Source organism: Oncorhynchus keta, chromosome 7 (genome assembly GCF_023373465.1).
Source record: "Oncorhynchus keta strain PuntledgeMale-10-30-2019 chromosome 7, Oket_V2, whole genome shotgun sequence".
Lineage (NCBI taxonomy): Eukaryota > Metazoa > Chordata > Actinopteri > Salmoniformes > Salmonidae > Oncorhynchus > Oncorhynchus keta.
This window is the reverse complement of record NC_068427.1, coordinates 53,361,142-53,432,942: the sequence shown is the minus strand read 5'-3', so window position 1 is coordinate 53,432,942 and position 71,801 is coordinate 53,361,142. Positions and strand designations below refer to the sequence as shown.

The 71,801-nt window shown below is 47.0% G+C and overlaps 1 protein-coding gene and 3 long non-coding RNA genes across 13 annotated transcripts; 3 read left to right on the top strand and 1 right to left on the bottom strand.

Moving 5' to 3' along the window:
* Positions 1-33,778: 33,778 nt before the first annotated feature.
* Positions 33,779-66,261, top strand: prkag3b (protein kinase, AMP-activated, gamma 3b non-catalytic subunit). 4 transcript variants are annotated; one of them, XM_052523159.1, is made up of 13 exons: positions 33,782-33,978; positions 35,394-35,430; positions 38,116-38,228; positions 38,505-38,586; positions 39,779-39,837; positions 41,078-41,123; positions 41,409-41,463; positions 42,327-42,453; positions 42,662-42,827; positions 43,966-44,003; positions 44,124-44,270; positions 47,361-47,454; positions 64,374-66,261. In XM_052523159.1, the coding sequence occupies exons 1-13, from the start codon at positions 33,961-33,963 to the stop codon at positions 64,424-64,426; spliced, it is 1,035 nt and encodes a 344-aa protein (XP_052379119.1). In that variant the 5' UTR covers positions 33,782-33,960; the 3' UTR covers positions 64,427-66,261. The 4 variants fall into 4 exon arrangements, 3 of the variants coding, with proteins under 3 accessions (XP_052379121.1, XP_052379119.1, XP_052379120.1); XM_052523160.1 differs by having other exon boundaries at positions 33,783-33,978; positions 38,088-38,228; XR_008140398.1 differs by having other exon boundaries at positions 33,787-33,978; positions 47,361-47,551.
* Positions 39,981-41,033, top strand: LOC127931217 (uncharacterized). 2 transcript variants are annotated; one of them, XR_008140400.1, is made up of 5 exons: positions 39,981-40,317; positions 40,361-40,446; positions 40,715-40,757; positions 40,844-40,929; positions 40,973-41,013. It is a non-coding gene; the product is annotated as an uncharacterized LOC127931217 (long non-coding RNA). The 2 variants fall into 2 exon arrangements; XR_008140399.1 differs by lacking the exon at positions 40,715-40,757 and having other exon boundaries at positions 39,986-40,317; positions 40,844-41,033.
* LOC127931218 (uncharacterized) lies at positions 60,102-62,888 on the top strand. Of its 6 annotated transcripts, XR_008140404.1 has the most exons (4): positions 60,102-60,378; positions 61,150-61,464; positions 61,841-61,914; positions 62,800-62,888. It is a non-coding gene; the product is annotated as an uncharacterized LOC127931218 (long non-coding RNA). The 6 variants fall into 6 exon arrangements; XR_008140406.1 differs by lacking the exon at positions 62,800-62,888 and having other exon boundaries at positions 61,220-61,464; positions 61,841-62,154; XR_008140405.1 differs by lacking the exon at positions 62,800-62,888 and having other exon boundaries at positions 61,185-61,464; positions 61,841-62,154.
* Positions 66,262-68,275: 2,014 nt separating the features above from the next.
* On the bottom strand, positions 68,276-68,916 carry LOC127931216 (uncharacterized). Its single transcript, XR_008140397.1, has 3 exons — positions 68,792-68,916; positions 68,639-68,740; positions 68,276-68,402 (listed from the first exon to the last, which is right to left on the bottom strand). It is a non-coding gene; the product is annotated as an uncharacterized LOC127931216 (long non-coding RNA).
* Between the last annotated feature and the right edge of the window lie 2,885 nt (positions 68,917-71,801).

The window sequence follows — 71,801 nt, the reverse complement described above, 5'->3', positions numbered from 1 at the left end:
TAGCAGTCTATGATGACTGATTATACTGTAGCAGTCTATGATGACTGATTATACTGTAGCAGCCTATGAAATTCTATGATGACTGATTATACTGTAGCAGTCTATGATGACTGATTATACTATGATGACTGAGCAGCCTGGAAGTCTATGATGACTGATTATACTGTAGCAGCCTATGGATCTATGATGACTGATTATACTGTAGCAGTTATATGACTGATTATACTGTAGCTATGATGACTGATTATACTGTAGCAGCCTATGGAAGTCTATGATGACTGATTATACTGTAGCAGCCTATGAAGTCTATGATGACTGATTATACTGTAGCAGCCTATGGAAGTCTATGATGACTGATTATACTGTAGCAGTCTATGATGACTGATTATACTGTAGCAGTCTATGGAAGTCTATGATGACTGATTATACTGTAGCAGCCTATGGAAGTCTATGATGACTGATTATACTGTAGCAGTCTATGATGACTGATTATACTGTAGCAGTCTATGATGACTGATTATACTGTAGCAGCCTATGGAAGTCTATGATGACTGATTATACTGTAGCAGCCTATGGAAGTCTATGATGACTGATTATACTGTAGCAGCCTATGGAAGTCTATGATGACTGATTATACTGTAGCAGCCTATGGATGATGACTGATCTATGATGACTGATTATACTGTAGCATCCTATGGAAGTCTATGATGACTGATTATACTGTAGCAGCCTATTGAGGTCTATGATGACTGATTATACTGTAGCAGTCTATGATGACTGATTATACTGTAGCAGCCTATGGAGGTCTATGATGACTGATTATACTGTAGCAGTCTATGGAGGTCTATGATGACTGATTATAATGTAGCAGTCTATGATGACTGATTATACTGTAGCATCCTATGGAAGTCTATGATGACTGATTATACTGTAGCAGCCTATGATGACTGATTATACTGTAGCAGTCTATGATGACTGATTATACTGTAGCAGCCTATGATGATGACTGATTATACTGTAGCAGCTGATTATACTGTAGCAGCCTATGGAAGTCTATGATGACTGAATATACTGTAGCAGTCTATGATGACTGATTATACTGTAGCAGTCTATGATGACTGATTATACTGTAGCAGCCTATGGAAGTCTATGATGACTGATTATACTGTAGCAGCCTATGGAAGTCTATGATGACTGATTATACTGTAGCAGCCTATGGAAGTCTATGATGACTGATTATACTGTAGCAGCCTATGGAAGTCTATGATGACTGATTATACTGTAGCAGTATGGAAGTCTATGATGACTGATTATACTGTAGCAGCCTATGGAAGTCTATGATGACTGATTATACTGTAGCAGCCTATGGAAGTCTATGATGACTGATTATACTGTAGCAGCCTATGGAAGTCTATGATGACTGATTATACTGTAGCAGTCTATGATGACTGATTATACTGTAGCAGTCTATGATGACTGATTATACTGTAGCAGCCTATGAAAGTCTATGTGACTGATTATACTGTAGCAGCCTGACTGATTGATTATACTGTAGCAGTCTATGATGACTGATTATACTGTGCAGTCTATGACTGATTATACTGTAGCAGTCTATGATGACTGATTATACTGTAGCAGCCTATGATGACTATGATGACTGATTATACTGTAGCAGCCTATGGAAGTCTATGATGACTGATTATACTGTAGCAGTCTATGATGACTGATTATACTGTAGCAGTCTATGATGACTGATTATACTGTAGCAGCCTATGGAAGTCTATGATGACTGATTATACTGTAGCAGCCTATGGAAGTTTATGATGACTGATTATACTGTAGCAGTCTATGATGACTGATTATACTGTAGCAGTCTATGATGACTGATTGTACTGTAGCAGCCTATGGAAGTCTATGATGACTGATTATACTGTAGCATTCTATGGAGGTCTATGATGACTGATTATACTGTAGCAGCCTATGGAAGTCTATGATGACTGATTATACTGTAGCAGTCTATGATGACTGATTATACTGTAGCAGTCTATGATGACTGATTATACTGTAGCAGCCTATGGAAGTCTATGATGACTGATTATAGTGTAGCAGCCTATGATGACTGATTATACTGTAGCAGTCTATGATGACTGATTATACTGTAGCAGTCTATGATGACTGATTATACTGTAGCAGTTATGATAGCAGTCTGATTATACTGTAGCAGTCTATGATGACTGATTATAATTTAGCAGTCTATGATGACTGATTATACTGTAGCAGTCTATGATTATTGATTATACTGTAGCAGCCTATGATGACTGATTATACTGAAGCAGCCTATCGAGGTCTATGATGACTGATTATACTGTAGCAGTCTATGATGACTGATTATACTGTAGCAGTCTATGATGACTGATTGTACTGTAGCAGCCTATGGAAGTCTATGATGACTGATTATAGTGTAGCAGCCTATGGAAGTCTATGATGACTGATGATACTGTAGCAGCCTATTGCGCTCTGGATAAGAGCGTCTGCTGAAATGACTTAAATGTAAATGTAAAGTGTATGATGACTGATTATACTGTAGCAGCCTATGGAAGTCTATGATGACTGATTATACTGTAGCAGTCTATGGAAGTCTATGATGACTGATTATACTTTAGCAGTCTATGATGACTGATTATACTGTAGCAGTCTATGATTATATTATTTATACTGTAGCAGCCTATGAAAGTCTATGATGACTGATTATACTGTAGCAGTCTATGATTATATTATTTATACTGTAGCAGCCTATGAAAGTCTATGATGACTGATTATACTGTAGCAGTCTATGATGACTGATTATACTGTAGCAGCCTATGATGACTGATTATACTCTATGATGACTGATTATACTGTAGCAGTCTATGATGACTGATTATACTGTAGCAGTCTATGATGACTGATTATACTGTAGCAGCCTATGAAAGTCTATGATGACTGATTATACTGTAGCAGCCTATGGAAGTCTATGATGACTGATTATACTGTAGCAGTCTATGATCTATGATGACTGATTATACTGTATCTATGATGACTGATTATACTGTAGCAGTCTATGGAAGTCTATGATGACTGATTATACTGTAGCAGCCTATGGAAGTCTATGATGACTGATTATACTGTAGCAGTCTATGATGACTGATTATACTGTAGCAGTCTATGATGACTGATTATACTGTAGCAGCCTATGGAAGTCTATGATGACTGATTTACTGTAGCAGCCTATGGAAGTCTATGATGACTGATTATACTGTAGCAGCCTATGGAAGTCTATGATGACTGATTATACTGTAGCAGCCTATGGAAGTCTATGATGACTGATTATACTGTAGCAGCCTATGAAGTCTATGATGACTGATTATACTGTAGCAGCCTATGGATGTCTATGATGACTGATTATACTGTAGCAGTCTATGATATATACTGTAGCAGTCTATGATGACTGATTATACTGATTAGCAGTCTATGATGACTGATTATACTGTAGCAGTCTATGATGACTGATTATACTGTAGCAGTCTATGATGACTGATTATACTGTAGCAGCCTATGATGACTGATTATACTGTAGCAGTCTATGATGACTGATTATACTGTAGCAGTCTATGATGACTGATTATACTGTAGCAGCCTATGATGACTGATTATACTGTAGCAGTCTATGATGACTGATTATACTGTAGCAGCCTATGGAAGTCTATGATGACTGATTATACTGTAGCAGTCTATGATGACTGATTATACTGTAGCAGTCTATGATGACTGATTATACTGTAGCAGCCTATGGAAGTGACTGATTATACTGATGACTGACTTATACTGTAGCAGTCTATGGAGGTCTATGATGACTGATTATACTGTAGCAGCCTATGGAAGTCTGATGATGACTGATTATTATACTGTAGCAGTCTATGATGACTGATTATACTGTAGCAGTCTATGATGACTGATTATACTGTAGCAGTCTATGATGACTGATTATACTGTAGCAGCCTATGAAAGTCTATGATGACTGATTATACTGTAGCAGCCTATATGACTGATTATACTGTAGCAGTCTATGATCTATGACTGATTATACTGTAGCAGTCTATGATGACTGATTATACTGTAGCAGTCTATGATGACTGATTATACTGTAGCAGCTATGATGACTATGATGACTATGATGACTATACTGTAGCAGCCTATGGAAGTCTATGATGACTGATTATACTGTAGCAGTCTATGATGACTGATTATACTGTAGCAGTCTATGATGACTGATTATACTGTACAGTCTATGATGACTGATTATACTGTAGCAGCCTATGATGAAGTCTATGATGACTGATTATACTGTAGCAGTCTATGGAGGTCTATGATGACTGATTATACTGTAGCAGCCTATGATGACTGATTATCTATGATGACTGATTATACTGTAGCAGTCTATGATGACTGATTATACTGTAGCAGTCTATGATGACTGATTATACTGTACTGCAGCCTATGGAAGTCTATGATGACTGATTATACTGTAGCAGCCTATGATGACTGATTATACTGTAGCAGTCTATGATGACTGATTATACTGTAGCAGTCTATGATGACTGATTATACTGTAGCAGTCTATGGAATTATACTGTCTATGATGACTGATTATACTGTAGCAGTCTATGATGACTGATTATACTGTAGCAGCCTATGATGACTGATTATACTGAAGCATGACTGATTATACTGTAGCAGCCTCTATGATGACTGATTATACTGTAGCAGCCTATGAGTCTATGATGACTGATTATACTGTAGCAGTCTATGATGACTGATTATACTGTAGCAGTCTATGATGACTGATTGTACTGTAGCAGCCTATGGAAGTCTATGATGACTGATTATACTGTAGCAGCCTATGGAAGTCTATGATGACTGATTATACTGTAGCAGCCTATTCTATGATGACTGATTATACTGTAGCAGTCTATGAATGACTGATTATACTGTAGCAGTAATGACTGAATACTGTCTGATTATACTGTAGCAGATGACTGATTATACTGTAAGTCTATGATGACTGATTATACTGTAGCAGTCTATGATGACTGAATACTGTCTATGATGACTGATTATACTGTAGCAGTCTATGATGACTGATTATACTGTAGCAGTCTATGATGACTGATTATACTGTAGCAGCCTATGGAAGTCTATGATGACTGATTATACTGTAGCAGCCTATGAAGTCTATGATGACTGATTATACTGTAGCAGTCTATGATGACTGGAGCCTAGTCTATGATGACTGATTATACTGTAGCAGCCTATGAAGTCTATGATGACTGATTATACTGTAGCAGTCTATGATGACTGATTATACTGTAGCAGTCTATGGAAGTCTATGATGACTGATTATACTGTAGCAGTCTATGATGACTGATTATACTGTAGCAGCCTATGGAAGTCTATGATGACTGATTATACTGTAGCAGTCTATGGAAGTCTATGATGACTGATTATACTGTAGCAGCCTATGGAAGTCTATGATGACTGATTATACTGTAGCAGTCTATGGAGGTCTATGATGACTGATTATACTGTAGCAGTCTATGATGACTGATTATACTGTAGCAGCCTATGATGACTGATTATACTGTAGCAGTCTATGATGACTGATTATACTGTAGCAGCCTATGATGACTGAGCAGTTATGACTGATTAGCAGTCTATGATGACTGATTATACTGTAGCAGCCTATGGATGACTGATTATACTGACTGATTATACTGTAGCAGTCTATGATGACTGATTATACTGTAGCAGTCTATGATGACTGATTATACTGTAGCAGTGATGACTGATTATACTGTAGCAGGCTATGATGACTGATTATACTGTAGCAGTCTATGATGACTGATTATACTGTAGCAGGCTATGATGACTGATTATACTGTAGCAGTCTAGACTGATTATACTGTAGCAGCCTATGATGACTGATTATACTGTAGCAGCCTATGACTGAAGTCTATGATGACTGATTATACTGTAGCAGTCTATGGAAGTCTATGATGACTGATTATACTGTAGCAGTCTATGATGACTCTATGATGACTGATTATACTGTAGCAGCCTCTATGATGACTGATTATACTGTAGCAGTCTATGATGACTGATTATACTGTAGCAGTCTATGATGACTGATTATACTGTAGCAGCCTATGAAGTCTATGATGACTGATTATACTGTAGCAGCCTGATTATACTGGCAGGTCTATGATGACTGATTATACTGTAGCAGCCTCTATGATGACTGATTATACTGTAGCAGTCTATGACTGACTGATTATACTGATTAGCAGCAGCTATGGAAGTCTATGATGACTGATTATACTGTAGCAGTCTATGATGACTATGATGACTGATTATACTGTAGCAGTCTATGATGACTGATTATACTGTAGCAGTCTATGATGACTGATTATACTGTAGCAGCCTATGGAAGTCTATGATGACTGATTATACTGTAGCAGCTATGATGACTGATTATACTGTAGCAGTCTATGATGACTGATTATACTGTAGCAGCTATGATGTCTATGATGACTGATTATACTGTATGTGATTATGCAGTCTATGATGACTGATTATACTGTAGCAGTCTATGATGACTGATTATACTGTAGCAGCCTATGGAAGTCTGATTATACTGTAGCAGTCTATGATGACTGATTATACTGTAGCAGCCTATGATGACTGATTATACTGTAGCAGTCTATGATGACTGATTATACTGTAGCAGCCTATGGAAGTCTATGATGACTGATTATACTGTAGCAGTCTATGATGACTGATTATACTGTAGCAGTCTATGGAAGTCTATGATGACTGATTATACTGTAGCAGCCTATGATGACTGATTATACTGTAGCAGTCTATGATGACTGATTATACTGTAGCAGTCTATGATGACTGATTATACTGTAGCAGCCAATGATGACTGATTGTACTGTAGCAGCCTATGGAAGTCTATGATGACTTATTATACTGTAGCAGTCTATGATGACTGATTATACTGTAGCAGTCTATGATGACTGATTATACTGTAGCAGTCTATGATGACTGATTATACTGTAGCAGTCTATGATGACTGATTATACTGTAGCAGTCTATGATGACTGATTATACTGTAGCAGTCTATGATGACTGATTATACTGTAGCAGTCTATGATGACTGATTATACTGTAGCAGTCTATGATGACTGATTATACTGTAGCAGTCTATGATGACTATTATACTGGCAGTCTAGTCTATGATGACTGATTATACTGTAGCAGCCTATGGAGGTCTATGATGACTGATTATACTGTAGCAGTCTATGATGACTGATTATACTGTAGCAGCCTATGGAAGTCTATGATGACTGATTATACTGTAGCAGTCTATGATGACTGATTATACTGTAGCAGTCTATGGAAGTCTATGATGACTGATTATACTGTAGCAGCCTATGATGACTGATTATACTGTAGCAGTCTATGATGACTGATTATACTGTAGCAGTCTATGATGACTGATTATACTGTAGCAGCCAATGATGACTGATTGTACTGTAGCAGCCTATGGAAGTCTATGATGACTGATTATACTGTAGCAGTCTATGGAGGTCTATGATGACTGATTATACTGTAGCAGTCTATGGAAGTCTATGATGACTGATTATACTGTAGCAGTCTATGATGACTGATTATACTGTAGCAGTCTATGATGACTGATTATACTGTAGCAGTCTATGGAAGTCTATGATGACTGATTATACTGTAGCAGTCTATGGAAGTCTATGATGACTGATTATACTGTAGCAGTCTATGATGATTGATTATACTGTAGCAGCCTATGATGACTGATTATACTGTAGCAGTCTATGATGACTGATTATACTGTAGCAGTCTATGATGACTGATTATACTGTAGCAGCCTATGATGACTGATTATACTGTAGCAGTCTATGATGACTGATTATACTGTAGCAGCCTATGATGACTGATTATACTGTAGCAGTCTATGATGACTGATTATACTGTAGCAGTCTATGATGACTGATTATACTGTAGCAGTCTATGATGACTGATTATACTGTAGCAGTCTATGATGACTGATTATACTGTAGCAGGCTATGATGACTGATTATACTGTAGCAGCCTATGATGACTGATTATACTGTAGCAGCCTATGATGACTGATTATACTGTGACTGATTATACAGCAGGAAGTCTATGATGACTGATTATACTGTAGCAGGCTATGATGACTGATTATACTGTAGCAGTCTATGATGACTGATTATACTGTAGCAGTCTATGATGACTGATTATACTGTAGCAGTCTATGATGACTGATTATACTGTAGCAGCCTATGGAAGTCTATGATGACTGATTATACTGTAGCAGCCTATGGAGGTCTATGATGACTGATTATACTATAGCAGCCTATGGAGGTCTATGATGACTGATTATACTGTAGCAGTCAGTCTGATTATACTGTAGCAGATGACTGATTATACTGTAGTCTATGTCTATGATGACTGATTATACTGTAGCAGCCTATGGAAGTCTATGATGACTGATTATACTGTAGCAGCCTATGATGACTGATTATACTGTAGCAGTCTATGATGACTGATTATACTGTAGCAGTCTATGATGACTGATTATACTGTAGCAGCCTATGATGACTGATTATACTGTAGCAGTCTATGATGACTGATTATACTGTAGCAGCCTATGATGACTGATTATACTGTAGCAGTCTATGATGACTGATTATACTGTAGCAGCCTATGGAAGTCTATGATGACAGGTCACCAGGCAACCAGAGACAGAGCAGAGTGTGCATCAATTGTTACAGTAGTGGCATTAGAGCAACATCCCAAATGGCACCCTATTCCCTATATAGTGCACTCCTTTTGACCAGAGCCCTATGGGCCGTGGCACCCTATTCCCTAAATCAAATCAAATCAAATTTTATTTGTCACATACACATGGTTAGCAGATGTTAATGCGAGTGTAGCGAAATGCTTGTGCTTCTAGTTCCGACAATGCAGTAATAACCAACAAGTAATCTAACTAACAATTCCAAAACTACTGTCTTATACACAGTGTAAGGGGATAAAGAATATGTACATACGGATATATGAATGAGTGATGGTACAGAGCAGCATAGGCAAGATACAGTAGATGGTATCGAGTACAGTATATACATATGAGATGAGTATGTAAAGAAAGTGGCATAGTTAAAGTGGCTAGTGATACATGTATTACATAAGGATGCAGTAGATGATATAGAGTACAGTATATACGTATGCATATGAGATGAATAATGTAGGGTAAGTAACATTATATAAGGTAGCATTGTTTAAAGTGGCTAGTGATATATTTACATAATTTCCCATCAATTCCCATTATTAAAGTGGCTGGAGTTGAGTCAGTGTCAGTGTCAGTGTGTTGGCAGCAGCCACTCAATGTTAGTGGTGGCTGTTTAACAGTCTGATGGCCTTGAGATAGAAGCTGTTTTTCAGTCTCTCGGTCCCAGCTTTGATGCACATGTACTGACCTCGCCTTCTGGATGATAGCGGGGTGAACAGGCAGTGGCTCGGGAGGTTGATGTCCTTGATGATCTTTATGGCCTTCCTGTAACATCGGGTGGTGTAGGTGTCCTGGAGGGCAGGTAGTTTGCCCCCGGTGATGCGTTGTGCAGACCTCACTACCCTCTGGAGAGCCTTACGGTTGTGGGCGGAGCAGTTGCCGTACCAGGCGGTGATACAGCCCGCCAGGATGCTCTCGATTGTGCATCTGTAGAAGTTTGTGAGTGCTTTTGGTCACAAGCTGAATTTCTTCAGCCTCCTGAGGTTGAAGAGGCGCTGCTGCGCCTTCTTCATGATGCTGTCTGTGTGAGTGGACCAATTCAGTTTGTCTGTGATGTGTATGCCGAGGAACTTAAAACTTGCTACCCTCTCCACTACTGTTCCATCGATGTGGATAGGGGCGTGTTCCCTCTGCTGTTTCCTGAAGTCCACAATCATCTCCTTAGTTTTGTGACGTTGAGTGTGAGGTTATTTTCCTGACACCACACTCCGAGGGCCCTCACCTCCTCCCTGGAGGCCGTCTCCTTTTGACCAGAGCCCTACGGGCCGTGGCACCCTATTCCCTATATAGTGCACTCCTTTTGATCAGAGCCCTACGGGCCGTGGCACCCTATTCCCTATATAGTGCACTCCTTTTGACCAGAGCCCTACGGGCCGTGGCACCCTATTCCCTATATAGTGCACTCCTTTTGATCAGAGCCCTATGGGCCGTGGCACCCTATTCCCTATATAGTGTATTCCTTTTGATCAGAGCCCTACGGGCCGTGGCACCCTATTCCCTATATAGTGCACTCCTTTTGATCAGAGCCCTATGGGCCGTGGCACCCTATTCCCTATATAGTGTATTCCTTTTGATCAGAGCCCTACGGACCGTGGCACCCTATTCCCTATATAGTGCACTCCTTTTGATCAGAGCCCTATGGGCCGTGGCACCCTATTCCCTATATAGTGTATTCCTTTTGATCAGAGCCCTACGGGCCGTGGCACCCTATTCCCTATATAGTGCACTCCTTTTGATCAGAGCCCTATGGGCCGTGGCACCCTATTCCCTATATAGTGTATTCCTTTTGATCAGAGCCCTACGGGCCGTGGCACCCTATTCCCTATATAGTGCACTCCTTTTGACCAGAGCCCTACGCGTAGTGTACTATATAAGGAACCATTTGGGACAAAGCTTCAGAGTGGCCTACAATCAGTGTGAATTGCAGGTGGTTTGTCACTATGCATATTTAATCCTGACTGAATGTGAGACGATAGAGGTGAGGTTGGTGGTTCTGTTGTAAAGGAGAGTATCCATTGACTAGGGGGGGGATATAGGAGTTGTTTTGATGAAGAGCCGAGAGCTCCAAGCATGACACTAAGCCTTGACTATGTTCCAGTGAACTGGAGAAGAAAGTCTACTTTGTTTTGCTATTGTTTGTGTGCAGAAGTGCTTGTAGGTCAGGCATGTAAAACGTACAACCCCATTCGGGCCTACTACACAATTCTGCATTAGGTGGCAGGTAAGTAGGTAGGGTGGCATTTAGCGCGTCGGGCCAGTAACCGAAAGGTTGCAGGTTTGAATACCCGAGCTAACAAGGTGAAAAATCTGTTGATTTAAAATGTTATCGAGGTAAGTTGACTGAGAACACGTTCTCATTTACAGCAACGACCTGGGGAATAGTTACAGGGGAGAGGAGGGGGATGAATGAGCCAATTGTAAACTGGGGATGATGAGGTGGCCATGTTGGTTTGAGGGCCAGATTAGGAATTTCGCCAGGACACCAGGGTTAACATCCCATCCGAAAGACAACACCCAACACAGGGCAATGTCCCCAATCACTGCCTTGAGGCATTGGGATATTTTTTTAGACCAGAGGAAAGAGTGCCTCCTACTGGCCCTCCAACACCACTTCCAGCAGCATCTGGTTTCCCATCCAGGGACTGACCAGAACCAACCCTGTTTAGCTTCAGAAGCAAGTCAACAGTGGGATGCAGGGTGGTATGCTGCTGGTGATGCAGGGTGGTATGCTGCTGGCAGTATACCATTGCCCTTTAGCAATGCACTTAACCCTGATTTGCTCCAGGGGTGCCGTACTACTGTGGCTGACCTTGTAAAACAACACATTTCACTGACTCTATTTGGTGTATGTGACAATAAAACAGAGACACACCTAACCACTATGGCTTTGTGCCTATTGATTCATATTATGCTCATGCAATGAGTATGTACCATTGCCTACATGGAAATTAAGAGCTATTTGCATGTGAAACTGTATAGGATCACCAAGGTAAAATTAGTTTTACATTGGATATTCGGTGGTTACTCTGTTTTCTCTAGTCAATAGATATGACTGTGAAGATGGTTTATTCTGAATCAGGGATGAATAGAGAGCAATCCACACTTTTTTTAGTTGTTGAAACTGGATTTAGCTCTATCCTCCCCTGATTTAGAATATACAGTACCATCTTCATAACTCATGATTGATTCAATAGCTATTGAAGATTGCAAGCTAAAAAACTTTATATATCTAAATGTCAACAAACTAATACAGATCTAATGTTACGGTAGATAATATGTCTAAACTCCAATATACTGATAGAGAAAATAATATATACATAGCAAAAATAAATGTACAAGAAAGGTATAATATTCATGAAGTGCATTGAATGGTAAAATGATGTCACATTATTCAAATCAAAGTTTATTTGTGACATGCGCAACAATAACAACAAATGAGAAATACAACGACTAGAACCTTACCGTGAAATGAGAATACAACAAGTGTAGAACCTTACCGTGAAATGCGAAATACAACGACTGTAGAACCTTATCGTGAAATGCTGAATACAACAAGTGTAGACTTTACCGTGAAATGCTGAATACAACAAGTGTAGACTTTACCGTGAAATGCTGAATACAACAAGTGTAGACTTTACCGTGAAATGCTGAATACAACAAGTGTAGACTTTACCGTGAAATGCTGAATACAACAAGTGTAGACTTTACCGTGAAATGCTGAATACAACAAGTGTAGACTTTACCGTGAAATGCTGAATACAACAAGTGTAGACTTTACCGTGAAATGCTGAATACAACAAGTGTAGAACCTTACCGTGAAATGCTGAATACAACAAGTGTACACTTTACTGTGAAATGCTGAATACAACAAGTGTAGAACCTTACCTTGAAATGCCGAATACAACAAGTGTAGACTTTCTCTCCTGTTGCCCTAGCCTGCATTTTTCAACCTATTCAACCTCGGCATTTTCAAGTCTTACCATAGATTTTCATGCCGTTTTTAAGTCAAAACTGTAATTAGACCACTCAGGAACATTCAATATATTCTTGGTAAGCAACTCCAGTGTAGATTTGGCCTTGTGTTTTAGGTTATTGTCCTGCGGAGAGGTGAATTAATCTCCCAGTGTCTGTTGGAAAGCAGACTGAACCAGGATTGTAACTGTGCTTAGTTCTATTCCGTTTCTTTTTATCCCCCAAAATGCCCTAGTCCTTGTCAATGACAAGCATACCCATAACATGATGCAGCCACCACCATGCTTGAAAATATGAAGACTGATTCGCAGTGATGTGTTGTATTTGCCCCAAAATACACAAGACGACTCAAAGCTGATCCAGACATACCGAAGACGACTCAAAGCTGATACAGACATATCCAAGACGACTTAAAGCTGATCCAGACATACCCAAGACGACTCAAAGCTGATCCAGACATACCCAAGACGACTCAAAGCTGATACAGACATACCCAAGACGACTCAAAGCTGATCCAGACATACCCAAGACGACTCAAAGCTGATCCAGACATACCCAAGACGACTCAAAGCTGATCCAGACATACCCAAGACGACTCAAAGCTGATCCAGACATACCCAAGACGACTCAAAGCTGATCCAGACATACCCAAGACGACTCAAAGCTGATCCAGACACACCCAAGACGACTCAAAGCTGATCCAGACATACCCAAGACGACTCAAAGCTGATCCAGACATACCCAAGACGACTCAAAGCTGATCCAGACATACCCAAGACGACTCAAAGCTGATACAGACATACCCAAGACGACTCAAAGCTGATCCAGACATACCCAAGACGACTCAAAGCTGATCCAGACACGTACCCAAGACGACTCAAAGCTGATCCAGACACATACCCAAGACGACTCAAAGCTGATCCAGACACATACCCAAGACGACTCAAAGCTGATACAGACATATCCAAGACGACTTAAAGCTGATGAAGACATACCCAAGACGACTCAAAGCTGATCCAGACACACCCAAGACGACTCAAAGCTGATACAGACATACCCAAGACGACTCAAAGCTGATCCAGACATACCCAAGACGACTCAAAGCTGATACAGACATACCCAAGACGACTTAAAGCTGATCCAGACATACCCAAGACGACTCAAAGCTGATCCAGACATACCCAAGACGACTCAAAGCTGATCCAGACATACCCAAGACGACTCAAAGCTGATACAGACATACCCAAGACGACTCAAAGCTGATCCAGACATACCCAAGACGACTCAAAGCTGATCCAGACATACCCAAGACGACTCAAAGCTGATACAGACATACCCAAGACGACTCAAAGCTGATACAGACATACCCAAGACGACTTAAAGCTGATACAGACATACCCAAGACGACTCAAAGCTGATCCAGACATACCCAAGACGACTCAAAGCTGATACAGACATACCCAAGACGACTCAAAGCTGATACAGACACACCCAAGACGACTCAAAGCTGATACAGACATACCCAAGACGACTCAAAGCTGATCCAGACATACCCAAGACGACTCAAAGCTGATCCAGACACACCCAAGACGACTCAAAGCTGATACAGACATACCCAAGACGACTTAAAGCTGATCCAGACATACCCAAGACGACTCAAAGCTGATACAGACATACCCAAGACGACTCAAAGCTGATCCAGACATACCCAAGACGACTCAAAGCTGATCCAGACATACCCAAGACGACTCAAAGCTGATACAGACATACCCAAGACGACTCAAAGCGGATCCAGACATACCCAAGACGACTCAAAGCCCAAGACGACTCAAAGCTGATACAGACACACCCAAGACGACTCAAAGCTGATACAGACATACCCAAGACGACTCAAAGCTGATCCAGACATACCGAAGACGACTCAAAGCTGATACAGACATATCCAAGACGACTTAAAGCTGATGAAGACATACCCAAGACGACTCAAAGCTGATCCAGACACACCCAAGACGACTCAAAGCTGATACAGACATACCCAAGACGACTCAAAGCTGATCCAGACATACCCAAGACGACTCAAAGCTGATACAGACATACCCAAGATGACTCAAAGCTGATCCAGACATACCCAAGACGACTCAAAGCTGATGCAGACATACCCAAGACGACTCAAAGCTGATCCAGACATACCCAAGACGACTCAAAGCTGATACAGACACACCCAAGACGACTCAAAGCTGATACAGACAGACATACCCAAGACGACTCAAAGCTGATCCAGACATACCCAAGACGACTCAAAGCTGATCCAGACATACCCAAGACGACTCAAAGCTGATACAGACATATCCAAGACGACTCAAAGCTGATACAGACATACCCAAGACGACTCAAAGCTGATACAGACATACCCAAGACGACTCAAAGCTGATCCAGACATACCCAAGACGACTCAAAGCTGATACAGACATACCCAAGACGACTCAAAGCTGATACAGACATACCCAAGACGACTCAAAGCTGATCCAGACATACCCAAGACGACTCAAAGCTGATCCAGACATACCCAAGACGACTCAAAGCTGATCCAGACATACCCAAGACGACTCAAAGCTGATCCGGACATACCCAAGACGACTCAAAGCTGATCCAGACATACCCAAGACTACTCAAAGCTGATACAGACATACCCAAGACGACTCAAAGCTGATACAGACACACCCAAGACGACTCAAAGCTGATACAGACATACCCAAGACGACTCAAAGCTGATCCAGACATACCCAAGACGACTCAAAGCTGATCCTGACATACCCAAGACGACTCAAAGCTGATCCGGACATACCCAAGACGACTCAAAGCTGATCCGGACATACCCAAGACGACTTAAAGCTGATCCAGACATACCCAAGACGACTCAAAGCTGATCCAGACATACCCAAGACGACTCAAAGCTGATACAGACATACCCAAGACGAGTCAAAGCTGATACAGACATACCCAAGACGACTTAAAGCCCAAGACGACTCAAAGCTGATACAGACACACCCAAGACGACTCAAAGCTGATCCAGACATACCCAAGACGACTCAAAGCTGATCCAGACATACCCAAGATGACTCAAAGCTGATCCAGACATACTCAAGACGACTTAAAGCTGATCCAGACATACTCAAGACGACTCAAAGCTGATCCAGACATACCCAAGACGACTCAAAGCTGATCCAGACATACCCAAGACGACTCAAAGCTGATCCAGACACACCCAAGACGACTTAAAGCTGACACGCTGAAATCAGTCAATTGAAATGAATTCATTAGGCCCTAATCTATGGATTTCACATGACTGGTCACAGATACCTTAAAAAAGAATTGACCACCCATAAATTGTGCTTGTTGTCCACAGCTTATGACCACCCATACTATAACCCCCCCGCAACTATGGGGCACTCTGTTCAGCAAACCGCTCTCCCACACAACGACATACACGACGTCGTCTGCGGTTGTGAGACCGGTTGGACGTACTGCCTAATTCTCAAAAAATGACATTGAAGGCAGCTTTAACAATCGAAATTAACAATCAATTCTCTGGCAACACAATCTAACTATAGTGATGCAAGGCATTTCTCCTAATTTAGTCTCTGTTCCAGTGTGGTGTCAAGCTGTAGAACCAGGTCCCAGGAGGAGCAGAATCTCCTCTCCTCCCTCCCAGACATCAGCCTCCTGGACTCCCACCAGCCCCTCTCCCGCCCTGAGGGGTTAGAGGGTTAGCCTGTCTCACTGGAGCTAGCATACCCTAACTGCAACATAACACTGTCGATTAGACACCATGGGAACCTCCAGAGGAACCACACAAACATTCACACAGTTTGGGAAGGAGATTGTGAGTGTGTGTGTGTGTGTGTGTGTGTGTGTGTGTGTGTGTGTGTGTGTGTGTGTGTGTGTGTGTGTGTGTGTGTGTGTGTGTGTGTGTGTGTGTGTGTGTGTGTGTGTGTGTGTGTGTGTGTGTGTGTGTGTGTGTGTGTGTTGATCAACCACTGTTGGGGGCTCAAGGCCTCACCTCCACTCCCTTCTCTTGGTTTTCGAAGATATATTCCGCTGTTTTCACTCTATAGTCCTTACTGGAGTTGGGAATACGAGGAGAAATGGAGAACACTAACAGCAAGATCTTGATGACAGTTTAGTTCCCTTTCAGCCTTGTTACTATGGGATGGATGTCTATCTGCATTCAGCCTTGTTACTATGGGATGGGTATCTATCTGCATTCAGCCTTGTTAATATGGGATGGGTGTCTATCTGCATTCAGCCTTGTTACTATGGGATGGGTATCTATCTGCATTCAGCCTTGTTACTATGGGATGGGTATCTATCTGCATTCAGCCTTGTTAATATGGGATGGGTGTCTATCTGCATTCAGCCTTGTTACTATGGGATGGGTATCTATCTGCATTCAGCCTTGTTACTATGGGATGGGTGTCTATCTGCATTCAGCTATCTGCATTCAGCCTTGTTACTATGGGATGGGTGTCTATCTGCATTCAGCCTTGTTACTATGGGATGGGTGTCTATCTGCATTCAGCCTTGTTACTATGGGATGGGTATCTATCTGCATTCAGCCTTGTTACTATGGGATGGGTATCTATCTGCATTCAGCCTTGTTACTATGGGATGGGTATCTATCTGCATTCAGCCTTGTTACTATGGGATGGGTATCTATCTGCATTCAGCCTTGTTACTATGGGATGGGTGTCTATCTGCATTCAGCCTTGTTACTATGGGATGGGTATCTATCTGCATTCAGCCTTGTTACTATGGGATGGGTATCTATCTGCATTCAGCCTTGTTACTATGGGATGGGTATCTATCTGCATTCAGCCTTGTTACTATGGGATGGGTATCTATCTGCATTCAGCCTTGTTACTATGGGATGGGTATCTATCTGCATTCAGCCTTGTTAATATGGGATGGGTGTCTATCTGCATTCAGCCTTGTTACTATGGGATGGGTGTCTATCTGCATTTAGCCTTGTTACTATGGGATGGGTATATATCTGCATTCAGCCTTGTTAATATGGGATGGGTGTCTATCTGCATTCAGCCTTGTTACTATGGGATGGATGTCTATCTGCATTCCGCCTTGTTACTATGGGATGGGTATCTATCTGCATTTAGCCTTGTTACTATGGGATGGGTATCAATCTGCATTCAGCCTTGTTACTATGGGATGGGTATCTATCTGCATTCAGCCTTGCCAGTATGGGATGGGTTACTTTCTGCATTCAGCCTTGTTACTATGGGATGGGTGTCTATCTGCATTCAGCCTTGTTACTATGGTCTGGGTATCTATCTGCATTCGACCTTGTTACTATGGGATGGCTATCTATCTGCATTCAGCCTTGTTACTTTGGGACGGGTGTCTATCTGCATTCAGCCTTGTTACTTTGGGACGGGTGTCTATCTGCATTCATTTGGCTGGTAATTCTATATATTCATAAAGTATATCTGTGAATTTTTGAACATAATTTAAATTGTAATAATTGTTAAAAGTAAAGAAGAGGTGTTTCTATCAATTGTGTAAAAATGATAAAATGAGTCTCAGAACGGGAAGTAACTGGTTCAAGTTGTCATATTAAAACGGACATTTGAAGAATACTTACTAATTCACGTCTATTCCTTGAATTACGTTTGAAGAAATCTGATGTGCATAGAAAACGTAAATTGTGCACCTTGCAGATAGTTTTAACATATCCACGAGAAATGCATTGTATTTGATATTTGATATAACGAAAGGTATATTATTATTATATTTATATTTTCTCCCAAAAACCAAGCAATAGTTCAATGGTAATTTGTAAGACAGGTAACCTAGGTAACCTAGCGGTTAAGAATGTCTGGCCGGTAACTGAAAGGTTGCTGGTTTGAATCCCAGAACCGACCTAGGTGGGGAAAAAATAATAGTCTGTCGGTGCCCTTGTGCCCTTGTGCAAGGCACTTAAACCTAAATGTTCCTGCTAGTCACTTTGGATAGACGCTAAATGACTAAAACACAATGACCAAGCAATAGTTAAATGCCTATTCTAAGACTAAACAACATGGGGCTGGATAGGAAGTGGGTCAATGCTTTTGAGGAAACACTGTGCCAATGTTGACCCCACGCCCCCCCCCACCCCCGGATGCTTGAGAAAGGGCTGTGTGGAATGCCCCTGGGCATGCTGGGCACGCAGGCTGAGTTGGGAAACATGTCAGCCTGCATGTGTGGGGGTGGAGAGGAGTAGTGGGGGGGGTGGGGGTAGAAGTCAGATGTAACAACAGCACGACAGAGTAGAAATGTAGGTGCCTGTTCATTATAGGACAGACACTTCAAATTAAAATCACATTTTGTATGTCAAATGCCTCCGAATACAACAGGTGTAGTAGACCTCACAGTGAAATGCTGAATACAACAGGTGTAGTAGACCTTACAGTGAAATGCTGAATACAACAGGTGTAGTAGACCTTACAGTGAAATGCTGAATACAACAGGTGTAGTAGACCTTACAGTGAAATGCTGAATACAACAGGTGTAGTAGACCTTACAGTGAAATGCTGAATACAACAGGTGTAGTAGACCTCACAGTGAAATGCTGAATACAACAGGTGTAGTAGACCTCACAGTGAAATGCTGAATACAACAGGTGTAGTAGACCTCACAGTGAAATGCTGAATACAACAGGTGGAGTAGACCTTACAGTGAAATGCTGAATACAACAGGTGTAGTAGACCTTACTGTGAAATGCTGAATACAACAGGTGTAGTAGACCTTACAGTGAAATGCTGAATACAACAGGTGTAGTAGACCTTACAGTGAAATGCTGAATACAACAGGTGTAGTAGACCTTACTGTGAAATGCTGAATACAACAGGTGTAGTAGACCTTACTGTGAAATGTTGAATACAACAGGTGTAGTAGACCTCACAGTGAAATGATGAATACAACAGGTGTAGTAGACCTCACAGTGAAATGCTGAATACAACAGGTGTAGTAGACCTCACAGTGAAATGCTGAATACAACAGGTGTAGTAGACCTCACAGTGAAATGCTGAATACAACAGGTGTAGTAGACCTCACAGTGAAATGCTGAATACAACAGGTGTAGTAGACCTCACAGTGAAATGCTGAATACAACAGGTGTAGTAGACCTTACAGTGAAATGCTCAATACAACAGGTGTAGTAGACCTCACAGTGAAATGCTTACTTAATTAACCAACAATGCAGTTTTATTCAAAATAACTTTAAAAAAAGAGAGATAACAAATTATTAAAGAGCAGCAGTAAATAACAATAACGAGGCAAACTACAGGGGGTACCGGTACAGAGTCAATGTGGAGGCTATATACAGGGGGTACCGATACAGAGTCAATGTGGAGGCTATATACAGGGGGTACTGGTACAGAGTCAATGTGGAGGCTATATACAGGGTGTACTGGTACAGAGTCAATGTGGAGGCTATATACAGGGGGTACCGGTACAGAGTCAATGTGGAGGCTATATACAGGTGGTACCAGTACAGAGTCAATGTGGAGGCTATATACAGGGTGTACCGGTACAGAGTCAATGTGGAGGCTATATACAGGGGGTACCGGTACAGAGTCAATGTGGAGGCTATATACAGGGGTACCGGTACAGAGTCAATGTGGAGGCTATATACAGGGGTACCGGTACAGAGTCAATGTGGAGGCTATATACAGGGGTACCGGTACAGAGTCAATGTGGAGGCTATATACAGGTGGTACCGACCGGTACAGAGTCAATGTGCAGGCTATATACAGGGGTACCGACCGGTACAGAGTCAATGTGGAGGCTATATACAGGGGGTACCGGTACAGAGTCAATGTGGAGGCTATATACAGGGGGTACCGGTACAGAGTCAATGTGGAGGCTATATACAGGGGTACTGGTACAGAGTCAATGTGGAGGCTATATACAGGGGTACCAGTACAGAGTCAATGTGGAGGCTATATACTGGTACAGAGTCAATGTGGAGGCTATATACAGGAGGTACTGGTACAGAGTCAATGTGGAGGCTATATACAGGGGGTACCGGTACAGAGTCAATGTGGAGGCTATATACAGGAGGTACTGGTACAGAGTCAATGTGGAGGCTATATAAAGGGGGTACCGGTACAGAGTCAATGTGGAGGCTATATACAGGGTGTACCGGTACAGAGTCAATGTGGAGGCTATATACAGGGGTACCGGTACAGAGTCAATGTGGAGGCTATATACAGGGTATTACGGTACAGAGTCAATGTGGAGGCTATATACAGGGTGTACCGGTACAGAGTCAATGTGGAGGCTATATACAGGGGGTACCGGTACAGAGTCAATTTGGAGGCTATATACAGGGTATTACGGTACAGAGTCAGTGTGGAGGCTATATACAGGGTATTACGGTACAGAGTCAATGTGGAGGCTATATACAGGGGCTACCGGTACAGAGTCAATGTGGAGGCTATATACAGGGTATTACGGTACAGAGTCAATGTGGAGGCTATATACAGAGTATTACGGTACAGAGTCAATGTGGAGGCTATATACTGGTACAGAGTCAATGTGGAGGCTATATACAGGGTGTACCGGTACAGAGTCAATGTGGAGGCTATATACAGGGGGTACCGGTACAGAGTCAATGTGGAGGCTATATACAGGGGTACTGGTACAGAGTCAATGTGGAGACTATATACAGGGGTACTGGTACAGAGTCAATGTGGAGGCTATATACAGGAGGTACCGGTACAGAGTCAATGTGGAGGCTATATACAGGGGGTACTGATACAGAGTCAATGTGGAGGCTATATACAGGGTGTACCGGTACAGAGTCAATGTGGAGGCTATATACAGGGGGTAGTGGTACAGAGTCAATGTGGAGGCTATATACAGGAGGTACCGGTACAGAGTCAATGTGGAGGCTATATACAGGGGGTACCGGTACAGAGTCAATGTGGAGGCTATATACAGGGGTACTGGTACAGAGTCAATGTGGAGACTATATACAGGGGGTACCGGTACAGAGTCAATGTGGAGGCTATATACAGGAGGTACCGGTACAGAGTCAATGTGGAGGCTATATACAGGGGTACTGATACAGAGTCAATGTGGAGGCTATATACAGGGTGTACCGGTACAGAGTCAATGTGGAGGCTATATACAGGGGGTAGTGGTACAGAGTCAATGTGGAGGCTATATACAGGAGGTACCGGTACAGAGTCAATGTGGAGGCTATATACAGGGGGTACCGGTACAGAGTCAATGTGGAGGCTATATACAGGGGGTACTGGTACAGAGTCAATGTGGAGACTATATACAGGGGGTACCGGTACAGAGTCAATGTGGAGGCTATATACAGGAGGTACCGGTACAGAGTCAATGTGGAGGCTATACATTTACATTTACATTTAAGTCATTTAGCAGACGCTCTTATCCAGAGCGACTTACAAATTGGTGCATACACCTTATGACATCCAGTGGAACAGCCACTTGCATCTAAATCTTTTTGGGGGGAGAAGGGGGAGGGGGGGGGTGAGAAGGATTACTTACCCTTACTTACCCTATCCTAGGTATTCCATGAAGAGGTGGGGTTTCAGGTGTCTCCGGAAGGTGGTGATTGACTCCGCTGTCCTGGCGTCGTGAGGGAGTTTGTTCCACCATTGGGGGGCCAGAGCAGCGAACAGTTTTGACTGGGCTGAGCGGGAACTGTACTTCCTCAGTGGTAGGGAGGCGAGCAGGCCAGAGGTGGATGAACGCAGTGCCCTTGTTTGGGTGTAGGGCCTGATCAGAGCCTGGAGGTGCTGAGGTGCCGTTCCCCTCACAGCTCCGTAGGCAAGCACCATGGTCTTGTAGCGGATGCGAGCTTCAACTGGAAGCCAGTGGAGAGAGCGGAGGAGCGGGGTGACGTGAGAGAACTTGGGAAGGCTATATACAGGGTATTACGGTACAGAGTCAATGTGGAGGCTATATACAGGGGGTACTGGTACAGAGTCAATGTGGAGGCTATATACAGGGTGTACTGGTACAGAGTCAATGTGGAGGCTATATACAGGGGGTACCGGTACAGAGTCAATGTGGAGGCTATATACAGGTGGTACCAGTACAGAGTCAATGTGGAGGCTATATACAGGGTGTACCGGTACAGAGTCAATGTGGAGGCTATATACAGGGGGTACCGGTACAGAGTCAATGTGGAGGCTATATACAGGTGGTACCAGTACAGAGTCAATGTGGAGGCTATATACAGGGGGGACCGGTACAGAGTCAATGTGGAGGCTATATACAGGGTATTACGGTACAGAGTCAATGTGGAGGCTATATACAGGGGGGACCGGTACAGAGTCAATGTGCGGGGGGCACCAGTGTTGAGGTAATTACGTACATGTAGGTAGAGTTATTAAAGTGACTAGTGATAATAACAGAGTAGCAGCAGCTCAAAAGAGAGGTGGGGCGTGGTGGGGGGGGGGGGTGTAGTCATGAACCAACCCTTTTTGTGGGCTAAACCAATCATCTTGGAGCGACGGGGGGAGCAGGGTTGCAAAGTGCAATCATATCACTCATTTATTCCATTTATAAAATGATCAGATGAATAAATATATATTTATTATTATTATTGTGGTGGTGCAACAACATCCGTGTTTTAATTTTCTATTTATAATAGTGAGAAAAAAAAATGAAAATCTGTTTGGCTCAGCTCAGTCGCTACTTGCAAAGGGGGAAGAATTGTAGCAGGTGTTTCTGATGAATTAACAGCCTTGCTGGTGGATGGCAGCATTCCATCCAGTAAAACCCAAACTGAAAAGTATTAGTACGAACAGGAACAGGCCATCTCATAGTGGAGGAAAACACCATCTCATAGTGGAGGAACAGGCCATCTCATAGTGGAGGAACAGGCCATCTCATAGTGGAGGAACACACCATCTCATAGTGGAGGAACAGGCCATCTCATAGTGGAGGAACACACCATCTCATAGTGGAGGAACAGGCCATCTCATAGTGGAGGAACACACCATCTCATAGTGGAGGAACAGGCCATCTCATAGTGGAGGAACAGGCCATCTCATAGTGGAGGAACACACCATCTCATAGTGGAGGAACAGGCCATCTCATAGTGGAGGAACACACCATCTCATAGTGGAGGAACAGGCCATCTCATAGTGGAGGAACACACCATCTCATAGTGGAGGAACACACCATCTCATAGTGGAGGAACAGGCCATCTCATAGTGGAGGAACAGGCCATCTCATAGTGGAGGAACAGGCCATCTCATAGTGGAGGAACAGGCCATCTCATAGTGGAGGAACAGGCCATCTCATAGTGGAGGAACAGGCCATCTCATAGTGGAGGAACAGGCCATCTCATAGTGGAGGAACACACCATCTCATAGTGGAGGAACACACCATCTCATAGTGGAGGAACACACCATCTCATAGTGGAGGAACAGGCCATCTCATAGTGGAGGAACACGCCATCTCATAGTGGAGGAACACACCATCTCATAGTGGAGGAACACACCATCTCATAGTGGAGGAACACACCATCTCATAGTGGAGGAACAGGCCATCTCATAGTGGAGGAACAGGCCATCTCATAGTGGAGGAACACGCCATCTCATAGTGGAGGAACACACCATCTCATAGTGGAGGAACACACCATCTCATAGTGGAGGAACACACCATCTCATAGTGGAGGAACACGCCATCTCATAGTGGAGGAACAGGCCATCTCATAGTGGAGGAACAGGCCATCTCATAGTGGAGGAACAGGCCATCTCATAGTGGAGGAACACACCATCTCATAGTGGAGGAACACGCCATCTCATAGTGGAGGAACACGCCATCTCATAGTGGAGGAACAGGCCATCTCATAGTGGAGGAACAGGCCATCTCATAGTGGAGGAACAGGCCATCTCATAGTGGAGGAACACACCATCTCATAGTGGAGGAACACACCATCTCATAGTGGAGGAACAGGCCGACTCATAGTGGAGGAACAGGTCATCTCATAGTTGAGGAACACACCATCTCATAGTGGAGGAACACACCATCTCATAGTGGAGGAACACACCATCTCATAGTGGAGGAACACACCATCTCATAGTGGAGGAACAGGCCATCTCATAGTGGAGGAACACACCATCTCATAGTGGAGGAACACACCATCTCATAGTGGAGGAACACACCATCTCATAGTGGAGGAACAGGCCATCTCATAGTGGAGGAACAGGCCATCTCATAGTGGAGGAACAGGCCATCTCATAGTGGAGGAACAGGCCATCTCATAGTGGAGGAACAGGCCATCTCATCGTGGAGGAACACACCATCTCATAGTGGAGGAACACACCATCTCATAGTGGAGGAACACACCATCTCATAGTGGAGGAACACGCCATCTCATAGTGGAGGAACACACCATCTCATAGTGGAGGAACACACCATCTCATAGTGGAGGAACACACCATCTCATAGTGGAGGAACACGCCATCTCATAGTGGAGGAACAGGCCATCTCATAGTGGAGGAACAGGCCATCTCATAGTGGAGGAACAGGCCATCTCATAGTGGAGGAACACACCATCTCATAGTGGAGGAACACGCCATCTCATAGTGGAGGAACACACCATCTCATAGTGGAGGAACAGGCCATCTCATAGTGGAGGAACAGGCCATCTCATAGTGGAGGAACAGGCCATCTCATAGTGGAGGAACAGGCCATCTCATAGTGGAGGAACAGGCCATCTCATAGTGGAGGAACACACCATCTCATAGTGGAGGAACACACCATCTCATAGTGGAGGAACACACCATCTCATAGTGGAGGAACACACCATCTCATAGTGGAGGAACAGGCCATCTCATAGTGGAGGAACACACCATCTCATAGTGGAGGAACACACCATCTCATAGTGGAGGAACACACCATCTCATAGTGGAGGAACAGGCCATCTCATAGTGGAGGAACAGGCCATCTCATAGTGGAGGAACAGGCCATCTCATAGTGGAGGAACAGGCCATCTCATAGTGGAGGAACAGGCCATCTCATAGTGGAGGAACACACCATCTCATAGTGGAGGAACACACCATCTCATAGTGGAGGAACACACCATCTCATAGTGGAGGAACACGCCATCTCATAGTGGAGGAACAGGCCATCTCATAGTGGAGGAACAGGCCATCTCATAGTGGAGGAACACACCATCTCATAGTGGAGGAACAGGCCATCTCATAGTGGAGGAACAGGTCATCTCATAGTGGAGGAACAGGTCATCTCATAGTGGAGGAACAGGTCATATCATAGTGGAGGAACACACCATCTCATAGTGGAGGAACACACCATCTCATAGTGGAGGAACACACCATCTCATAGTGGAGGAACACACCATCTCATAGTGGAGGAACACACCATCTCATAGTGGAGGAACACACCATCTCATAGTGGAGGAACAGGCCATCTCATAGTGGAGGAACAGGCCATCTCATAGTGGAGGAACAGGCCATCTCATAGTGGAGGAACAGGCCATCTCATAGTGGAGGAACAGGCCATCTCATAGTGGAGGAACACACCATCTCATAGTGGAGGAACACGCCATCTCATAGTGGAGGAACACACCATCTCATAGTGGAGGAACACGCCATCTCATAGTGGAGGAACACACCATCTCATAGTGGAGGAACACGCCATCTCATAGTGGAGGAACACACCATCTCATAGTGGAGGAACACACCATCTCATAGTGGAGGAACACACCATCTCATAGTGGAGGAACACACCATCTCATAGTGGAGGAACAGGCCATCTCATAGTGGAGGAACAGGCCATCTCATAGTGGAGGAACACACCATCTCATAGTGGAGGAACAGGCCATCTCATAGTGGAGGAACACACCATCTCATAGTGGAGGAACACACCATCTCATAGTGGAGGAACAGGCCATCTCATAGTGGAGGAACACGCCATCTCATAGTGGAGGAACAGGCCATCTCATAGTGGAGGAACAGGCCATCTCATAGTGGAGGAACACACCATCTCATAGTGGAGGAACACACCATCTCATAGTGGAGGAACACACCATCTCATAGTGGAGGAACACGCCATCTCATAGTGGAGGAACACGCCATCTCATAGTGGAGGAACAGGCCATCTCATAGTGGAGGAACAGGCCATCTCATAGTGGAGGAACAGGCCATCTCATAGTGGAGGAACAGGCCATCTCATAGTGGAGGAACACACCATCTCATAGTGGAGGAACACACCATCTCATAGTGGAGGAACAGGCCATCTCATAGTGGAGGAACAGGCCATCTCATAGTGGAGGAACACGCCATCTCATAGTGGAGGAACAGGTCATCTCATAGTGGAGGAACACGCCATCTCATAGTGGAGGAACAGGTCATCTCATAGTGGAGGAACACACCATCTCATAGTGGAGGAACAGGCCATCTCATAGTGGAGGAACAGGCCATATCATAGTGGAGGAACACACCATCTCATAGTGGAGGAACAGGCCATCTCATAGTGGAGGAACAGGCCATCTCATAGTGGAGGAACACACCATCTCATAGTGGAGGAACACACCATCTCATAGTGGAGGAACACACCATCTCATAGTGGAGGAACACATCATCTCATAGTGGAGGAACAGGCCATCTCATAGTGGAGGAACACACCATCTCATAGTGGAGGAACACGCCATCTCATAGTGGAGGAACACACCATCTCATAGTGGAGGAACACACCATCTCATAGTGGAGGAACAGGCCATCTCATAGTGGAGGAACAGGCCATCTCATAGTGGAGGAACACACCATCTCATAGTGGAGGAACAGGCCATCTCATAGTGGAGGAACAGGCCATCTCATAGTGGAGGAACACACCATCTCATAGTGGAGGAACAGGCCATCTCATAGTGGAGGAGCACACCATCTCATAGTGGAGGAACACCCCATCTCATAGTGGAGGAACACCCCATCTCATAGTGGAGGAACACCCCATCTCATAGTGGAGGAACAGGCCATCTCATAGTGGAGGAACACGCCATCTCATAGTGGAGGAACACGCCATCTCATAGTGGAGGAACACACCATCTCATAGTGGAGGAACAGGCCATCTCATAGTGGAGGAACACGCCATCTCATAGTGGAGGAACACCCCATCTCATAGTGGAGGAACACGCCATCTCATAGTGGAGGAACACGCCATCTCATAGTGGAGGAACACACCATCTCATAGTGGAGGAACACGCCATCTCATAGTGGAGGAACAGGCCATCTCATAGTGGAGGAACACGCCATCTCATAGTGGAGGAACACGCCATCTCATAGTGGAGGAACACACCATCTCATAGTGGAGGAACAGGCCATCTCATAGTGGAGGAACACGCCATCTCATAGTGGAGGAACACGCCATCTCATAGTGGAGGAACACGCCATCTCATAGTGGAGGAACACACCATCTCATAGTGGAGGAACACACCATCTCATAGTGGAGGAACAGGCCATCTCATAGTGGAGGAACAGGCCATCTCATAGTGGAGGAACACACCATCTCATAGTGGAGGAACACACCATCTCATAGTGGAGGAACACCCCATCTCATAGTGGAGGAACACACCATCTCATAGTGGAGGAACACCCCATCTCATAGTGGAGGAACAGGTCATCTCATAGTGGAGGAACAGGCCATCTCATAGTGGAGGAACACCCCATCTCATAGTGGAGGAACACGCCATCTCATAGTGGAGGAACACCCCATCTCATAGTGGAGGAACAGGCCATCTCATAGTGGAGGAACACCCCATCTCATAGTGGAGGAACAGGTCATCTCATAGTGGAGGAACAGGCCATCTCATAGTGGAGGAACACGCCATCTAATAGTGGAGGAACACACCATCTCATAGTGGAGGAACACCCCATCTCATAGTGGAGGAACACCCCATCTCATAGTGGAGGAACAGGTCATCTCATAGTGGAGGAACAGGCCATCTCATAGTGGAGGAACACGCCATCTAATAGTGGAGGAACACCCCATCTCATAGTGGAGGAACAGGCCATCTCATAGTGGAGGAACAGGCCATCTCATAGTGGAGGAACACACCATCTCATAGTGGAGGAACACACCATCTCATAGTGGAGGAACAGGCCATCTCATAGTGGAGGAACACGCCATCTCATAGTGGAGGAACACCCCATCTCATAGTGGAGGAACACACCATCTCATAGTGGAGGAACACCCCATCTCATAGTGGAGGAACAGGCCATCTCATAGTGGAGGAACACACCATCTCATAGTGGAGGAACAGGCCATCTCATAGTGGAGGAACACACCATCTCATAGTGGAGGAACAGGCCATCTCATAGTGGAGGAACACACCATCTCATAGTGGAGGAACAGGCCATCTCATAGTGGAGGAACACACCATCTCATAGTGGAGGAACACACCATCTCATAGTGGAGGAACACCCCATCTCATAGTGGAGGAACACACCATCTCATAGTGGAGGAACACACCATCTCATAGTGGAGGAACAGGCCATCTCATAGTGGAGGAACACACCATCTCATAGTGGAGGAACACACCATCTCATAGTGGAGGAACAGGCCATCTCATAGTGGAGGAACAGGCCATCTCATAGTGGAGGAACAGGCCATCTCATAGTGGAGGAACAGGCCATCTCATAGTGGAGGAACACACCATCTCATAGTGGAGGAACAGGCCATCTCATAGTGGAGGAACACACCATCTCATAGTGGAGGAACACACCATCTCATAGTGGAGGAACAGGCCATCTCATAGTGGAGGAACAGGCCATCTCATAGTGGAGGAACACGCCATCTCATAGTGGAGGAACACACCATCTCATAGTGGAGGAACACGCCATCTCATAGTGGAGGAACAGGCCATCTCATAGTGGAGGAACACACCATCTCATAGTGGAGGAACACACCATCTCATAGTGGAGGAACAGGCCATCTCATAGTGGAGGAACAGGCCATCTCATAGTGGAGGAACAGGCCATCTCATAGTGGAGGAACACACCATCTCATAGTGGAGGAACAGGCCATCTCATAGTGGAGGAACACACCATCTCATAGTGGAGGAACAGGCCATCTCATAGTGGAGGAACAGGCCATCTCATAGTGGAGGAACAGGCCATCTCATAGTGGAGGAACAGACCATCTCATAGTGGAGGAACACACCATCTCATAGTGGAGGAACAGGCCATCTCATAGTGGAGGAACAGGCCATCTCATAGTGGAGGAACAGGCCATCTCATAGTGGAGGAACACACCATCTCATAGTGGAGGAACAGGCCATCTCATAGTGGAGGAACACACCATCTCATAGTGGAGGAACAGGCCATCTCATAGTGGAGGAACAGGCCATCTCATAGTGGAGGAACAGGCCATCTCATAGTGGAGGAACACGCCATCTCATAGTGGAGGAACAGGCCATCTCATAGTGGAGGAACAGGCCATCTCATAGTGGAGGAACAGGCCATCTCATAGTGGAGGAACAGGCCATCTCATAGTGGAGGAACACACCATCTCATAGTGGAGGAACACGCCATCTCATAGTGGAGGAACACACCATCTCATAGTGGAGGAACAGGCCATCTCATAGTGGAGGAACACACCATCTCATAGTGGAGGAACACCCCATCTCATAGTGGAGGAACACCCCATCTCATAGTGGAGGAACAGGCCATCTCATAGTGGAGGAACACACCATCTCATAGTGGAGGAACACCCCATCTCATAGTGGAGGAACAGGCCATCTCATAGTGGAGGAACAGGCCATCTCATAGTGGAGGAACAGGCCATCTCATAGTGGAGGAACAGGCCATCTCATAGTGGAGGAACAGGCCATCTCATAGTGGAGGAACACACCATCTCATAGTGGAGGAACACACCATCTCATAGTGGAGGAACACACCATCTCATAGTGGAGGAACACGCCATCTCATAGTGGAGGAACAGGCCATCTCATAGTGGAGGAACACCCCATCTCATAGTGGAGGAACAGGCCATCTCATAGTGGAGGAACAGGCCATCTCATAGTGGAGGAACAGGCCATCTCATAGTGGAGGAACAGGCCATCTCATAGTGGAGGAACAGGCCATCTCATAGTGGAGGAACACACCATCTCATAGTGGAGGAACACACCATCTCATAGTGGAGGAACACACCATCTCATAGTGGAGGAACAGGCCATCTCATAGTGGAGGAACACCCCATCTCATAGTGGAGGAACAGGCCATCTCATAGTGGAGGAACACGCCATCTCATAGTGGAGGAACACACCATCTCATAGTGGAGGAACAGGCCATCTCATAGTGGAGGAACACCCCGTTGTTTCTATGTCCCCACTTCCCCCCCCCAAAAATATAATACTTTTGAGTAAAACTATTGGCTTATTGACTTCAATCGTTGTGCAACGTCATGGGTACGCTGTGGGCATCATCTTTTCAAATGTTAATTTTCCCTCCTTTTAGTTAAGTTGGCTTCCCGGTGGGTGGGTCTGTGCAAATGCAGCCTCTGAGTGCTATTAAATTATATCCTTCAAATATGTCAAAGGTTAAAATAATAAAAAAATTAAAAAAATGTATTTCAATAATTATATTTAACCATTTTTTTTGTATTCTGTATTTTTCAGTGCCACATAAACCTGTCCAGTTGCTTCTGCTGTGCCATTCCATGTCCTGGTGAGTGAGACAGGGATATTACAGGGTTGATGAGTCTCAATTTGCACCCTAATCTCTATATCGCGCTCTAATATAGTGCTCTAATATAGTGCTCTACTTTGGACCAGAGCGCTATCCCACTACATAGCTAAAAGGGTGCCATTTGGCACTGGGCACACAAGCGTCAGGTCACGGTAGGTATAAATAGCTTCATCTGTCATGGCAGGGAACTTCTAACACCCGGAGAGGCTGCCATACAAGTTACAAAGTAAGACATGTTGAAGAGGACACCAGTTGTTGAAGAGGACACCGGTTGTTGAAGAGGACACCAGTTGTTGCAGAGGACACCAGTTGTTGAAGAGGACACCAGTTGTTGCAGAGGACACCAGTTGTTGCAGAGGACACCAGTTGTTGAAGAGGACACCAGTTGTTGCAGTGGACACCAGTTGTTGAAGAGGACACCAGTTGTTGCAGAGGACACCAGTTGTTGAAGAGGACACCAGTTGTTGCAGAGGACACCAGTTGTTGAAGAGGACACCAGTTGTTGCAGAGGACACCAGTTGTTGAAGAGGACACCAGTTGTTGAAGAGGACACCAGTTGTTGCAGAGGACACCAGTTGTTGAAGAGGACACCAGTTGTTGAAGAGGACACCAGTTGTTGAAGAGGACACCAGTTGTTGAAGAGGACACCAGTTGTTGCAGAGGACACCAGTTGTTGAAGAGGACACCAGTTGTTGAAGAGGACACCAGTTGTTGCAGAGGACACCAGTTGTTGCAGAGGACACCAGTTGTTGCAGAGGACACCAGTTGTTGAAGAGGACACCAGTTGTTGAAGAGGACACCGGTTGTTGAAGAGGACACCAGTTGTTGCAGAGGACACCAGTTGTTGAAGAGGACACCAGTTGTTGCAGAGGACACCAGTTGTTGAAGAGGACACCAGTTGTTGCAGTCATCGCTTTTTTTTTCATTTTAGTTGTCAGCTTTCAGTTTCATTTTACTGAGCGTTATTTTGTCTGTAGTGTTGAACTTCACATGTTTAGTTTTCCAGGTTCTATTGTTTGATTGATCTACTCATTTCTAAATGGCTTGATCAGATATTAGTTATGCCCTTTAACATTTAGTTTAAGCAGCTTCAATCGGCTTTTAGCAAACGTAATGATGCCAAAACACTTGCTTTTTAAAACTGATAGTGAATGTAATCGCTAAGTTGTTTATTCCAATACACTTTTAAGAAATGCAGGTAGACAAAACGAACACCAATACCATCTGGATCAATGCCTGTCTCTGCTTGTCTCTGCCTGTCTCTGCCTGTCTCTGCCTGTCTCTGCCTGTCTCTGCAGCACCTATCTAAAGCTGAGTCACTGCTGCTTCTTGCCTGTCTCTGTCTGTCTCTGTCTGTCTCTGTCTGTCTCTGCTTGTCTCTGCCTGTCTCTGCCTGTCTCTGCCTGTCTCTGCCTGTCTCTGCCTGTCTCTGCCTGTCTCTGCCTGTCTCTGCCTGTCTCTGTCTGTCTCTGCTTGTCTCTGCCTGTCTCTGCCTGTCTCTGCCTGTCTCTGCCTGTCTCTGCCTGTCTCTGCCTGTCTCTGCCTGTCTCTGCCTGTCTCTGCCTGTCTCTGCCTGTCTCTGCCTGTCTCTGCCTGTCTCTGCCTGTCTCTGCCTGTCTCTGTCTGTCTCTGCCTGTCTCTGCCTGTCTCTGTCTGTCTCTGCCTGTCTCCGCAGCACCTATCTAAAGCTGAGTCACTGCTGCTTCTTGCCTGTCTCTGCCTGTCTCTGCCATTCTCTGCCTGTCTCTGCTTGTCTCCACCTGTCTCTGCAGCACCTGTCTAAAGCTGAGTCACTGCTGCCTTTTGCCTGTCTCAGCAGCACTGATCTCCTTGCCTGTCTCTGCAGCACCTGTCTAAAGCTGAGTCACTGCTGCCTTTTGCCTGTCTCAGCAGCACTGATCTCCTTGCCTGTCTCTGTCTGTCTCAGCAGAACTGATCTCCTTGCCTGCTGCTAACCCTGTAGCCTTTCTTGCCCTTTTTATTGCAGGGCTGGTCTACGGACTTGTACACACACACACACACACACACACACACACACACACACACACACACACACACACACACACACACATCTGTTATCCCCCCTTCCCTCTGACAGTCCCCCTCATGCAACAGTCCGCTCCCTCGCTCCCAATTTAGTCCCCGTCGCTCCCAGGGACTGGAGCACAGTTGGATCATGCTCAGGAGGTGACACGAGCAGCTCCAGTAAAAAAAACGTCTCTCTCTCAGCCTGCTCCGTCCACTCCTCTCCCTCTATCCAGCCCAGCCTCTCCTCTCTTCAGCCTCAGAGCCATGGAGTCTTCCCATGAGGTAAGGAAGCAGAGCATTCTCACCTGTCCTCCTGAAGCATGCTGTTGTGTGAGTGTGTTAAACAGGTTTTACGACAGCTGCACGCCTACACAGATGGTTAGGAACTGAAGACTGCTTCACTGTGAGAATCTGGGTCCGCTACAGTTGTAGACGACACCAGTACAGTAGACTGTTGTAAATAGATATACTTGTTGTTGTTGTTGTTGTTGTTGTTGTTGTCGTTGTTGTCGTTGACATGTTAGCACGTTGTGAAATCTTATCAAAGTTGATACCGTAGCCTACATCTTCTAACCTCAAGTGTAGAAGTGCCAAGCGTCACAATCCCGGTCTCCAGAGAATTGCAAGCTGCGAAGCCAAATACTTCACTCATTTCTCTCTCACCCTTTTCATGGAGACATTGGCTTGCATCAGAGCAGAAGAAGCCAAGGTTTATATGAAACATCTAGTTCGATGAGTTTGAAACTAGAACAACATTCATTTTTTTTGGGGGGGGGGGGGGCATAGTTCAGAGAACTGGAACGGGCTCTAAATGTCTTAGCTGTTAGCTAACAGTTAGCTGTTGCTAAGACACTGTGTCGTTCTACCCCCCGATACATTCCTTTTGTTTGCGGCTCTCAGTCCCTGCTGGATAAGTGTCAAGGCATTCTGTTGACAGTGTTGACAAGCTCTTGTTTTGTATTTAGCTTCCTGGCCCTGTGTGGCAAACCCTCACACCTGACTGCTTTACGGTTAAACTAAGCACAATGTATGTCCTTACAACACACTATATGAGTTGGCATACAGTACATACAGTACATACCATGCCAAGTATTGCACATCTATAGAAATAAGTCACTGTTATGTTGCTTCTTACTTAAAACCACTTGTATCTATGTTTTTAATGACTGGGTAATGTCTGTGAGATCTACTCTGTGAGTTCTACTCTGTGAGTTCTACTCTGTGAGTTCTACTTTGTGAGATATTATGTGAGCTCTACTGTGGGATATTCTGTGAGCTCTACTGTGAGATATTCTGTGAGCTCTACTGTGAGATATTCTGTGAGCTCTACTTTGAGATATTCTGTGAGCTCTGCTGTGAGATATTCTGTGAGCTCTACTGTGAGCTCTGCTGTGAGATATTCTGTGAGCTCTACTGTGAGCTCTGCTGTGAGATATTCTGTGAGCTCTACTGTGAGATATTCTGTGAGCTCTACTGTGAGATATTCTGTGAGCTCTACTGTGAGATATTCTGTGAGCTCAACTGTGAGATATTCTGTGAGCTCTACTGTGAGCTCTGCTGTGAGATATTCTGTGCCCATCAGATATGCAGATATGCATATTCAACCCAGAAATGTAACTCAAATGACATGAAATTCACACAGACACGCATAGGGAGTTGAAGAACAAGTAATTATAGAATCTTCTGTCTTTGTGCAGGTCCCCTTCATGGATGGTCTCACTATGAAGGAGATAGGTAACTCTCATGTGTTTAGTGTGTGTGTGTGTGTTGTTGTTGTATCGATACTGTTGTATTGCTGCTATACCAGACAGACCTTTTCACACTATACCGTGCTGACAGAACCAACCTGTCCTGGTTCTCCCGTACTGAAACAAACCAACCTGTCCTGGTTATCTCGTACTGAAACAAACCAACCTGTCCTGGTTCTACCGTGCCGAAACAAACCAACCTGTCCTGGTTCTACCGTGCTGACAGAACCAACCTGTCCTGGTTCTACCGTACTGAAACAAACCCACCTGTCCTGGTTCTACCATGCCCGAAACAAACCAACCTGTCCTGGTTCTACCGTGCCGAAACAAACCAACCTGTCCTGGTTCTACCGTGCTGACAGAACCAACCTGTCCTGGTTCTACCGTGCCGAAACAAACCAACCTGTCCTGGTTCTACCGTGCCGACACAAACCAACCTGTCCTGGTTCTACCATGCCGAAACAAACCAACCTGTCCTGGTTCTACCGTGCCGAAACAAACCAACCTGTCCTGGTTCTACCGTGCCGACAGAACCAACCTGTCCTGGTTATACCGTGCCGACAGAACCAACCTGTCCTGGTTCTACCGTGCCGACAGAACCAACCTGTCCTGGTTCTACCGTGCCAGAAACAAACTAACCTGTCCTGGTTCTACCGTACTGAAACAAACCAACCTGTCCTGGTTCTACCGTGCTGACACAAACCGACCTGTCCTGGTTCTACCGTGCCGACAGAACCAACCTGTCCTGGTTCTACCGTGCCAGAAACAAACTAACCTGTCCTGGTTCTACCATACTGAAACAAACCAACCTGTCCTGGTTCTACCGTGCTGACACAAACCGACCTGTCCTGGTTCTACCGTGCCGACAGAACCAACCTGTCCTGGTTCTACCGTGCCGACAGAACCAACCTGTCCTGGTTCTACCGTGTCCGAAACAAATCAACCTGTCCCGGTTCTACCGTGCCGACAGAACCAACCTGTCCTGGTTCTACCGTGCCGACAGAACCGACCTGTCCTGGTTCTACCGTGCCGACAGAACCGACCTGTCCTGGTTCTACCGTGCCGACAGAAACAACCTGTCCTGGCTCTACCGTGCCGACAGAACCGACCTGTCCTGGCTCTACTGTGCCGACAGAACCGACCTGTCCTGGTTCTACCGTGCTGACAGAACCGACTTGTCCTGGTTCTACCGTGCCGACAGAAACAACCTGTCCTGGCTCTACCGTGCCGACAGAACCGACCTGTCCTGGCTCTACTGTGCCGACAGAACCGACCTGTCCTGGTTCTGCCGTGCTGACAGAACCGACTTGTCCTGGCTCTACCGTGCCGACAGAGCCGACCTGTCCTGGTTCTACCGTGCCGACAGAACCGACCTGTCCTGGTTCTACCGTGCTGACAGAACCGACTTGTCCTGGCTCTACCGTGCCGACAGAGCCGACCTGTCCTGGTTCTACCGTGCCGACAGAACCGACCTGTCCTGGTTCTACCGTGCCGACAGAAACAACCTGTCCTGGCTCTACCGTGCCGACAGAACCGACCTGTCCTGGCTCTACTGTGCCGACAGAACCGACCTGTCCTGGTTCTACCGTGCTGACAGAACCGACTTGTCCTGGCTCTACCGTGCCGACAGAGCCGACCTGTCCTGGTTCTACCGTGCCGACAGAACCGACCTGTCCCGGCTCTACCGTGCCGACAGAACCGACCTGTCCTGGTTCTACCGTGCCGACAGAACCGACCTGTCCCGGTTCTACCGTGCCGACAGAACCGACCTGTCCTGGCTCTACCGTGCCGACAGAACCGACCTGTCCTGGTTCTACCGTGCCGACAGAACCGACCTGTCCTGGTTCTACCGTGCTGACAGAACCGACTTGTCCTGGCTCTACCGTGCCGACAGAGCCGACCTGTCCTGGTTCTACCGTGCCGACAGAACCGACCTGTCCTGGTTCTACCGTGCCGACAGAAACAACCTGTCCTGGCTCTACCGTGCCGACAGAACCGACCTGTCCTGGCTCTACTGTGCCGACAGAACCGACCTGTCCTGGTTCTACCGTGCTGACAGAACCGACTTGTCCTGGCTCTACCGTGCCGACAGAGCCGACCTGTCCTGGTTCTACCGTGCCGACAGAACCGACCTGTCCCGGCTCTACCGTGCCGACAGAACCGACCTGTCCTGGTTCTACCGTGCCGACAGAACCGACCTGTCCTGGTCCTACCGTGCTGACAGAACCGACCTGTCCCGGCTCTACCGTGCCGACAGAACCGACCTGTCCTGGCTCCACTCATATTTCACATTGTCCTTCTTCAGCACGGTCCCAGCTGCTACGGTGGATGTGTAACCAAGCAGGCCAGTTCAGTACACCTTGGTTTGGCCTGGCCTGGTTCGGTTTGGCTCGGTAGTGTGAAAAAGCCTCTCTGAGAGTGTGTTAGGACAGTGGATCTGAACCCTCTTCTCTGGGACCCACCAAGGTTGCACAGTTTCTTGTTCTAACCCTGAACTACCTGATTAACATAAGCTAGGGCTTGACGATTTGGTGACATACTGGCTCTGGAATGGATCAAATCCATGGTTGGGGGTGTTAAAGTTTTTTTTTCGGGGTGAGGTTAGAGAAGCCCTGTGTCAGGACACTGATGGACCTGTGGCAGGGTGCTCCACCCCTGTTCCTCCCTGCAGCCCCAGCCTCGGCCCCGGATGCCAACGTCTACACCAAGTTCATGAGGAACCACTGCTGCTACGACGCCATTCCAACCAGCTCCAAACTGGTCATCTTCGACACCACCTTGCAGGTACATTATTCAAGCTCACCTTTTAACACTGCAATGTTTTTTTGTGGGTTTTTAATTCCCAGAGGCACCGCCCGTACGTCTGTGAGTTACATTGGATAGAATCGTCTGCTAAATAGCAGATATTTTTTCATAAATTGTTTATTTAATGGGTCATAAAACCGTTTTTTTTTTTTGTCTTAAATTGGAATCGCTGAAATGTCTATGCAACAAGCGAACCAGACACCCAACACGACCAGCGTATCAGAGTTTCTGTGTTTTTTTTTTGTTGTGTTTCAGGTAAAAAAAGCTTTCTTTGCTCTGGTGGCGAACGGTGTTCGGGCGGCGCCGCTGTGGGATAACAAGCTGCAGTGTTTTGTAGGTAAGGTCACCTGGAACCCGAGCATTTCCCAATCTGGCATCTAACCTTTAAAGTCCAATGGGTCAGCTATGAGTTTAGACTCAGATTACAGACAGACACCCCCGTAATATCAATGCAGCATTCCTCTCAAACCCCAACAACCCAACTCCGCTTCCCCTGCTTGGGGATCAGCTAGGCTACTGTCTGGGTTCAGAGGTTAGGGTCCCTGAAATTAGACCGTAGTTGAACCTTAAAGTAAATGCCGGATGGTTTGAAAAGGTGTAAGTTACTGCTGTGTATGTGTGCGGCGTATTCTGCGGTTTTGGTCACACGTCTCTCTGTATTTCCTGTGAATATAAGTATTTTATAAATATATAAATCCCTTGTGAGGCTACTAAACATCCCTCCTTGTCTCTGGGAGGGTTATAAACAGGGGTGTTGATATGATTAAATGCAGATCATCAATTAGCTAGACCAATGCTGGCTCCATGCTGGGTCGCTGCTGGGTGGCCTTTCAAGAAACCTTTGAAAGGCAAGTGGGCCGGGTCCGTTCCACCCTTCCCACCCGGCTGGTCTGGTTTCTGGATTAGGCTGCGTCCCAAAAGGACACCGTATTCCCTACGTTAGTGCACTACTTTTGACCAGGGGCCCTGCACACTATATAGGGAATGGGATTCCATTTGGACCTTAGCCCTGGGCTGTTTTCTGGGTTAGAGCCAGATCCATCCCCTCTGCAGAATTTGGTGCCAGAGATCTAACTATAGTACAGCACCTGAGCTCCAGTGTCTAGTGGCACTTGTCCTCTATTCTGCATCCCAAACGGCACCCTGTTCCCTCGTCAAATAAGTGTACTATATAGGGAATAGGGTGTCGTCTGGGACAGAATCCTATAATCCCCTGCACCCTTTCTGTGGTTATTTATACACAGTTGAGAATGTCAACGGGCCCTCATCAGAACCTGTCTGTCTGTCTGTCTGTCTGTCTGTCTGTCTGTCTGTCTGTTTCTCTGTCTGTCTGTCTGTCTGTCTGTCTGTCTGTCTGTCTGTCTGTCTGTCTGCCTGCCTGCCTGCCTGCCTGCCTGCCTGCCTGCCTGCCTGCCTGCCTGCCTGCCTGCCTGCCTGCCTGTCTGTCTGTCTGTCTGTCTGTCTGTCTGTCTGTCTGCAACATAGTTTAGTCCCATTTAAAGCTTCGTTCTTTCCCTGTATCCTTCCAGGTATGCTGACCATCACAGACTTTATCAACATTCTCCACCGGTATTGGCAGTCTCCTCTGGTGAGTGATCTATTATTATTATTATTATTATATTATATATATTATATTATTATTATTATTATTATTATTATTATATTATTGATCTGTTGTTGTTGGACCTGGCATCCAGATTACTGGAGCTGGAGTACAAAGCAGGAAGCTCATCGTAATGCAGGACCACAGAAGTAGAAGTTATATAGGACCCTGCTAATGTCTCACTAGACACTAGTCTCACAGAGTATACCGCTGTGTTGTATGGTATATATGTGTGTCTCAAACGATATACCAGGGCTCTCTAACCCTGTTCCTGGAGACATACTCTCCTGTAGGTTTAAACTCCAACCCTGTCCCTGGAGACATACCCTCCTGTAGGTTTTAACTCCAACCCTGTTCCTGGAGAGAGACCCTCCTGGAGATTTTAACTCCAACCCTGTCCCTGGAGAGAGACCCTCCTGTAGGTTTAAACTCCAACCCTGTTCCTGGAGAGAGACCCTCCTGTAGGTTTAAACTCCAACCCTGTCCCTGGAGACATACCCTCCTGTAGGTTTAAACTCCAACCCTGTTCCTGGAGAGAGACCCTCCTGTAGGTTTAAACTCCAACCCTGTTCCTGGAGAGAGATCCTCCTGTAGGTTTTAACTCCAACCCTGTTCCTGGAAAGAGACCCTCCTGTAGGTTTTAACTCCAACCCTGTTCCTGGAGAGAGACCCTCCTGTAGGTTTAAACTCCAACCCTGTTCCTGGAGAGAGACCTGGAGAGAGACCCTCCTGTAGGTTTAAACTCCAACCCTGTCCCTGGAGACATACCCTCCTGTAGGTTTTAACTCCAACCCTGTTCCTGGAGAGACCCTCCTGGAGATTTTAACTCCAACCCTGTCCCTGGAGAGAGACCCTCCTGTAGGTTTAAACTCCAACCCTGTTCCTGGAGAGAGACCCTCCTGTAGGTTTTAACTCCAACCCTGTTCCTGGAGAGAGATCCTCCTGTAGGTTTTAACTCCAACCCTGTTCCCGGAGAGAGACCCTCCTGTAGGTTTAAACTCCAACCCTGTTCCTGGAGAGAGACCCTCCTGTAGGTTTAAACTCCAACCCTGTTCCTGGAGAGAGATCCTCCTGTAGGTTTTAACTCCAACCCTGTTCCTGGAGAGAGACCCTCCTGTAGGTTTAAACTCCAACCCTGTTCCTGGAGAGAGATCCTCCTGTAGGTTTAAACTCCAACCTTGTTCCTGGAGAGATAAACCTCCTGCTGTATACTTGTGTCTTCCAGGTAGAGATCTACGAACTGGAGGAGCACAAGATAGAAGACTGTAGAGGTGACTATAATCCTGTAGAGGTGACTATAAACCTGTAGAGGTGACTGTAGAGGTGACTATAAACCTGTAGAGATGACTGTAGACCTGTAGAGGTGACTGTTAACCTGTAGCTACATAGAAATAGATGGCACAATGGAATCCCCTTGGGGCTTTGGTCTAGGTATCCATAAAACCACTTTGAAACAATTGATGTATTATAAAGAAGGCTTTATGAAATACATTTGATTGATTCAAAGTCTTGTTTACATTCTCTCTCTGTGTGTTTCCTCCTGCTCCATGATCCAGAGGAATTGCTGAAGTACTCCAACCATACTCTGATCAGTATCACACCTGACTCCAGGTAACTAGCAGTGCCTTACCTTCTCTAGCCCCTAGTCCAACCATACTCTGATCAGTATCACACCTGACTCCAGGTAACTAGCAGTGCCTTACCTTCTCAAGCCCCTAGTCCAACCATACTCTGATCAGTATCACACCTGACTCCAGGTAACTAGCAGTGCCTTACCTTCTCAAGCCCCTAGTCCAACCATACTCTGATCAGTATCACACCTGACTCCAGGTAACTAGCAGTGCCTTACCTTCTCTAGCCCCTAGTCCAACCATACTCTGATCAGTATCACACCTGACTCCAGGTAACTAGCAGTGCCTTACCTTCTCAAGCCCCTAGTCCAACCATACTCTGATCAGTATCACACCTGACTCCAGGTAACTTACGGTGCCTTACCTTCTCTAGCCCCTAGTCCAACCATACTCTGATCAGTATCACACCTGACTCCAGGTAACTAGCGGTGCCTTACCTTCTCTAGCCCCTAGTCCAACCATACTCTGATCAGTATCACACCTGACTCCAGGTAACTAGCGGTGCCTTACCTTCTCTAGCCCCTAGTCCAACCATACTCTGATCAGTATCACACCTGACTCCAGGTAACTAGCAGTGCCTTACCTTCTCTAGCCCCTAGTCCAACCATACTCTGATCAGTATCACACCTGACTCCAGGTAACTAGCGGTGCCTTACCTTCTCTAGCTCCTAGTCCCCACATTTCTTTGTGCCGTCTCGCCAACTCCGAAGCCGTTGTCTAGACCAACTCCGAAGCCGTTGTCTCGACCAACTCCGAAGCCGTTGTCTCGGCCAACTCCGAAGCCGTTGTCTCGGCCAACTCCGAAGCCGTTGTCTCGACCAACCCGTCTCTTGTTCTCTACAGCCTTTTTGATGCCATCTATTCTCTGCTGAAGTATAAGATCCATCGGCTGCCTGTGATCGACCCAGAGTCTGGCAACGTCCTGCACATCCTCACCCACAAACGCATCCTCAAGTTCCTGCATATCTTTGTGAGAACCTCTTTCACATTAGCCTATCTGATAAACAACATGTAATGATTCTGGGCACTTGATAGCCTGGTCCCAGATTTGTTTTTTGACACATCTTTCCAATTTCTATGGCCATTGTGACAAGGACCATATAGGAGTTGACAAGACATCTCAAACTGATCTGGGACCAGGCTAGAAACCTTTTTCTGACGCCATTCTTTCCTCCCAGGGCACCATGATCCCAAAGCCTCGGTACCTCCAGAAGAGAATTGAGGAGGTGGACATCGGAACATTTAAACAGATCGCTACTGTCCGGGAGACAGACACGGTGTACGACGCCCTGGCCATCTTCGTACAGCGGAGGGTTTCCGCTCTGCCAGTGGTCAATGAGGAGGGTATGTGTCTGGTTTCACCTCAGTGATGAAAACACCTTTAACATTTATTTACACTAACATTTAGGAAAATTAGAGCTATTTTGTTTTACGATGCCAAATGCTAGGGTTAGCTCTTTAGCTTTAGTTTGAATGCCAAATGCTAGGGTTAGCCCTTTAGCTTTAGTTTGAATGCCAAATGCTAGGGTTAGCTCTTTAGCTTTAGTTTGAATGCCAAATGCTAGGGTTAGCCCTTTAGCTTTAGTTTGAACACTTAATGCTAGGTTTAGCCCTTTAGCCCTAGTTCAAATGCCTAATGCTAGGGTTAGCCATTTAGCCCTTGTTTAAATGCCTAATACTAGAGTTAGCCCTTTAGCCCTAGTTCAAATGCCTAATGCTAGGGTTAGCCATTTAGCCCTCGTTTAAATGCCTAATACTAGCATTAGCCCTTTAGCCCTAGTTTAAATGCCTAATGCTAGCGTTAGCCCTTTAGCCCTAGTTTAAATGCCTAATGCTAGCGTTAGCCCTTTAGCCCTAGTTTAAATGCCTAATGCTAGCGTTAGCCCTTTAGCCCTAGTTTAAATGCCTAATGCTAGCGTTAGCCCTTTAGCCCTAGTTTAAATGCCTAATGCTAGCGTTAGCCCTTTAGCCCTAGTTTAAATGCCTAATGCTAGCGTTAGCCCTTTAGCCCTAGTTTAAATGCCTAATGCTAGCGTTAGCCCTTTAGCCCTAGTTTAAATGCCTAATGCTAGCGTTAGCCCTTTAGCCCTAGTTTAAATGCCTAATACTAGCGTCAGCCCTTTAGCCCGAGTTTAAATGCCTAATGCTAGCGTTAGCCCTTTAGCCCTAGTTTAAATGCCTAATGCTAGCATTAGCCCTTTAGCCCTAGTTTAAATGCCTAATGCTAGCGTTAGCCCTTTAGCCCTAGTTTAAATGCCTAATGCTAGCGTTAGCCCTTTAGCCCTAGTTTAAATGCCTAATGCTAGAGTTAGCCCTTTAGCCCTAGTTTAAATGCCTATTGCTAGCGTTAGCCCTTTAGCCCTAGTTTAAATGCCTAATGCTAGCGTTAGCCCTTTAGCCCTAGTTTAAATGCCTAATGCTAGCATTAGCCCTTTAGCGCTAGTTTGAACGCCAGCCTTATCTGTATGTCTTCTGTTTTCAGGGAAAATCAAGGCCCTGTACTCCAGGTTTGATGTGATTGTAAGTGGCACCATGTCAATAACTCTGCATTGAGAAGGAAAACAGCATGCAAATAATTCACATGGGAAATGTTCCTTGGATTTCCTTGCCCCCTCCCCCTCCCTCCCTGTGTTGCTGTAGAATCTGGCCGCTCAGAAGAACTACAATAACCTGAACATGACCATGCAGGAAGCGATCAGTAGCAGGGCCTGCTGTGTGGACGGGGTGCTGAAGTGTTACCCTCACGAGACTCTGGAGACTATCATCGATCGTATTGCTAAGGCAGAGGTAAAGATTACTTCTTATATTTAGTGTGGTATCATCGATCGTATTGCTAAGGCAGAGGTAGAGACTACTTCTTATATTTAGTGTGGTATCATCGATCGTATTGCTACTTCTTATATTTAGTGTGGTATCATCGATCGTATTGCTAAGGCAGAGGTAGAGACTACTTCTTATATTTAGTGTGGTATCATCGATCGTATTGCTAAGGCAGAGGTAGAGACTACTTCTTATATTTAGTGTGGTATCATCAATCGTATTGCTATAGTATTGTAGTACAGTATAGTACAGTAGTATAGTATAGTATAGTAGTACAGTATAGTACAGTAGTATAGTATAGTGTAGTAGTATAGCATAGTACAGTAGTATAGCATAGTATAGTAGTACAGTATAGTACAGTAGTATAGCATAGTACAGTTTTATAGTAGTACAGTATAGTACAGTAGTATAGCATAGTAGAGTACAGTAGTAGAGTATAGTAGTACAGTATAGTACAGTAGTATAGCATAGTAGAGTACAGTAGTATAGTATAGTATAGTATAGTAGTACAGTATAGTACAGTAGTAGAGCATAGTAGAGTACAGTAGTAGAGCATAGTAGAGTACAGTAGTAGAGTAGAGTTTAGTAGTACAGTATAGTACAGTAGTATAGCATAGTAGAGTACATTAGTAGAGCATAGTAGAGTACAGTAGTAGAGTATAGTAGTACAGTATAGTACAGTAGTATAGCATAGTAGAGTACAGTAGTAGAGTATAGTATAGTAGTACAGTAGAGTACAGTAGTATAGTATAGTAGTACAGTATAGTACAGTAGTAGAGCATAGTAGAGTACAGTAGTAGAGTAGAGTATATTAGTACAGTATAGTACAGTAGTATAGCATAGTAGAGTACAGTAGTAGAGCATAGTAGAGTACAGTAGTATAGTATAGTAGTACAGTATAGTACAGTAGTAGAGCATAGTATAGTACAGTAGTATAGTAGTACAGTATAGTACAGTAGTATAGCATAGTAGAGTACAGTAGTAGAGCATAGTAGAGTACAGTAGTAGAGTCGAGTATAGTAGTACAGTATAGTACAGTAGTATAGCATAGTAGAGTACAGTAGTAGAGTATAGTATAGTATAGTATAGTATAGTATAGTACAGTAGTACAGTATAGTACAGTAGTATAGCATAGTACAGTAGTATAGCATAGTACAGTAGTATAGTATAGTAGTATAGTACAGTAGTATAGCATAGTACAGTAGTATAGTCTAGTACAGTAGTATATTATAGTACAGTAGTATAGCATAGTAGAGTACAGTAGTATAGTATAGTATAGTATAGTATAGTACAGTAGTACAGTATAGTACAGTAGTATAGCATAGTACAGTAGTATAGCATAGTACAGTAGTATAGTATAGTAGTATAGTACAGTAGTATAGCATAGTATAGTACAGCAGTATAATATAGGACAGTAGAATAGTACAGTAGTATATTATAGTACAGTAGTATAGTATAGTACAGTAGTATAGTATAGTACCGTAGTATAGTATGGTCCTTCTGTAGCACAGTTGGTAGAGCATGGCGCTTGTAACGCCAGGGTAGTGGGTTCGATTCCCGGGACCACCCATACGTAGAATGTATGCACACATGACTGTAAGTCGCTTTGGATAAAAGCGTCTGCTAAATGGCATATATATAGTACAGTAGTATAGCATAGTACAGTAGTATAGTCTAGTACAGTAGTATAGTATAGTACAGTAGTATAATATAGTACAGTAGTATAATATAGTACAGTAGTATATTATAGCACAGTAGTATAGTCTAGTACAGTAGTAGAGTACAGTACGGTAGTATATTATAGTACAGTAGTATAGTATAGTTCTGTAGTATAGCATACTACAGTAGTCTAGTATAGTAAAGTAGTATATTATAGTACAGTAGTATAGTCTAGTACAGTAGTATAATATATAGTACAGTAGTATATTATAGTACAGTAGTATAGTCTAGTACAGTAGTATAATATAGTACAGTAGTATATCTATTGACTAAGGTAATAAACTACATAGGGTGCAATTTGCCGTGTCTCTTCCCTTCCTCCTCTTCTTCCACCCTCGCTCCTCTTCTTCCACCCTCTCTCCTCTTCTTCCACACGCTCTCCTCTTCATCCACCCTCTCGCCTCTTCCTCCAGGTTCACCCTCTCTCCTCTTCCTCCAGATTCACCCTCTCTTCTCTTCCTCCCAGGTTCACCCTCTCTCCTCTTCCTCCCAGGTTCACCCTCGCTCCTCTTCCTCCAGGTTTACCCTCTCTCCTCTTCCTCCAGGTTCACCCTCGCTCCTCTTCCTCCCAGGTTCACCCTCTCTCCTCTTCCTCTACCCTCTCTTCTCGTCCTCCCAGGTTCACCTTCTCTCCTCTTCCTCCAGGTTCACCTTCTCTCCTCTTCCTACAGGTTCACCCTCTCTCCTCTTCCTACAGGTTCACCCTCGCTCCTCTTCCTCCCAGGTTCACCTTCTCTCCTCTTCCTCCCAGGTTCACCTTCTCTCCTCTTCCTCCCAGGTTCACCTTCTCTCCTCTTCCTCCCAGGTTCACCCTCTCTCCTCTTCCTACAGGTTCACCCTCTCTCCTCTTCCTCCAGGTTCACCCTCGCTCCTCTTCCTACAGGTTCACCCTCTCTCCTCTTCCTCCCAGGTTCACCCTCTCTCCTCTTCCTCCCAGGTTCACCCTCTCTCCTCTTCCTCTACCCTCTCTCCTCTTCCTCCAGGTTCACCCTCTCTCCTCTTCCTCTACCCTCTCTTCTCTTCCTCCCAGGTTCACCTTCTCTCCTCTTCCTACAGGTTCACCCTCTCTCCTCTTCCTACAGGTTCACCCTCTCTCCTCTTCCTCTACCCTCTCTTCTCTTCCTCCCAGGTTCACCCTCTCTCCTCTTCCTCCCAGGTTCATCCTCTCTCCTCTTCCTCCCAGGTTCACCCTCTCTCCTCTTCCTCCCAGGTTCACCCTCTCTCCTCTTCCTCCCAGGTTCACCCTCTCTCCTCTTCCTCTACCCTCGCTCCTCTTCCTCCCAGGTTCACCCTCTCTCCTCTTCCTCCCAGGTTCACCCTCTCTCCTCTTCCTCCCAGGTCCACCGTCTCGTGCTGGTGGATAAAGATGACGTGGTGGGGGGGATTGTCTCGCTCTCTGACCTCCTCCAGGCCCTGGTCTTGACCCCGGCAGGTATTGATGCCCTTTTCTCTTAGCACCTGACTGTGGGTTGGGGGGTCCATCTATCACTACCCACCACCTCCCAGCCCCTCCCCAGCCCCAACCCCAGGTAAGCCCACTGGCTGTCGGTCGCCCTCTAGTCCTGTCCTGCCTTGCTAGTCCTGCCCTGTCCTGTCCTGCCTTGCCCTGTCTTGTCTCGCTTCCCCCTCTCCTCTACTCTCCCCTCGCTTCCCCCTCTCCTCTACTCTCCCCTCCTTTCCCCTCTCCCCTCCCCTCCTTTCCCCTTTCCCCGCCCCACCTTTCCCCTTTCCCCTTTCCCCTCCCCTCCTTTCCCCTCTCCCCTCCCCTCCTTTCCCCTTTCCCCTCCCCTCCTTTCCCCACCTCCCCTTTCCTCTAGCATCCCCCTCGCTTCCTCCACTCCTTTCCTTCCCCCTCGCTTCCTCCCCTCCTTTCCTTCCCCCTCGCTTCCTCCCCTCCTTTTCCTCCCCCCCCTCGCTTCCTCCCCTCCTCCTCTCTACACTCCCCTCTTCACCCCTCCCCACAGCCTCTTCCCCCCTCTTCCTCTTCCCCTCCCCCTTCCTTCCTATCCCCTTTCCCTTCTCCTCTCTCCCCTTCTCCTCTCTCCCCTTCTCCCCTCTCCCCTTCTCCCCTCTCCCTCCTCTCCCCTCCCTCCTTTCCCCTTCTCCCCACTCCCTCCTCTCCCCTCCATCCTGTCCCCTTCTCCCCTCTCCCTCCTCTCCCCTCCATCCTTTCCCCTTCTCCCCTCTCCCTCCTCTCCCCTCCATCCTTTCCCCTTCTCCCCTCTCCCTTCTCTCCCCTCCATCCTTTCCCCTTCTCCCCTCTCCCTTCTCTCCCCTCCATCCTTTCCCCTTCTCCCTTCTCTCCCTTCTCTCCTCTCCATCCTTTCCCCTTCTCCCCTCTCCCTCCTCTCCCTTCCATCCTTTCCCCTTCTCCCCTCTCCCTCCTTTCCCCTTCTCCCCCCTCCATCCTTTCCCCTTCTCCCTTCTCTCCCTTCTCTCCTCTCCATCCTTTCCCCTTCTCCCCTCTCCCTCCTCTCCCTTCCATCCTTTCCCCTTCTCCCCTCTCCCTCCTCTCCCCTCCATCCTTTCCCCTTCTCCCCTCTCCCTCCTCTCCCTTCCATCCTTTCCCCTTCTCCCCTCTCCCTCCTCTCCCTCCATCCTTTCCCCTTCTCCCCTCTCCCTCCTCTCCCCTCCATCCTTTCCCCTTCTCCCCTCTCCCTCCTCTCCTCTCCATCCTTTCCCCTTCTCCCCTCTCCCTCCTCTCCCCTCCATCCTTTCCCCTTCTCCCACTCCCTCCTCTCCCCTCCCTCCTTTCCCCTTCTCCCCTCTCCCTCCTCTCCCCTCCCTCCTTTCCCCTTCTCCCCTCTCCTCTTCCCTCTCCACTCCCCTCTCGCCTCCTCCCCTCCTCTCCTCTCTTCTTCTCTTGCCCTCTCCTTACCTCCCTCCTCCCCTCTCCCCCACTCTCCCCAACTCTCCTCTTCCCTTCCCTCCTCCCTGCCATCTCTTCTCTTCTCCTCCCCTCCTCTCCCCTCCTTTCCACTCCCCTCTTCCCTCCTTTTCCCTTCTCCTCTCACCTCATCCCCTCTTCTCCCCTCCTCTCCTCCATACCACCTCCTCTCATCTCCCCTCCTTTCCACTCTCCCCCTCCCTTCTTTCTTCCCTGCTTGCCTGCTTGGCTTGTGGTCCTGTTGTCCGCCTGCTGTCCTGTTGGCCTGTGGGACAATTCTTTCAAACCCAAGAATCTACAGAACTTGATGATTCTTGGTCAATAATTTTTCCAGCATCTGTCATCGACTCGCTCTGCCTTGGCTCATCATGCTCCTCACTGTGGCCTGACCAGAGTAGAGTAGGGACAGTGGTCTCTGACCAGAGTAGAGTAGTGGCAGTGGTCTCTGACCAGAGTAGAGTAGTGGCAGTGGTCTCTGACCAGAGTAGAGTAGGGGCAGTGGTCTCTAACCAGAGTAGAGTAGTGGCAGTGGTCTCTGACCAGAGTAGAGTAGTGGCAGTGGTCTCTAACCAGAGTAGAGTAGTGGCAGTGGTCTCTAATCAGAGTAGAGTAGTGGCAGTGGTCTCTAAGTGGTCTCTAACCAGAGTAGAGTAGTGGCAGTGGTCTCTGACCAGAGTAGAGTAGTGGCAGTGGTCTCTAATCAGAGTAGAGTAGTGGCAGTGGTCTCTGACCAGAGTAGAGTAGTGGTAGTGGTCTCTAACCAGAGTAGAGTAGGGACAGTGGTCTCTGACCAGAGTAGAGTAGTGGCAGTGGTCTCTGACCAGAGTAGAGTAGTGGCAGTGGTCTCTAACCAGAGTAGAGTAGTGGCAGTGGTCTCTAACCAGAGTAGAGTAGTGGCAGTGGTCTCTAATCAGAGTAGAGTAGTGGCAGTGGTCTCTAACCAGAGTAGAGTAGTGGCAGTGGTCTCTGACCAGAGTAGAGTAGTGGCAGTGGTCTCTAACCAGAGTAGAGTAGTGGCAGTGGTCTCTGACCAGAGTAGAGTAGTGGCAGTGGTCTCTAATCAGAGTAGAGTAGTGGCAGTGGTCTCTGACCAGAGTAGAGTAGTGGTAGTGGTCTCTAACCAGAGTAGAGTAGGGACAGTGGTCTCTGACCAGAGTAGAGTAGTGGCAGTGGTCTCTGACCAGAGTAGAGTAGTGGCAGTAGTCTCTGACCAGAGTAGAGTAGTGGCAGTGGTCTCTGACCAGAGTAGAGTAGTGGCAGTGGTCTCTAACCAGAGTAGAGTAGTGGCAGTGGTCTCTAACCAGAGTCGAGTAGTGGCAGTGGTCTCTAACCAGAGTCGAGTAGTGGCAGTGGTCTCTAATCAGAGTAGAGTAGTGGCAGTGGTCTCTAATCAGAGTAGAGTAGTGGCAGTGGTCTCTAATCAGAGTAGAGTAGTGGCAGTGGTCTCTAATCAGAGTAGAGTAGTGGCAGTGGTCTCTGACCAGAGTAGAGTAGTGGCAGTGGTCTCTGACCAGAGTAGAGTAGTGGCAGTGGACTCTAACCAGAGTAGAGTAGTGGCAGTGGTCTCTAACCAGAGTAGAGTAGTGGCAGTGGTCTCTAACCAGAGTAGAGTAGTGGCAGTGGTCTCTAACCAGAGTAGAGTAGTGGCAGTGGTCTCTAACCAGAGTAGAGTAGTGGCAGTGGTCTCTAACCAGAGTAGAGTAGTGGCAGTGGTCTCTAACCAGAGTAGAGTAGTGGCAGTGGTCTCTAACCAGAGTAGAGTAGTGGCAGTGGTCTCTAACCAGAGTAGAGTAGTGGCAGTGGTCTCTAACCAGAGTAGAGTAGTGGCAGTGGTCTCTAACCAGAGTAGAGTAGTGGCAGTGGTCTCTAACCAGAGTAGAGTAGTGGCAGTGGTCTCTAACCAGAGTAGAGTAGTGGCAGTGGTCTCTAATCAGAGTAGAGTAGTGGCAGTGGTCTCTAAGTGGTCTCTAACCAGAGTAGAGTAGTGGCAGTGGTCTCTGACCAGAGTAGAGTAGTGGCAGTGGTCTCTGACCAGAGTAGAGTAGTGGTAGTGGTCTCTAACCAGAGTAGAGTAGGGACAGTGGTCTCTGACCAGAGTAGAGTAGTGGCAGTGGTCTCTGACCAGAGTAGAGTAGTGGCAGTGGTCTCTAACCAGAGTAGAGTAGTGGCAGTGGTCTCTAATCAGAGTAGAGTAGTGGCAGTGGTCTCTAAGTGGTCTCTAACCAGAGTAGAGTAGTGGCAGTGGTCTCTGACCAGAGTAGAGTAGTGGCAGTGGTCTCTAATCAGAGTAGAGTAGTGGCAGTGGTCTCTGACCAGAGTAGAGTAGTGGTAGTGGTCTCTAACCAGAGTAGAGTAGGGACAGTGGTCTCTGACCAGAGTAGAGTAGTGGCAGTGGTCTCTGACCAGAGTAGAGTAGTGGCAGTAGTCTCTGACCAGAGTAGAGTAGTGGCAGTGGTCTCTGACCAGAGTAGAGTAGTGGCAGTTGTCTCTAACCAGAGTAGAGTAGTGGCAGTGGTCTCTAACCAGAGTAGAGTAGTGGCAGTGGTCTCTAACCAGAGTCGAGTAGTGGCAGTGGTCTCTAATCAGAGTAGAGTAGTGGCAGTGGTCTCTAATCAGAGTAGAGTTGTGGCAGTAGTCTCTAATCAGAGTAGAGTAGTGGCAGTGGTCTCTGACCAGAGTAGAGTAGTGGCAGTGGTCTCTGACCAGAGTAGAGTAGTGGCAGTGGTCTCTGACCAGAGTAGAGTAGTGGCAGTGGACTCTGACCAGAGTAGAGTAGTGGCAGTGGTCTCTAACCAGAGTAGAGTAGTGGCAGTGGTCTCTAACCAGAGTAGAGTAGTGGCAGTGGTCTCTAACCAGAGTAGAGTAGTGGCAGTGGTCTCTAACCAGAGTAGAGTAGTGGCAGTGGTCTCTAACCAGAGTAGAGTAGTGGCAGTGGTCTCTAATCAGAGTAGAGTAGTGGCAGTGGTCTCTAACCAGAGTAGAGTAGTGGCAGTGGTCTCTAACCAGAGTAGAGTAGTGGCAGTGGTCTCTAACCAGAGTAGAGTAGTGGCAGTGGTCTCTAACCAGAGTAGAGTAGTGGCAGTGGTCTCTAACCAGAGTAGAGTAGTGGCAGTGGTCTCTAACCAGAGTAGAGTAGTGGCAGTGGTCCCTAACCAGAGTAGAGTAGTGGCAGTGGTCTCTAACCAGAGTAGAGTAGTGGCAGTGGTCTCTAACCAGAGTAGAGTACTGGCAGTGGTCTCTGACCAGGGTAGTAGAGTAGTGGCAGTGGTCTCTAACCAGAGTAGAGTAGTGGCAGTGGTCTCTAACCAGAGTAGAGTAGTGGCAGTGGTCTCTCACCAGAGTAGAGTAGTGGCAGTGGTCTCTGACCAGAGTAGAGTAGTGGCAGTGGTCTCTGACCAGAGTAGAGTAGTGGCAGTGGTCTCTAAACAGAGTAGAGTAGTGGCAGTGGTCTCTAACCAGAGTAGAGTAGTGGCAGTGGTCTCTAACCAGAGTAGAGTAGTGGCAGTGGTCTCTAACCAGAGTAGAGTAGTGGCAGTGGTCTCTAACCAGAGTAGAGTAGTGGCAGTGGTCTCTCACCAGAGTAGAGTAGTGGCAGTGGTCTCTAACCAGAGTAGAGTAGTGGTAGTGGTCTCTAAACAGAGTAGAGTAGTGGCAGTGGTCTCTCACCAGAGTAGAGTAGTGGCAGTGGTCTCTGACCAGAGTAGAGTAGTGGCAGTGGTCTCTAACCAGAGTAGAGTAGTGGCAGTGGTCTCTAACCAGAGTAGAGTAGTGGCAGTGGTCTCTAACCAGAGTAGAGTAGTGGCAGTGGTCTCTAACCAGAGTAGAGTAGTGGCAGTGGTCTCTAACCAGAGTAGAGTAGTGGCAGTGGTCTCTAACCAGAGTAGAGTAGTGGCAGTGGTCTCTAACCAGAGTAGAGTAGTGGCAGTGGTCTCTAACCAGAGTAGAGTAGTGGCAGTGGTCTCTAACCAGAGTAGAGTAGTGGCAGTGGTCTCTAACCAGAGTAGAGTAGTGGCAGTGGTCTCTAACCAGAGTAGAGTAGTGGCAGTGGTCTCTAACCAGAGTAGAGTAGTGGGCAGTGGTCTCTAACCAGAGTAGAGTAGTGGCAGTGGTCTCTAATCAGAGTAGAGTAGTGGCAGTGGTCTCTAACCAGAGTAGAGTAGTGGCAGTGGTCTCTAACCAGAGTAGAGTAGTGGCAGTGGTCTCTAACCAGAGTAGAGTAGTGGCAGTGGTCTCTAACCAGAGTAGAGTAGTGGCAGTGGTCTCTAACCAGAGTAGAGTAGTGGCAGTGGTCTCTAACCAGAGGAGTCAGTGGTCTCTAACCAGAGTAGAGTAGTGGCAGTGGTCTCTGACCAGAGTAGAGTAGTGGCAGTGGTCTCTAACCAGTAGGGCAGTCTCTAACCAGAGTAGAGTAGTGGCAGTGGTCTCTCACCAGAGTAGAGTAGTGGCAGTGGTCTCTGACCAGAGTAGAGTAGTGGCAGTGGTCTCTGACCAGAGTAGAGTAGTGGCAGTGGTCTCTAACCAGAGTAGAGTAGTGGCAGTGGTCTCTAACCAGAGTAGAGTAGTGGCAGTGGTCTCTAACCAGAGTAGAGTAGTGGCAGTGGTCTCTAAACAGAGTAGAGTAGTGGCAGTGGTCTCTAACCAGAGTAGAGTAGTGGCAGTGGTCTCTAACCAGAGTAGAGTAGTGGCAGTGGTCTCTAACCAGAGTAGAGTAGTGGCAGTGGTCTCTAACCAGAGTAGAGTAGTGGCAGTGGTCTCTAACCAGAGTAGAGTAGTGGCAGTGGTCTCTAACCAGAGTAGAGTAGTGGCAGTGGTCTCTAACCAGAGTAGAGTAGTGGCAGTGGTCTCTAACCAGAGTAGAGTAGTGGCAGTGGTCTCTAATCAGAGTAGAGTAGTGGCAGTGGTCTCTAACCAGAGTAGAGTAGTGGCAGTGGTCTCTAACCAGAGTAGAGTAGTGGCAGTGGTCTCTAACCAGAGTAGAGTAGTGGCAGTGGTCTCTAACCAGAGTAGAGTAGTGGCAGTGGTCTCTAACCAGAGTAGAGTAGTGGCAGTGGTCTCTAACCAGAGTAGAGTAGTGGCAGTGGTCTCTAACCAGAGTAGAGTAGTGGCAGTGGTCTCTAACCAGAGTAGAGTAGTGGCAGTGGTCTCTAACCAGAGTAGAGTAGTGGCAGTGGTCTCTGACCAGGGTAGAGTAGTGGCAGTGGTCTCTAACCAGAGTAGAGTAGTGGCAGTGGTCTCTAACCAGAGTAGAGTAGTGGCAGTGGTCTCTCACCAGAGTAGAGTAGTGGCAGTGGTCTCTGACCAGAGTAGAGTAGTGGCAGTGGTCTCTGACCAGAGTAGAGTAGTGGCAGTGGTCTCTAACCAGAGTAGAGTAGTGGCAGTGGTCTCTAACCAGAGTAGAGTAGTGGCAGTGGTCTCTAACCAGAGTAGAGTAGTGGCAGTGGTCTCTAACCAGAGTAGAGTAGTGGCAGTGGTCTCTAACCAGAGTAGAGTAGTGGCAGTGGTCTCTCACCAGAGTAGAGTAGTGGCAGTGGTCTCTAACCAGAGTAGAGTAGTGGCAGTGGTCTCTAAACAGAGTAGAGTAGTGGCAGTGGTCTCTCACCAGAGTAGAGTAGTGGCAGTGGTCTCTGACCAGAGTAGAGTAGTGGCAGTGGACTCTAACCAGAGTAGAGTAGTGGCAGTGGTCTCTAACCAGAGTAGAGTAGTGGCAGTGGTCTCTAACCAGAGTAGAGTAGTGGCAGTGGTCTCTAACCAGAGTAGAGTAGTGGCAGTGGTCTCTAACCAGAGTAGAGTAGTGGCAGTGGTCTCTAACCAGAGTAGAGTAGTGGCAGTGGTCTCTAACCAGAGTAGAGTAGTGGCAGTGGTCTCTAACCAGAGTAGAGTAGTGGCAGTGGTCTCTAACCAGAGTAGAGTAGTGGCAGTGGTCTCTAACCAGAGTAGAGTAGTGGCAGTGGTCTCTAACCAGAGTAGAGTAGTGGCAGTGGTCTCTAACCAGAGTAGAGTAGTGGCAGTGGTCTCTAATCAGAGTAGAGTAGTGGCAGTGGTCTCTAACCAGAGTAGAGTAGTGGCAGTGGTCTCTAACCAGAGTAGAGTAGTGGCAGTGGTCTCTAACCAGAGTAGAGTAGTGGCAGTGGTCTCTAACCAGAGTAGAGTAGTGGCAGTGGTCCCTAACCAGAGTAGAGTAGTGGCAGTGGTCTCTAACCAGAGTAGAGTAGTGGCAGTGGTCTCTAACCAGAGTAGAGTACTGGCAGTGGTCTCTGACCAGAGTAGAGTAGTGGCAGTGGTCTCTAACCAGAGTAGAGTAGTGGCAGTGGTCTCTAACCAGAGTAGAGTAGTGGCAGTGGTCTCTCACCAGAGTAGAGTAGTGGCAGTGGTCTCTGACCAGAGTAGAGTAGTGGCAGTGGTCTCTGACCAGAGTAGAGTAGTGGCAGTGGTCTCTAAACAGAGTAGAGTAGTGGCAGTGGTCTCTAACCAGAGTAGAGTAGTGGCAGTGGTCTCTAACCAGAGTAGAGTAGTGGCAGTGGTCTCTAACCAGAGTAGAGTAGTGGCAGTGGTCTCTCACCAGAGTAGAGTAGTGGCAGTGGTCTCTAACCAGAGTAGAGTAGTGGCAGTGGTCTCTAACCAGAGTAGAGTAGTGGCAGTGGTCTCTAAACAGAGTAGAGTAGTGGCAGTGGTCTCTCACCAGAGTAGAGTAGTGGCAGTGGTCTCTAACCAGAGTAGAGTAGTGGCAGTGGTCTCTGACCAGAGTAGAGTAGTGGCAGTGGTCTCTAAACAGAGTAGAGTAGTGGCAGTGGTCTCTAACCAGAGTAGAGTAGTGGCAGTGGTCTCTAACCAGAGTAGAGTAGTGGCAGTGGTCTCTAACCAGAGTAGAGTAGGGGCAGTGGTCTCTGACCAGAGTAGAGTAGGGGCAGTGGTCTCTGACCAGGGTAGAGTAGGGGCAGTGGTCTCTGACCAGAGTAGAGTAGTGGCAGTGGTCTCTAACCAGAGTAGAGTAGTGGCAGTGGTCTCTAACCAGAGTAGAGTAGTGGCAGTGGTCTCTAACCAGAGTAGAGTAGTGGCAGTGGTCTCTAACCAGAGTAGAGTAGTGGCAGTGGTCTCTAACCAGAGTAGAGTAGTGGCAGTGGTCTCTGACCAGAGTAGAGTAGGGGCAGTGGTCTCTGACCAGAGTAGAGTAGGGGCAGTGGTCTCTGACCAGAGTAGAGTAGGGGCAGTGTTCTCTGACCAGAGTAGAGTAGTGGCAGTGGTCTCTAACCAGAGTAGAGTAGTGGCAGTGGTCTCTAACCAGAGTAGAGTAGTGGCAGTGGTCTCTAACCAGAGTAGAGTAGTGGCAGTGGTCTCTAACCAGAGTAGAGTAGTGGCAGTGGTCTCTAACCAGAGTAGAGTAGTGGCAGTGGTCTCTAACCAGAGTAGAGTAGTGGCAGTGGTCTCTAACCAGAGTAGAGTAGTGGCAGTGGTCTCTGACCAGAGTAGAGTAGTGGCAGTGGTCTCTAAACAGAGTAGAGTAGTGGCAGTGGTCTCTAAACAGAGTAGAGTAGTGGCAGTGGTCTCTCACCAGAGTAGAGTAGTGGCAGTGGTCTCTAACCAGAGTAGAGTAGTGGCAGTGGTCTCTGACCAGAGTAGAGTAGTGGCAGTGGTCTCTAAACAGAGTAGAGTAGTGGCAGTGGTCTCTAACCAGAGTAGAGTAGTGGCAGTGGTCTCTAACCAGAGTAGAGTAGTGGCAGTGGTCTCTAACCAGAGTAGAGTAGGGGCAGTGGTCTCTGACCAGAGTAGAGTAGGGGCAGTGGTCTCTGACCAGAGTAGAGTAGGGGCAGTGTTCTCTGACCAGAGTAGAGTAGGGGCAGTGTTCTCTGACCAGAGTAGAGTAGGGGCAGTGGTCTCTAACCAGAGTAGAGTAGTGGCAGTGGTCTCTAACCAGAGTAGAGTAGTGGCAGTGGTCTCTAACCAGAGTAGAGTAGTGGCAGTGGTCTCTAACCAGAGTAGAGTAGTGGCAGTGGTCTCTAACCAGAGTAGAGTAGTGGCAGTGGTCTCTAACCAGAGTAGAGTAGTGGCAGTGGTCTCTAACCAGAGTAGAGTAGTGGCAGTGGTCTCTGACCAGAGTAGAGTAGGGGCAGTGGTCTCTGACCAGGGTAGAGTAGGGGCAGTGTTCTCTGACCAGAGTAGAGTAGGGGCAGTGGTCTCTAACCAGAGTAGAGTAGTGGCAGTGGTCTCTAACCAGAGTAGAGTAGTGGCAGTGGTCTCTAACCAGAGTAGAGTAGTGGCAGTGGTCTCTAACCAGAGTAGAGTAGTGGCAGTGGTCTCTAACCAGAGTAGAGTAGTGGCAGTGGTCTCTGACCAGAGTAGAGTAGTGGCAGTGGTCTCTGACCAGAGTAGAGTAGGGGCAGTGGTCTCTGACCAGAGTAGAGTAGGGGCAGTGTTCTCTGACCAGAGTAGAGTAGGGGCAGTGGTCTCTAACCAGAGTAGAGTAGTGGCAGTGGTCTCTAACCAGAGTAGAGTAGTGGCAGTGGTCTCTAACCAGAGTAGAGTAGTGGCAGTGGTCTCTAACCAGAGTATAGTAGGGGCAGTGTTCTCTGACCAGAGTAGAGTAGTGGCAGTGTCGAGGTCGATCGATTCAGATTTTTCAACGCCGATACCGATTTATTGGAAGACCAAAAATCTGCCGATTTATATATATTTAATTTGTATTTTATATATATATATATATATATATATATATATATATATATATATATATATATATATATATATACTGGCGTTTACCTCAGCTCATTGGCTATCTACCAAGCTAGATTTCAAGACGATCAGTGGTCATTGGGCAGAAATACAGTCAATCAACGAAACTTCGCTGATATTATTGGTGCACAATGAGGTCATTGCTCGTTGTCTTCAAAGCAGTTCACTTCGCTCAATACACCCCGCAAAGAAAAAATAAGGTTTGGCTGTGTTTTTTGTAATAATGACAATTACAACATTACTGAATGAACCATGAACACTTTTATTTTAACTTGATATAATACATAAAATCTATTTAGTCTCAAATAAATAATGAAACATGTTCTATTTGGTTTAAATAATTCAAAAACAAAGTGTTGGAGAAGAAAGTAAAAGTGCAATATGTGCTATGTAAGAAAGCTAACATTTCAGTTCCTTGCTCAGAACATGAGAACATATGAAAGCTGGTGGTTCCTTTTAACATGAGTCTTCAATATTCCCAGTTAAGAAGTTTTAGGTTGTAGTTATTATAGGACTATTTCCCTCTATACCATTTGTATTTCATATACCTTTGACTATTGGATGTTCTAATAGGCACTTTAGTTTTTGCCTAATCACAGGAGTTGATAGGCTTGAAGTCATAAACAGAGCAGTGGTTCAAGCACAGCGAAGAGCTGCTGGCAAACAAAGGAAAGTTTAAATGAATGCTCACGAGCCTGCAGCCAACCACTGCTCAGTCAGACTGCTCTATCAAATATCAAATCAGAGGCTTAATTATAATATAATAAACACAGAAATACGAGCCTTTGGTCATTAATATGGTCAAATCTGGAAACTATCATTTCGTGCAACGATTGTGCTTTTTTTCGTGAATGTGTTTTTGTTAAATCATCCCCGTTTGGCGTAGTAGGCTGTGATTCGATGATAAATTAACAGGCACCGCATTGATTATATGCAACGCAGGACAAGCTAGTTAACCTAGTAATATCATCAACCATGTGTAGTTAACTAGTGATTATGTGAAGATTGGATTGTTATTTATAAGATACGTTTAATGCTAGCTAGCACCTTACCTTGGCTCCTTGCTGCCCTCACGTAACAGGTAGTCAGCCTGCCAGTCTCCTCGTGGAGTAACAGGTGGTCAGCCTGCCAGTCTCCTCGTGGAGTAACAGGTGGTCAGCCTGCCAGTCTCCTCGTGGAGTAACAGGTGGTCAGCCTGCCAGTCTCCTCGTGGAGTAACAGGTGGTCAGCCTGCCAGTCTCCTCGTGGAGTAACAGGTGGTCAGCCTGCCAGTCTCCTCATGGAGTAACAGGTGGTCAGCCTGCCAGTCTCCTCGTGGAGTAACAGGTGGTCAGCCTGCCAGTCTCCTCGTGGAGTAACAGGTGGTCAGCCTGCCAGTCTCCTCGTGGAGTAACAGGTGGTCAGCCTGCCAGTCTCCTCGTGGAGTAACAGGTGGTCAGCCTGCCAGTCTCCTCGTGGAGTAACAGGTGGTCAGCCTGCCAGTCTCCTCGTGGAGTAACAGGTGGTCAGCCTGCCAGTCTCCTCATGGAGTAACAGGTGGTCAGCCTGCCAGTCTCCTCGTGGAGTAACAGGTGGTCAGCCTGCCAGTCTCCTCGTGGAGTAACAGGTGGTCAGTCAGTCTCCTCGTGGAGTAACAGGTGGTCAGCCTGCCAGTCTCCTCGTGGAGTAACAGGTGGTCAGCCTGCCAGTCTCCTCGTGGAGTAACAGGTGGTCAGCCTGCCAGTCTCCTCATGGAGTAACAGGTGGTCAGCCTGCCAGTCTCCTCGTGGAGTAACAGGTGGTCAGCCTGCCAGTCTCCTCGTGGAGTAACAGGTGGTCAGCCTGCCAGTCTCCTCGTGGAGTAACAGGTGGTCAGCCTGCCAGTCTCCTCGTGGAGTGGTGGTCAGCCAGTCTCCTCGTGGAGTAACAGGTGGTCAGCCTGCCAGTCTCCTCGTGGAGTAACAGGTGGTCAGCCTGCCAGTCTCCTCATGGAGTAACAGGTGGTCAGCCTGCCAGTCTCCTCATGGAGTAACAGGTGGTCAGCCTGCCAGTCTCCTCATGGAGTAACAGGTGGTCAGCCTGCCAGTCTCCTCATGGACAGGTGGTCAGCCTGCCAGTCTCCTCATGGAGTAACAGGTGGTCAGCCTGCCAGTCTCCTCGTGGAGTAACAGGTGGTCAGCCTGCCAGTCTCCTCGTGGAGTAACAGGTGGTCAGCCTGCCAGTCTCCTCGTGGAGTAACAGGTGGTCAGCCTGCCAGTCTCCTCGTGGAGTAACAGGTGGTCAGCCTGCCAGTCTCCTCGTGGAGTAACAGGTGGTCAGCCTGCCAGTCTCCTCGTGGAGTAACAGGTGGTCAGCTGCCAGTCTCCTCGTGGAGTAACAGGTGGTCAGCCTGCCAGTCTCCTCGTGGAGTAACAGGTGGTCAGCCTGCCAGTCTCCTTGTGGAGTAACAGGTGGTCCCTGCCAGTCTCCTCATGGAGTAACAGGTGGTCAGCCTGCCAGTCTCCTCGTGGAGTAACAGGTGGTCAGCCTGCCAGTCTCCTCGTGGAGTAACAGGTGGTCAGCCTGCCAGTCTCCTCGTGGAGTAACAGGTGGTCAGCCTGCCAGTCTCCTCGTGGAGTAACAGGTGGTCAGCCTGCCAGTCTCCTCGTGGAGTAACAGGTGGTCAGCCTGCCAGTCTCCTCGTGGAGTAACAGGTGGTCAGCCTGCCAGTCTCCTCGTGGAGTAACAGGTGGTCAGCCTGCCAGTCTCCTTGTGGAGTAACAGGTGGTCAGCCTGCCAGTCTCCTCGTGGAGTAACAGGTGGTCAGCCTGCCAGTCTCCTCAGGTGGTCAGTAACAGGTGGTCAGCCTGCCAGTCTCCTCGTGGAGTAACAGGTGGTCAGTCAGCCTGCCAGTCTCCTTGTGGAGTAACAGGTGGTCAGCCTGCCAGTCTCCTCGTGGGAGTAACAGGTGGTCAGCCTGCCAGTCTCCTCGTGGAGTAACAGGTGGTCAGCCTGCACCAGTCTCCTCGTGGAGTAACAGGTGGTCAGCCTGCCAGTCTCCTCGTGGAGGTGGTCAGCCTCTCTCCTCAGTGGAGCCTAACAGGGTGGTCAGCCTGCCAGTCTCCTCGTGGAGTAACAGGTGGTCAGCCTGCCAGTCTCCTCGTGGAGTAACAGGTGGTCAGCCTGCCAGTCTCCTTGTGGAGTAACAGGTCAGCCTGCCAGTCTCCTCGTGGAGTAACAGGTGGTCAGCCTGCCAGTCTCCTCGTGGAGTAACAGGTGGTCAGCCTGCCAGTCTCCTCGTGGAGTAACAGGTGGTCAGCCTGCCAGTCTCCTCGTGGAGTAACAGGTGGTCAGCCTGCCAGTCTCCTCGTGGAGTAACAGGTGGTCAGCCTGCCAGTCTCCTCGTGGAGTAACAGGTGGTCAGCCTGCCAGTCTCCTCGTCTCCTCGTGGGAGTAACAGGTGGTCAGCCTGCCAGTCTCCTCGTGGAGTAACAGGTGGTCAGCCTGCCACCTCAGTCTCCTCGTGGAGTAACAGTCTCTCTCGTGGAGTAACAGGTGGTCAGCCTGCCAGTCTCCTTGTGGAGTAACAGGTGGTCAGCCTGCCAGTCTCCTTGTGGAGTAACAGGTGGTCAGCCTGCCAGTCTCCTTGTGGAGTAACAGGTGGTCAGCCTGCCAGTCTCCTCGTGGAGTAACAGGTGGTCAGCCTGCCAGTCTCCTTGTGGAGTAACAGGTGGTCAGCCTGCCAGTCTCCTCGTGGAGTAACAGGTGGTCAGCCTGCCAGTCTCCTCGTGGAGTAACAGGTGGTCAGCCTGCCAGTCTCCTCGTGGAGTAACAGGTGGTCAGCCTGCCAGTCTCCTCGTGGAGTAACAGGTGGTCAGCCTGCCAGTCTCCTTGTGGAGTAACAGGTGGTCAGTCCAGTCTCTGCAGGTGGTCAGCCTGCCAGTCTCCTCGTGGAGTAACAGGTGGTCAGCCTGCCAGTCTCCTCGTGGAGTAACAGGTGGTCAGCCTGCCAGTCTCCTCGTGGAGTAACAGGTGGTCAGCCTGCCAGTCTCCTTGTGGAGTAACAGGTGGTCAGCCTGCCAGTCTCCTCGTGGAGTAACAGGTAGTCAGCCTGCCAGTCTCCTCGTGGAGTAACAGGTGGTCAGCCTGCCACGCAGTCTCCTCGTGGAGTAACAGGTGGTCAGCCTGCCAGTCTCCTCGTGGAGTAACAGGTGGTCAGCCTGCCAGTCTCCTCGTGGAGTAACAGGTGGTCAGCCTGCCAGTCTCCTCGTGGAGTAACAGGTAGTCAGCCTGCCACGCAGTCTCCTCGTGGAGTAACAGGTGGTCAGCCTGCCAGTCTCCTCGTGGAGTAACAGGTGGTCAGCCTGCCAGTCTCCTCGTGGAGTAACAGGTGGTCAGCCTGCCAGTCTCCTCGTGGAGTAACAGGTGGTCAGCCTGCCAGTCTCCTCGTGGAGTAACAGGTGGTCAGCCTGCCAGTCTCCTCGTGGAGTAACAGGTGGTCAGCCTGCCAGTCTCCTCGTGGAGTAACAGGTGGTCAGCCTGCCAGTCTCCTCGTGGAGTAACAGGTGGTCAGTCTCTGCCAGTCTCCTCGTGGAGTAACAGGTGGTCAGCCTGCCAGTCTCCTCGTGGAGTAACAGGTGGTCAGCCTGCCAGTCTCCTCGTGGAGTAACAGGTGGTCAGCCTGCCAGTCTCCTCGTGGAGTAACAGGTGGTCAGCCTGCCAGTCTTCTCGTGGAGTAACAGGTGGTCAGCCTGCCAGTCTCCTCGTGGAGTAACAGGTGGTCAGCCTGCCAGTCTCCTCGTGGAGTAACAGGTGGTCAGCCTGCCAGTCTCCTCGTGGAGTAACAGGTGGTCAGCCTGCCAGTCTCCTCGTGGAGTAACAGGTGGTCAGCCTGCCAGTCTCCTCGTGGAGTAACAGGTGGTCAGCCTGCCAGTCTCCTCGTGGAGTAACAGGTGGTCAGCCTGCCACGCAGTCTCCTCGTGGAGTAACAGGTGGTCAGCCTGCCAGTCTCCTCGTGGAGTAACAGGTGGTCAGCCTGCCAGTCTCCTCGTGGAGTAACAGGTGGTCAGCCTGCCAGTCTCCTCGTGGAGTAACAGGTGGTCAGCCTGCCAGTCTCCTCGTGGAGTAACAGGTAGTCAGCCTGCCACGCAGTCTCCTCGTGGAGTAACAGGTGGTCAGCTTGCCAGTCTCCTCGTGGAGTAACAGGTAGTCAGCCTGCCACGCAGTCTCCTCGTGGAGTAACAGGTGGTCAGCCTGCCAGTCTCCTCGTGGAGTAACAGGTGGTCAGCCTGCCATATCTCCTCGTGGAGTAACAGGTGGTCAGCCTGCCAGTCTCCTCGTGGAGTAACAGGTGGTCAGCCTGCCAAGTAACAGGTGGTCAGCCTGCCAGTCTCCTCGTGGAGTAACAGGTGGTCAGCCTGCCAGTCTCCTCGTGGAGTAACAGGTGGTCAGCCTGCCAGTCTCCTCGTGGAGTAACAGGTGGTCAGCCTGCCAGTCTCCTCGTGGAGTAACAGGTGGTCAGCCTGCCAGTCTCCTCGTGGAGTAACAGGTGGTCAGCCTGCCAGTCTCCTCGTGGAGTAACAGGTAGTCAGCCTGCCAGTCTCCTCGTGGAGTAACAGGTGGTCAGCCTGCCAGTCTCCTCGTGGAACACAATGTAATCTGCCATCATGCCGATTACCGATTGTTATGGAAACTTCAAATCGGCCACGCCGATTTAATCGGTCGACCTCGAGAGCAGAGCCCAGAATATCTGTCTCTGTGTCTGTGAATAACCTCTGTCGAGTCAACATGGTATTTTATCTCTGAACGGCTACATCCCAAATGGCACCCTATTCCCTATGTAGTGCACTACATTGGACCATATTCCCTATATATTTCACTACTTTTTACCAAATATGGGCCCTGGTCAAAAGTAGTGCACTATGTATGGAATAGGGTGCGAATTGGCAGCCTCTGTGTGAGAGGGAGGCTGTAGTCAGTTCTGTGTGTGAGGCAGACTGTAGTCAGTCAGCTCTGTGTGAGAGGGAGACTGTAGTCAGTCAGCTCTGTGTGAGAGGGAGGCTGTAGTCAATCAGTTCTGTGTGAGAGGGAGGCTGTAGTCAGTCAGCTCTGTGTGAGAGGGAGGCTGTAGTCAGTCAGCTCTGTGTGAGAGGGAGGCTGTAGTCAGTCAGCTCTGTGTGAGAGGGAGGCTGTAGTCAGTCAGCTCTGTGTGAGAGGGAGGCTGTAGTCAGTCAGCTCTGTGTGAGAGGGAGGCTGTAGTCAGTCAGCTCTGTGTGAGAGGGAGGCTGTAGTCAGTCAGCTCTGTGTGAGAGGGAGGCTGTAGTCAGTCAGCTCTGTGTGAGAGGGAGGCTGTAGTCAGTCAGCTCTGTGTGAGAGGGAGGCTGTAGTCAGTCAGCTCTGTGTGAGAGGGAGGCTGTAGTCAGTCAGCTCTGTGTGAGAGGGAGGCTGTAGTCAGTCAGCTCTGTGTGAGAGGGAGGCTGTAGTCAGTCAGCTCTGTGTGAGAGGGAGGCTGTAGTCAGTCAGCTCTGTGTGAGAAGTGAGAGGTGACTGCAGTAAACCAATCTGCTTGACCCATTTCTTCTTGTTTGCACATCGTTTGTTTTGATCATGACCATCTTTGTCTTTGATGTTTCTGAGCTGCCAAACTGCATAAAACGAAACAAGGACAAAAATGAAACCATTTAATTAAGACGGCACATCTTCATATTGGACGTAAAAACAGACATGATTGATTTGTGTAAAGTCTGATTTGTTGATCTGCTTCTTTTTTTTTTTTACAGAGATTTCACGAAGAGCTCAAACTCTGACCACTGAAGACAAATTGGGACACTAATAATGAATGAAGACAGAAACTCTGTAAATATTTTTTAGATTGTCCTCGGTAAATTTAAAATGCTTTTTAAAAGGTTTATTATTTTCTGCAGGATAACACCAATACTTTCATATTTTTATATTCATACTTGTGTTTGTTTAGTACTTGTTTGTATACATTTTTGTATACATTAATGTACATTTTATAAAATCTCTCCTATCCCGTTCAAAATTATTATTTATTTATATATATATATATATATACACACACACAGTACCAGTCAACAGTTTAGACACACCTACTCATTCCAGGGATATTCTTTATTTTCTACATTGTAGAATAATAGTGAAGACATCAAAACTATGAAATAACACATATGGAATCATGTAGTAACCAAAAAAGTGTGAAACAAATCAACATATATTTTATATTTGAGATTCTTCAAAGTAGCCACTCTTTGCCTTGATGACAGCTTTGCACACTCTTGATATTCTCTCAACCAGTTTCACCTGGAATGCTTTTTCAACAGTCTTTTGAAGGAGTTCCCACTTATGCTGAGCGCTTGTTGGCTGCTTTTCCTTAACTCTGCGGTCGAACTCATCCCATACTATCTCAATTGGGTTGTGGTCGGGTGATTGTGGAGGCCAGGTCATCTGATGCAACACTCCATCACTCTCCTTTTTGGTCAAATAGCCCTTACACAGCCTGGATGTGTGTTGTGTCATTGTCCTGTTGAAAAACCAATGATAATCCCACTAAGCACAAACCAGATGGGATGGTGTATTGCTGCAGAATGCTGTGGTAGCCATGCTGGTTAAGTGTGCCTTGAATTCTAAATAAATCACTGACAGTGTCACCAGCTAAGCACCATCACACCTCCTCCTCCATGCTTCACGGTGGGAAATACACATGCAGAGATCATCCGTTTACCTACTCTGTCTCAAAAAGACACGGTGGTTGGAACCAAAAATCTCAAATTTGAACTCATCAGACCAAAGGACAAATTTCCACCTGTCTAATGTCCATTCCTCGTGTTTCTTGGCCCAAAAAATTATATTTTTCTTATTGGTGTCCTTTAGTAGTGGTTTCTTTGTAGCAATTTGACCATGAAGGCCTCGGTCATGCAGTCTCCTCTGAACAGTTGTTGTTGAGATGTGTCTGTTACTTGAACTCTGTGAAGCATTTATTTGGGCTGCAATCTGAGGCTAGTAACTGAATAGTACTGAATTTATCCTCTGCAGCAGAGGTAACTCTGGGTCTTTCTTTCCTGTGGCGGTCCTCAGGAGAGACAGGTAACTCTAATGAACTTATCCTCTGCAGCAGAGGTAACTCTGGACCTTCCATTCCTGTGGTGGTCCTCATGAGAGCCAGGTAACTCTAATGATCTTATCCTCTGCAGCAGAGGTAACTCTGGGTCTTTCTTTCCTCATGAGAGCCAGTTTCATCATAGATGGTTTTTGTAACTGCACTTGAAGAAACTTTCAAAGTTCTTGAAATGTTCCATATTGACTGACCTTCATGTCTTAAAGCAATGATGGACTGTCGTTTCTCTTTGCTTATTTGAGCTGTTCTTGCCATAATACAAACTTGGTCTATTACCAAATAGGGCTATCTTCTGTATACCATAACTTGAATGAGTAGGTGTGTCCAAACATTTGACCACTACTGTAAATATTATGTATCTTTAAATAATGTTCTTCTTGTCCATAAATATTATGTCATCTTTAATGAATAGGTCCACTGGAGTGATGGAGGTAGATATGTACAGGGATACTGGAGTGATGGAGGTAGATATATAGGGGGGAGGAGACGGATACTGGAGTGATGGAGGTAGATATATAGGGGGAGGAGACGGATACTGGTGTTTGTGAGCAAATTGGGGGTCTCATAGAAGCTGTTCAGCAGTCTGATGGCTTGGGGGTAGAAGCTGTTCAGCAGTCTGATGGTTTGGGGGTAGAAGCTGTTCAGCAGTCTGATGGCTTGGGGGTAGAAGCTGTTCAGCAGTCTGATGGCTTGGGGGTAGAAGCTGTTCAGCAGTCTGATGGCTTGGGGGTAGAAGCTGTTCAGCAGTCTGATGGCTTGGGGGTAGAAGCTGTTCAGCAGTCTGATGGCTTGGGGGTAGAAGCTGTTCAGCAGTCTGATGGCTTGGGGGATAGAAGCTGTTCAGCAGTCTGATGGCTTGGGGGTAGAAGCTGTTCAGCAGTCTGATGGCTTGGGGGTAGAAGCTGTTCAGCAGTCTGATGGCTTGGGGGAGAAGCTGTTCAGCAGTCTGATGGCTTGGGGGTAGAAGCTGTTCAGCAGTCTGATGGCTTGGGGGTAGAAGCTGTTCAGCAGTCTGATGGCTTGGGGTAGAAGCTGTTCAGCAGTCTGATGGCTTGGGGGTAGAAGCTGTTCAGCAGTCTGATGGCTTGGGGGTAGAAGCTGTTCAGCAGTCTGATGGCTTGGGGGTAGAAGCTGTTCAGCAGTCTGATGGCTTGGGGGTAGAAGCTGTTCAGCAGTCTGATGGCTTGGGGGTAGAAGCTGTTCAGCAGTCTGGGCTTGGGGGTAGAAGCTGTTCAGCAGTCTGGCTTGGGGGTAGAAGCTGTTCAGCAGTCTGGTGGCTTGGGGGTAGAAGGTGTTCAGCAGTCTGATGGCTTGGGGGTAGAAGCTGTTCAGCAGTCTGGTGGCTTGGGGGTAGAAGCTGTTCAGCAGTCTGATGGCTTGGGGGTAGAAGCTGTTCAGGAGCCTGTTGGTATCAGACTTGGCACTCCGGTACCTCTTTCCATTCGGTAGCAGAGAGAACAGTTGCTTGAGTCTTAGACATATTTCCAGGCCTTCCTTTCCCACCGTTTTGATATGGAGGTACTGAATGGAAAGGAACTCGACCCCAGTGCTGTACTGGGCTGTCCGCACCACCATCTGTAGCGCCATGCGGTCGACGGTGGTGCACTTACCGTACCAAGCAGTGATGCCATCAGTCAAGATGCTCTCAATGATGCAGCTGGATACATTTTTTTGAGGATCTGATACCAAATCTTTTCAACCTTAGTGGGAAGAACATTTTCTTTGGGAACAGTAGAAACAGAAAGGTGTTAGGGGGGTGAGTGGGAGGGAGTCTGTCAGGAAGGACAGCAGTCTGCCAGGAAGGACAGCAGTCTGCCAGGAAGGACAGGAGTCTGTCAGGAAGGACAGCAGTCTGCCAGAAGCTGTTCAGTCTGGAAGGACAGCAGTCTGCCAGGAAGGACAGCAGTCTGCCAGGAAGGACAGCAGTCTGCCAGGAAGGACAGCAGTCTGCCAGGAAGGACAGCAGTCTGCCAGGAAGGACAGCAGTCTGCCAGGAAGGACAGCAGTCTGCCAGGAAGGACAGCAGTCTGCCTGGAAGGACAGCAGTCTGCCAGGAAGGACAGCAGTCTGCCAGGAAGGACAGCAGTCTGTCAGGAAGGACAGCAGTCTGCCAGGAAGGACAGCAGTCTGCCAGGAAGGACAGCAGTCTGCCTGGAAGGACAGCAGTCTGCCAGGAAGGACAGCAGTCTGCCAGGAAGGTCAGCAGTCTGTCAGGAAGGACAGGAGTCTGCCAGGAAGGACATCAGTCTGCCAGGAAGGACAGCAGTCTGCCTGGAAGGACAGCAGTCTGCCTGGAAGGACAGCAATCTACCAGGAAGGACAGGAGTCTGTCAGGACAGGAGTCTCCTGATGAAGAAGGAGCCTCACCTTTGACCTTACCTACCTCCTGACCCTGGCCTCGCCTGCTGCACAGATATATACCCCTCTTTATCCTGTCTATCCCCTTACCCTGTCTATCCCCTGACCCTGCCTACACACTTACCCTACCTAACCCCTGACCCTACCTACCCCCTGACCCTGTCTACCCGCTGACCCTACCTACCCCCTGACCCTGCCTATCCCCTGACCCTGCCTAACCCCTGACCCTGCCTAACCCCTGACCCTGCCTACCCCCTGACCCTGCCTAACCCCTGACCCTGCCTAACCCCTGACCCTGCCTAACCCCTGACCCTGCCTAACCCCTGACCCTGCCTAACCCCTGACCCTGCCTAACCCCTGACCCTGCCTACCCCCTGACCCTGCCTAACCCCTGACTCTGCCTACCCCCTGATCCTGCCTACCCCTGACCCTGCCTACCCCTTGACACTACCTAACCCCTGATCCTGCCTACCCCTGACCCTGCCTAACCCCTGACCCTACCTAACCCCTGACCCTGCCTAACCCCTGACCCTACCTAACCCCTGACCCTACCTAACCCCTGACCCTACCTAACCCCTGACCCTGCCTAACCCCTGACCCTACCTACCCCCTGACCCTGCCTACCCCCTGACCCTGCCTAACCCCTGACCCTACCTACCCCCTGACCCTGCCTACCCCCTGACCCTGCCTACCCCCTGACCCTACCTACCCCCTACCCCCTGACCCTACCTACCCCCTGACCCTACCTAACCCCTGACCCTACCTAACCCCTGACCCTGCCTAACCCCTGACCCTACCTACCCCCTGACCTGGATGCTACTGTCTGTGCCTCATAAGTCTTGAAATGTAAACTTTTTAAAAAGTGTAATACTTGGATCAATGTAAAGTATTTTCAGATAAACATTAAACATGTAACTAAACTGAAATTAAAAGTGCCTTACAATTGGATTGTCATAGCAATATTCATAACAACTGAACCGTTTAATTTTGTGGTGGTGTTGAGTCTCTCTCTACCTCAGGAACGTACAGATCGTTTGTCATTGGTGATATTTGTTTCTGCCTTACATCTTATTTGTTCTTAATGCAATATTCAATTACACAGTTGCATCCATTGTAAAACCAGTCAGCCGAAAAGGTAAAACATACAACGGAGAATTAATTCTACGTTGAAATTACGGAAACCTGTGTAAAAAGCTTGACGTGGTCAATACTGATTTCACATTCTACTGAATTAAATGTAATAAATTATTACCTCTGAATATCTAGTGTTTATTACAATCATTAGGCTGAGACCGTGTGTTTTGGTAAACACACCAAGCATTAGACTGAGACCGTGTGTTTTGGTAAACACACCAAGCATTAGACTGAGACTGTGTGTTTTGGTAAACACACCAATCATTAGGCTGAGACCGTGTGTTTTGGTAAACACACCAATCATTAGGCTGAGACCGTGTGTTTTGGTAAACACACCAATCATTAGGCTGAGACCGTGTGTTTTGGTAAACACACCAAGCATTAGACTGAGACCGTGTGTTTTGGTAAACACACCAATCATTAGACTGAGACCGTGTGTTTTGGTAAACACACCAATCATTAGGCTGAGACCGTGTGTTTTGGTAAACACACCAAGCATTAGACTGAGACTGTGTGTTTTGGTAAACACACCAATCATTAGGTTGTGAGACCGTGTGTTTTGGTAAACACACCAAGCATTAGACTGAGACCGTGTGTTTTGATAAACACACCAAGCATTAGACTGAGACTGTGTGTTTTGGTAAACACACCAAGCATTAGACTGAGACCGTGTGTTTTGGTAAACACACCAAGCATTAGACTGAGACCGTGTGTTTTGGTAAACACACCAATCATTAGACTGAGACCGTGTGTTTTGGTAAACACACCAAGCATTAGACTGAGACAGTGTGTTTTGCCTCAACACACCAAGCATTAGGCTGAGACCGTGTGTTTTGGTAAACACACCAATCATTAGGTGTGAGACCGTGTGTTTTGGTAAACACACCAAGCATTAGACTGAGACCGTGTGTTTTGATAAACACACCAAGCATTAGACTGAGACTGTGTGTTTTGGTAAACACACCAAGCATTAGACTGAGACCGTGTGTTTTGGTAAACACACCAAGCATTAGACTGAGACCGTGTGTTTTGGTAAACACACCAATCATTAGACTGAGACCGTGTGTTTTGGTAAACACACCAAGCATTAGACTGAGACAGTGTGTTTTGGTAAACACACCAAGCATTAGACTGAGACTGTGTGTTTTGGTAAACACACCAATCATTAGACTGAGACTGTGTGTTTTGGTAAACACACCAAGCATTAGACTGAGACCGTGTGTTTTGGTAAACACACCAAGCATTAGACTGAGACTGTGTGTTTTGGTAAACACACCAATCATTAGACTGAGACAGTGTGTTTTGGTAAACACACCAATCATTAGACTGAGACAGTGTGTTTTGGTAAACACACCAAGCATTAGACTGAGACTGTGTGTTTTGGTAAACACACCAATCATTAGACTGAGACTGTGTGTTTTGGTAAACACACCAAGCATTAGACTGAGACCGTGTGTTTTGGTAAACACACCAAGCATTAGACTGAGACTGTGTGTTTTGGTAAACACACCAAGCATTAGACTGAGACTGTGTGTTTTGGTAAACACACCAAGCATTAGACTGAGACCGTGTGTTTTGGTAAACACACCAAGCATTAGACTGAGACCGTGTGTTTTGGTAAACACACCAATCATTAGGCTGAGACCGTGTGTTTTGGTAAACACACCAATCATTAGGCTGAGACCGTGTGTTTTGGTAAACACACCAAGCATTAGACTGAGACAGTGTGTTTTGGTAAACACACCAATCATTAGGCTGAGACCGTGTGTTTTGGTAAACACACCAAGCATTAGACTGAGACTGTGTGTTTTGGTAAACACACCAATCATTAGACTGAGACAGTGTGTTTTGGTAAACACACCAAGCATTAGACTGAGACGGTGTGTTTTGGTAAACACACCAAGCATTAGACTGAGACCGTGTGTTTTGGTAAACACACCAAGCATTAGACTGAGACCGTGTGTTTTGGTAAACACACCAAGCATTAGACTGAGACCGTGTGTTTTGGTAAACACACCAAGCATTAGACTGAGACTGTGTGTTTTGGTAAACACACCAAGCATTAGACTGAGACCGTGTGTTTTGGTAAACACACCAATCATTAGACTGAGACCGTGTGTTTTGGTAAACACACCAAGCATTAGACTGAGACTGTGTGTTTTGGTAAACACACCAAGCATTAGACTGAGACTGTGTGTTTTGGTAAACACACCAATCATTAGACTGAGACCGTATGTTTTGGTAAACACCAATCATTAGACTGAGACTGTGTGTTTTGGTAAACACACCAAGCATTAGACTGAGACCGTGTGTTTTGGTAAACACACCAAGCATTAGACTGAGACTGTGTGTTTTGGTAAACACACCAATCATTAGGCTGTGAGACCGTGTGTTTTGGTAAACACACCAAGCATTAGACTGAGACCGTGTGTTTTGATAAACACACCAAGCATTAGACTGAGACTGTGTGTTTTGGTAAACACACCAATCATTAGGCTGTGAGACCGTGTGTTTTGGTAAACACACCAAGCATTAGACTGAGACCGTATGTTTTGGTAAACACACCAAGCATTAGACTGAG

Excerpts from the sequence above, each read along its gene's own strand:
- prkag3b (XM_052523159.1), top strand. Across the intron at positions 38,587-39,778 it reads CAAGCTGCAGTGTTTTGTAG|GTATGCTGACCATCACAGAC; the intron begins GTAAGGTCACCT and ends GTATCCTTCCAG. Across the intron at positions 39,838-41,077 it reads GGTATTGGCAGTCTCCTCTG|GTAGAGATCTACGAACTGGA; the intron begins GTGAGTGATCTA and ends TGTGTCTTCCAG.